Below are 62,425 nucleotides of genomic sequence, written 5' to 3' on the forward strand. Positions count from 1 at the left end.
CCTGAGTAGCTGGGACTATAGGCATATGCCACCACACCCAGCTAATTCTTCTTTTGGGGGGAGTGGGGGTAAAGATGGGGTCTCTTTATGTTGCCTAGGCTGGTCTCAAATGCCTAGGCTCAAGCAGTGCTCCCACCTCGGCCTCCCAAAATGTTGGGATTAAAGGTGTGAGCCTCGGCATCCAGTCTGGTTATTTCTATTTAAGAGAGATAGGGCTTTCCTCATGAGAGCTGCATTTGTAAAGATCACAACCTGGAGCTGCCAGTCACTTTCTTAAAGCCACAGAAAGATACTGCCAGAGAATGAACCCAACAAGAGTAAAGCAGAGCCAAAGTTGGAGACAGACTGAGCTCTAAGGGCATCAGTTGAGCATGTAAATCCAGCCAAACCTAAAACTAGTAAGGTCCTGCCCTTTTCTGTTATAGCAGCCAACAGATTCCCTTTTAGCATAAGCTAGTTGGAGTTGGGTTTCTGCAACTTCCAACATAAAGTGTGTTGTCTAATAAAAATGTGTTCAGAAGACAGAGAGCAAGGCTTCAGTTAATACGGAGGTAGAGTGAGGGGAAGAAATGAGTTGACCTTGAACTTTATCACCAGAAGAACAATGGTTCATAGGACACACTGGAGAGTGAAAATTTTAGGGAGCTGGGAAAACAACAGAGGAGAGCGACAGCCTGGGCCTTGTGACATGAGCAGGCCCGTGCCCGGAATGCATCTCCAACAGTCCATTCCCTCCATCAGGCCAGCACTTCAGGTGATCTGAGGACATTGCCAGACAGTGGAATCCTGCAAATGTCCCTCCAGTGTCTCACTCATGGTCAAGAAGACACTTATTAAGAAGCTGAGGCCAGGTGCAGTGGCTCACGCCTGTAATCCCAGAACTTTGGGAGGCCAAGGTGGGCAGATCACCTGAGGTCAGGAGTTCGAGACCAGCCTGGCCAACATGGTGAAAATCTGTCTCTACTGAAAATACAAAATTAGCCGGGCATAATGGTGCACGCCTGTAGTCCCAGCTACTCGGGTGGCTGAGGCAGGAGAATTGCTTAGAACCCAGGAGGCTGAGGTTGCAGTGAGCCAAGATCATGCCACTGCACTCCCGCCTGGGCAACAGAGGGACACTCCATCTCAAAAAAAAAAAAAAAAAAGAAACTGCTGAGCACTTAGTGCTAGCAGGATGCAGATTCAACATGGTGAGGGAAAATCCACAGCATTGAGCCCAAATCTGGGCCTCTGTCTCTGCTGCCACAGGCATTTTGTACGTGGGCCCATTGAGAGATCACTGGGATGGCTGGGGGAAGCGGAGGGGAGGGGGAAGCAGAGGAGACTGACCAATGTCCAGAGTGGGTTGCGTTTACTGAGAGCCTCTTCTGAAGTGAGCATTCACATGGGACACAAATATCCTCACATGTTCAGGGTCCACCCACCTCCCTCTTCCTCAGGTTGTTCTATCACCAGTCATCCATCTGTGTCCCTGCCAAGCCTCTGAGTCTCTGGCCAAATATTTTCCATTGCCCATGAATTACTGTTGAGCTTCACTCCAGCCCATCCATTCTTCCAGGTAAAGTGTGCATGCCCATAGACTAGATCTCAAAACCGCGTTAAGTAGGAAAAGAAGCAGCAGTCTGGTAGGCGTCCATTTTCCACCGACAATTGTGACAACATTTTTGCCTGCAGATTGCAACAAATGGTATTCTGTCTGGGGAGAAACAGGCATAGCCATGGCTTCCTGATCCTGGATTGCAGCTAGTGGGTGATTCTGGTGCCCACTTCCTGGTTGATGGGAAAGGGAGCAGTTCCCTTGCCAGTTCCTTGGTGGTGTTCTGAGAGTGGGTCTAGAAACAGTCTTCCAATTTGGCAACAATTTTATAGGCACTTAATTCTCTGTATTAAATCCTTTTCTGACTTAAACAGCTAGAGTTGGTTCTATTGTCTGCAAGTCAAGTCTGCTTGATACCCCTGTTAGAGAAAGGAATAGAAGGATAGTAGACTAGACAGATCTCATTACCAGAGGAAAAGGAGAATTAAAGAGAAGGCCAGCAGGAGAGAAGGACGTATGAAAAGATATGCAGAAATAGAAAGATGCATGCAGGGATAGATGCAAGTGCAAAAATGATTCAAATCGCTATTCATTAAGTCCCAAAAGGATGCTCCACATAAAGGTAAAAGGCCTTGCTGAGGACAATGGCCCTCGGTTGAGACATGACCAGTTGGTAATATGAAATTGGGAGGCTGACTCGCGAGGCTGGTGAGAAGTTGGTATGACATTAGTGGAGAATGAATAGAAAGTTGTTGAGAGTGGTGGAGGACAGTGTGCAACAGACTGGATAACTGTGATCTTTGGGGAATAAATAGCTAACTCTATCCTACCTTGGGTGTCAATATCACTACCTCAGTGTGTGTCCAGTAGAATTAAAGTTCCTGGAGAAGCTCCTCGAATCTTTTAAAAATGATACAAAAAGACAGAGCATATTAATCATGCATAGGACCATGCCAACTAGCTAAGAGACTGTTCCATATTCACTGTGAAGCAGCTAGTAATGTTCTAAAGACGTTAAACACTGTCCAGATATGGTGAGTTGGAATAGGGTTGCTGCTGTTGTTCATTGTCATTGCCGTTGTTGTTGTTGTTGTTAAAATACAATGATGAGATGTAGGCTTGGAGGTAGAACAAGGGTGGCATGTGTAATTATAACAATTCTATTTATAAGTCAGAAAAGTTCCCTTGGGATATTTCTAGACTGCCAAGAATTTGGCAGGTGCCCATCAAGAGCTAGGACCCTGAACCATGTACATCCAATTAATTAAATAACTGATGCATCCACCTGGACTGGTGAATGTGACTGATTTGCTTTGAGCTGCCAAGTATGTGCCTGTAGGCAATGGAATAATGACCCCAGACAGAGAAAATTTATAGCTCTTGGCACCTATTCTGACTCGTTTCCTTCTCAGCCTACAGGAGGGTTTCAGGCTTCTAAAAAGAAACTCATTAATAGGGATTCAGTGGTCATCTTGCTGATGCCGGAGGTTGGAAGAGCTGGGTCTAGGTCTCCTGAGTCTTTTTCTGGAACATATTTGTTTCTCTTTATCTAGGAAGTCCCCCTACTGTATAATTACCTAACCTAAGACCCCTGTGCTGAGTTAAATCGTGTCTCCCAAAATCCATGTCCACTTGGTCCCTGTGGACGTGGCTTTCTCTAGAAATAAGGCCTTTGCAGATGTCATCAAGATGCCAAGAATTGCTGGCAACCACCAGAAGCTGGGAGAGGCAAGAAGACTCCTCCCTGGACCCTTCAGAGGGAGCACAGCCTGCCAACACTTCCAACTCCTGTCTTCCAGAGCTGCCAGAAGGTCCATTTCTGCCAATTAAAACTACCAGGTTTGCGGCAGTTTGTTATAGCAGCCCTAGAAAACTTAATTCAACCCTGAAATCCTTATTATGTTTGCTCAGTCAGTGCCCTTTGGACACATTGCCATAAATATGACATTTCCAGCACATAAGATACAGTAGTTAATGAGCATTTCATTAACATCACCATGTATATATTACACGTAAAATGTCTTAATAATTTCAATTAATAAACAGGACCGGATATGGATATTAATGGCCCACAGTTGCTTATTTGTTTAATATCCTCAAATCAATGCTGGGCATGGTGGCTCACACCTATAGTCCCAGCTACTTTGGAGGCTGAAGCAGGAAGATTGTCTGAGCCCAGGAGTTTGAGGCTGCAGTGAGCTACGATGGCACCACTGCACTCCAGCCTGGGCAACAGAGTGAGACCCTGTCTCTAAAAAGAAAAAGAAAAAAAAGTGTGTGTGTATATATATATATATATATCTCCCCACATCGCCACATCAAAGAGAACAGAGCCAGAGTAGCAAAACCAAAACCCTTCCTGAAAACTTTTCCTGTTGTAGATCTGTGGAGAATATCCACAACAAATCTGGGTGACAAGGTGTCCCCGCAAACTCACAAACCCAAAATATGAATGTGTCCGGGCAAACTGCTGATAGCTTCAAAAGCAGCGTGACGTAAACAGTTGTGCAGGAAGGAGGAAGAGCAGGAAAAACAGCTGGGCCTCTGCTGGGCCCGGGGATCTTCACAGCACAGCCCGTCTGGTGCGTGTCCAGGGACTCCCTGCAGGCCTGTCGGAGCGCAGCCGCCAACACCGGGCGGGGGGTGTGTAGGTGCCGAGTCAGAGGTGACAACAAGGGGACTCAGTAAGATGGAACTGTGCTGGAGTGACTTGGACCCTGGGAAACCGGCACACGGACACACCACAGCTCCCTTCTGAGTCCAAATCCCGCACTGGGGAAAAACTGCCCAGCAAAGAATGTGAATTGATTGGGTTGGGGCCAGTGGGGACAAAGAGAAGACAAGGTCCAGTTTAAAGTGAAGGAGGAGATCGGAGGAGAGAGAGTGCTCAGAATGTGGGGTTTGTATCCTCTAACCCCGAGTGAAAGAACAGAAGCCAGACTCTAGAGTCATAAAGTCCAAAAAAAGTTATCCTAGCCCAACCTTCTCCCCTAAAAGTACAGAAAATTCATTTTCTTAGGCATGAGCAGTGGGAAATAATTTCACATAAATATCATTCTAAGCTAATTTGAGAAAAAAGGGATGAGGAGCCAAATAATGTCCTACAGACAATGAAGGCTCACCAACCAGAATGACTCGGCCAAAGCACAAACAAAGACTGGCCCTTCATATTTCAAAATGAACAAAAATACACAAAATGATGGATGCTATGAAGACCATCATGAGTCAGAAGTAGAAAAGCTCCAAAATAAGGAAATAAAACAATAGTATGAAAAGAGAAAAGAAACTCAGATGTGAAATAAAAATTATTTTAGAAATGAAGTCTAAATTAGAAGAACTGTCGGTGCAAATAGACATAGTGGATAATGTCTTAAATGAAATAAAGGATGAAAAAGAAAAACGTTTTAGTTAAGGCATATGAATAAGGCAATGAAAAGAATACAAGAAAAAGTAACAGGAGGTGGACTAAGAATATGAAGTATTCATATAATAAAAATCCCCAAGAAGAAAACAAAAGCCACAGAACAGAATAATATGGAAAACTAAACTTAGAATTTTCCTGAAATAAAGATACTTAAAACTGCATACTGTATTGGATATGGAAGCATACTGTACAATTAGGAAAGTCATCACAGGACCGCCAACTGGGGCATATGCTAGTGGGACTATCACACTTTGAAAAGAGAAAAATCTTTGGATGTCCAGTTTAACAGACCAAGTTACTTATGGAAGGAAGTGGAGGAAAGAATAGATTGCATTTAGATTTTTCAACGGCCATGCTTTATATCAGAAGACAGTGGAGTAAAATATTTTAGGTACTCAAGGAAAGACAATGTGAGCCAAGACAACCTGTAAGTGGAAAGGCTATAGACAGATCTTAGTTATGTCTGCAAATGTTCAAGAACTCAGGGAGTGTCACTCTCATGCACTTTTACTGAAAAATCCACTGAAGAACAAGCTTCAGACAACACAAATGACTGGAAAGCCATTCATACAAAGACTGGCTGCAAGTTCAGTGCCAAGATGAAACGATAATTATAAGGGCGGTCATGTAGAAGGTGATAGCTGTGTTCTGACATTGTAGATAGATTACAGCAGTCAAAAATCTGGGAGGGAGTCCAGCATGGTGGTGGCACCTGTGGCCCCAGCTACTCAGGAGGCTGAGGCAGGAGGATCACATAAACCCAAGAGTTCGAGGCCACAGTGAGTTCTGATCACACAACTGCACTCCAGCCTGGATGACAGAAAGAGACCTCATCCCTTGAGAAAAAGAAAACAGGGGAGAGAGTGGGGAAAGTAGATAAAAAGTAAAACAAGCTTGCTGGTTGCCTTATAGGTAGAAACAGAAAGTCAAAGAGTATTGCTTCAGAATATATGCTGGAGGAGACAAGGGAGGGAGAAGATGTTACTAACCAATTTTAATATTGCTCGAAGTAGGGAACTAATAGAAAATAACAAAAACTAGGAAGCTAAAAGTGTCATATAAAGGTATTAGAATAAAGGTATTCTTTAGAACAAAAATTCAAACCTTCTAAACACCAAAAGAAAGCTAATAAAATTGATCACATTGATATATCAATATAGATACAGATATGTGTATACAATGATATATATAATAAAACAATGTGACAACTGAGGTCAAACACACAGATCAGATCAATCAATATAATGGGGCTTAACTCAGCTGTTAGAAGAAAAAGGTATCCATATTGGCTAAAAAGAAAAATCCAGTATTATACTATGTATCAGAGGCAATACTAATACAAAGAGATTGCAAAAGTTTAAAAATGAAAAGGTCTCAAAATGTTCAATATAATCAAAAGATATAATAGGCAAATAAAAATTAAAAGAAATTATGAGTCACCATCTTGATATCCAACAAGGTAGGATTCAGACGAGACAGCATTAAACGAGACACAGAAGGAGGCTACAGAATCCTCAAGTCTGCAATCATGATGGAGATCTGACAGTAAGTACCACTTACTGTCTCATGGCAGTGGCTTAGCAACAACTGTCATGAAGCAGAAAATATAAGAGATGACAGGAGAAATATACAGAAACATGTTGTTTTTAAAAAAAAAAACAAGAATATTTAACACACCTGTCTCAATCCAAGACAAATCAACTAGATAGGTAGATAGATATAGATAGATAGATAGATAGATAGATAGATAGATAGATAGATAGATAAGAGAGATGACATAGATAGATGAGAGAGATGACATAGATAGATGAGAGAGATGACAGAGATAGATGGATGATTGATTGATTGATAGATACAAAGATAATTGATAGATGATAGATGGATGATTGCTAGATGATAGATAGATAGATACATAGATACATAGATAGATAATAGAGATAGATAGGTGATTGATAGATGATAGGTAGATAATTGATAGATGATAGATAGATAGATACATAGATACATAGATAGATTAAATAGATAGATGATAAATAAATAGATAGATAGCCTGTAGAAAACAAAATCATTAAAGAAGATATTATAGATAAATTAAGCGGTGAGGGTGGATGCTGTGATGTGCCCCCCAGATTGTCCTTCTGAAATGAATGTCATAATCCCTGTCTATGGAAAGTGCCACCAGAGGATGGCCCTCTGCTGTCAGCCCACCCATGGATTTGCCTTGGCAGGAAAAAAACTGCCTCACCAAAGGTCACACCTCCTTCCAGAGCAGCCCACACTCAGTGATGGATTAACACAGGGATAGAACAGCCAGGCCCGTCATTCCTACGCAGCATCTCTGAAGGGCCCTGCCAGTCCTAGAGGTCACTGTGGGCTCAGCTGGGCTCTCTGCTGAGGTTGAGTCACAGACCGACTTGTCCCTCTACCCAGTCCTCCCTCTTCTCCCTCCTTCCAGTCTCTGTCTCAGAGTCTGCTCCCAGGGAATTCAACCTGTGATGGAAACATACAAATTAAAAAGACACAGATACCATTTCTCATCTATCAAACTGGGCAAAGATCCAAAAGTGTGACAGCATAGTCTGTTGGCGAGGTTAAAGAAAGAAGTATTCCCACATTGCTGGTGGGAAGGAACGTTAGCAATATCTTACAAAATTACATATGCATTAACCTTTGACTCAGCAAATGTTGGAATTCCTCCCAAAGATATACTAGCAAAAATATGAAAAGATGTATGCACAAGGCTATGTATTGTGGCGAATTTTATAATAACAACAAAGAACTGGAAACAAATGGCAACCACCAGGGGACCGTTTGAGTCAGCAATATCCAAATGATGACATACTACACAGCTGTGAGGGAATGAGGCGCGTCTCTTCTTACTGATGTGGACTCCTCTCCAGATACTAAGTGGATCAAGCAAAAAAGAAAAAAGTACGTATGGACACTTTCATTCATCTAAAAAACACAAGTAGGGAAACCAGAGGCATACATACATACACTTGCTTCTTTTTAAAAATGCTGAAAGGACAAATAAAAATACCTTAACGGTTGTCTATGGGAGAGGAGGGGAGTAGACAGGCATAGAAACGAGACTTCTTTGAATATACTTTGCTTTGTAGATTCAACTTTAGAATTAAACTTAAAAAGCAAGTCCTAAAAATGAAAAGGGAAATTACACAAATGAACCATAATTACAGAACATAACCATGCAAGAAGGAATTATTCCAACCAACTTAAACACAGTAATTTCACTATACATCCCTAGTGGGATATATTAAGGACAAAAAGAACTTCAAAAACATCAGAGAGATTTCCAGTCACCATGGTCTTAGTTGTGGTGGTTGGTATTACTGTTCTGAGACTATTGCAAGTGTGTTTGTTGTGAGATAAAGCCAAAGAGTAATTATGTTGGTGCCATTAAGAGTCAGGATTTTCAGTGTGGGAAAAAGGGGATAAAGATGTAAGATCAATGAGGTTAAATTAAAACTCTGTCGTTGTGAATTAGAATTAGTGATAACAGCATGAACACATATATAATGTCTTAAAAGGAATGCTTATTTCCTAGCTACAGCCATTGAAAGCACCTAGACCAGTCTAGTAGTAATGAGAACTCCTAGCTATAAATATAGTTCCTATTAAAAAGAACCAAGACTCATCAGAGAAATGGTTATTCTCAAGATCAGGACAGAAAATGTACAAAATGATTTGGTTTGGAACATCTTGTAATATCATAAAACAAAGAAGCTATCAAGATTGCATCTAAGTATTCTTAACACACACAAGGCCCCACAAGGAAACTCTGGGAGGTTTTGGATCTTTCACCCTGATTGTGGACGTGGTATCAGGGGCATTTCCATATGTCCAAACTCATTAGATTATACACATTAAATATGTGCAATCCTTTGATTGTCAATTACACCTCAATAAACCTGTGTTTGGAGAAAAAGAAAAACCTACTAGGGTCATGTCAAAATAACTCAGGAAGCAACCTGAATATAAGTTCCCTCTGGCCAAAGATGGAAACATGTGAGATCAATAAGGATAATAACTATGAAGGATTGAAATACATTGTGTTCTTTTTCCAGCCTATGAGTTTATAATGCCACTAGAGGAAACTCATTCTTCACTTTGGGGAGATGTCAGGGAACCATATCTTGAAAGGTAGCAAATAAAGGGAATGAACTGCTTGTTTATGTTGTCTTTACTCTATGAACTTTACTTCTGGGTAACCAAAGAGTTGCTGAGAGTTCATTTCTCACTATAAGAGAATTCCAGCTAATAAATGAAAAAGGAAGATAGAATTAGAACATCACTATTTTGCAACCTGTAATGAATTAATAGATTTTAAGCAACCATCGTTTATAGCTGCTAAAATCACAAAAAGAGAGGCAGCCAGCTATTTCTGTGTCCCTTGTTGGAATAACACACCACTAACTAGGGTTATCTTGCCAAAAATTGAAGCCTGGGTGTGATAAAGGCTCTAGGTTTAAGTACCAACTTATGAGAAATACAGGTGACAGAGAAAAATGCAGAGTGACCAACCATTCCGGTTTGCTCAGGACTTGCTTGGTCTTAGCAGCGGGTAAAACCAAGACCTGTTGGTCCCCTGTAATGTTGAGCCACATCACGAGGATACAATCAGCAAAATTCAGATTGTAGAAAACTCTAAGGCATGAGCGACCTAGATTCTTCAATCAAAACAAAACACAAAGAAACATATGCAGGAAGGACCCCACAGATTAAAAGGTACTTAAGAGTCATATCTACTCGTTACAATGTATGGATCTTATTTGGTTTCTGGTTCAAATAAAGAAAACTATTTCAAAAATATATGAAACTGGATGCAGTGGTGCATGCCTGTATTCTCAGCTACTTGGGAGGATGAGGCAGGAGGATCACTTGAGCCCACAAGTTCAAGTCCAACCTGGGCCACATAGCAAGGCCCTGTCTCTATAAAATACATGTATATGTGTATATATACGTATACAGAGATATAGATACATGAAACAACTGAAGTTTGATTGCTAACGGGATATTTGATGATATCAGGGAATTACTCTACCTTAGATGTGGCAAGCTATTGTGGCTATATATTTTTTGAGTCCTCATCTTTTAGAAAAACTGAAATATTTACAGATGAAATTATATGGTGCTTGGGATTTGCATCAAAATAATCTGGTGTTGGCGAGTGGAGGGTGTGAGGAAACAAGATTGGATATGAATTGATCATTGTTAAAGTTATGTGATAGATACCTAAAGGATTATTAGACTGTTCTTAGTGCTTTTGCATATATTTTAAATTTTCCTCAGTAAAAACACATTTTAATTCAAAAATGAAAAAATGCAAGGGGTGAGGCTCACCTGGAAAGCTGAGCACTTTCCTCCATGAGCCAATTATTGGCCTTTAGCCCTGACACCCGCACTCCTTTCCATACTTCCCTCTGAATTGTAAAAATTACATTTCAGACTCCCTACCAACTGGCTCTGGCTGAGTTTCACCAATGAGAATCAATGACAGGAGAGGAGAGGAGAGGGGAGAGAGAGAGAGAGAGAGAGAGAGAGAGAGAGAGAGAGAGAGAGAGAGAGAGAGAGAGAAAGGAGAGAGAAAGGGAGGGAGGGAGGGAGGAGAGGAGAGAAGAGGAGAGGAGAGAGACAGAGAGAGAGAGAGATGGAGAGAGAGACAGAGAGAGAGAGAGAGGGAGGAAGGAGAGGAGAGAAGAGGAGAGGAGAGGAAAGGAGAGGAGAGGAAAGGAGAAGAGAGGAAAGGAGAGGAGAGAAACAGAGAGAGAGGGAGGGAGAGAGAGAGAGGGAGGGAGGGAGGAGGAGAGGAGAGGAGAGAAGAGGAGAGGAGAGGAGCCACTAAGCTTCTGCCACAACTGCAGCAGGCTACTGTGGCTTTTAGCAGCGCTGGTGGCTTCGTGGGGACCACAAGAGCGGTCGCATTCGGCAGCTCTCCAGCAGCAGCAGTGAGTGTGTGTCGTGGGCTCTCTCCGAGGGGCAGTGGCAGCTTCCTGACCTATTGGCATCACCCTTTCCTCCTGTTCACTGTGACAGCTCTTCTTCCACATGTGTAGCCCATGTTTCCAATAGTCCCTGCACTAAATTCTCTTTGAAATATCTGGAGTAATGTCTGCTTTTATGACTGCACACTGGCTGATACATCATGACACCAGATGACCAGCAGCTGTAACAGGTGTAGAGCTGATAAGAAGCTTATGCAAAGAAAGATTGGTATGGGATTGCCAGAAGCTGAGGGATGAGGGGCTAATGGCTATGAATTCAGGGCAGAACAGCCATGAATAATCTCTGGAATTAGTCCCAAGCATCCTATGAATGCCAGTGGCTTGTGATTAATCCACAGACCCAGAAAGAGTCCCCTTTGCCTTCCTCTGCTCAAGGCAGAGAAAAGAGTGCTGGAGAAGGGAGGCAGTGTGGCTGGTCCCATACACCCCTCTTCCTACCCCTCTTGACTGCCTCAGGCCAGCGGGCAGCAGCTGGGCAGTCAGCACAGTGTGGAAGCTCTTCCATTGTTAAAGACCTGGGAGCTTTTCTCCATGTGGCTCATCCGTCTTGAGAGTGACACCTCACGCTTCAGTCAGCAGGGAGGAGGAGGAGAGGTGAAGGAGAAACTCTCCTCCCTTAAAGAGCACTTCCCAAAAGTTACATATGGCACTTTCACTCCCATCCTGCTGGCCCAAGCTTAATCACAGGGCAACACCAAGCTGCAAAGGGGGCTGGTGAACGTTCTTTATTCTGGGAAGCCATGGGATGAGCTCGACATTGGAGGTTCCACTACTGAAGAGGAAAATAATAATGGATATTGGGGCAGGCAATGAGCAGCTGTGGTCACAAAGGGTTGTGATGATATCCGTAATCCATGTGTCTACTGTGGGGAGGGTCCAGACATACGACATGGAGATTGGCCTGTCTGCCCCACTCCTCGCAGCAAACCCCTTAAAAAGTCACCTTCTGGCCAGGCACCGTGGCTCACATTTGTAATCCCAGTACTTTCAGAGACTGAGGCAGGTGGATCACCTGAGGTCAGCAGTTCGAGACCAGCCTAACCAAAATGGTGAAACCCCATCTCTACTAAAAATACAAAAGTTGCCCGGGCATGGTGGCGGGCACCTGTAAACCCAGCTACTCAGCAGGCTGAGGCAGGAGAATCGCTTGAACCCGGGAGGCGGAGGTTGCAGTGAGCTGAGATCATGCCATTGCACTCCAGCTGGGTGACAGAACAAAACTCTGTCTCGGGGGGAAAAAAAAAAAAAAGTCACCTTCCATGGGAGGAGGGTGCAAACCAAAAACTACCTCTCAGGCATTATACTTATTACCTGGGTAACAAAATAACCTGTACAGCAAACCCCCATGACTTGCAATTTACCCACATAACCAACCTGTACATGTACCCTTGAACCTAAAATAAAAGTTTTAAAAAATTTACATTTAAAAATTTTTGGAGTGGGACTGGGCATGGTGGCTCATGTCTATAATCCCAGTACTTTGGGAAGCCAAGGCAGGTGGATCACTTGAGGTCAAACGTTCGGGACCAGCTTGGCCAACATGGTGAAACCCCGTCTCTATTAAAAACACAAAAATTAGCTGGGCGTGGTGGCACACACTTATAATCCTGGCTACCTGGGAGGCTGAGGCAGGAGAATCGCTTGAACCCAGGAGGCAGAGGTTGCAATGAGTAAAGATCATGCCACTGCACTCCAGCCTGGGTAACAGAGCAAGACTCCGTCTCAGAAATAAATAATTAATTAATTAAATAATTAAATAAAAAAATTTTAAAGTCACCTTCACTAGCATATTTGGGGGCCAAGGGAATGTCCTAGCATCACCCATGCTGGGAGCAGACTGCAGCCATGTGGGGGTGCGGACGGCTCCTACCCACCTCCCTCTATCCTGCCTCTGCTCAGTGTGTAGCTGTGTCCTCCAAGAAATGTCCCCTCCTCTACTGCCCCAAGCACCACTAACACACAACAGTGTGTGTGACAAGCGTTTACTGAGGACTAGGAGGGTAACAGAACCACTGGGGGGAGATAACCTAACACTAAATATCGAACATCAATTTTCCTAAATATTCACTGGCCATTTCCCACCAAAAAATAATCCCTTGCTGTCTGCACGTCTTCATAGGCCATGGACGTCTCTGGATCCTTCTCCCTCTCACCACTGGGCCTCATCTCTCCCAGGATGCCCTTAAAGACTCATAAGTGTGCCAGGTGGGGTGGCTCATGCCTGTAATCCTAGCACTTTGGGAGGCCGAGGAGAGTGGATCACGTAAGGCCAAGAGTTCAAGACCAGACTGGCCAACATCACCCCTGACTGAAAACCGTGGACTGGAAGAAAGACATGCCCACCTGGACATAAGAGCAGAACAGGACAGCCTGGCTCTGTTCCTTCTGATCTGAGACTGTCCTCGCCCTCCCTTGAGGTTCAGGCCTGTGACTGGGAGCCAGAGAAGTGGAGAGATGGGTAGGGCGAGGGCCTGAGAGCTCCAGCCAGATGCTGATTATCCAAATAAATATTGATTGAAACAGATTCCACTGTTTCCCTCTTCTCAAAGACATAACACCTTCTGGGGAGATGGATGGGAGCAGCTGAAGGGCTCCGCACCATCCCCCTCCAACCCTGGAGAAAGAACCCCAAGCACAGGCTGCCCAGCGCATCAGATACCTTTGCACCCAAGAACAGGCCAGGCCAGGCACAGTGGCTCACGCCTGTAATCCCAGTACTTTGGGAGGCTGAAGCAGGTGGATTGCTTGAGCCCAGGAGTTCAAGACCAGCCTAGGCAATATGGTGAATCCCTGACTCTACAAAATACAAAAAAAAAAAAAAAATTAACCGGGTATGGTGGTGCTCACCTGTAGTTCCAGCAACTCAGGAGGCTGAGTTGCGAGGATCGCTTGAGCCAAGGGAGATTGAGTCTGCAGTGAGCTATGACCATGTCACTGCACTCCAGCCTGGCTGTCAGAGGGAGACCCTAGCTCAAAAAAAAAAAAAGAAAAAGAAAAGAAAAATATGAGTTTTACAAAGCTATGTTCCAAGGGTTGGGAGCATCATAGTTCTGCATTTGTGGAATTGAGGGGCCACAACTGTGTCATAAACCTGGCCCTGCCTCTATTTCTATGGCCTTGGGCAAGCCACTTACTCCCTCCTGGACTCCATCTCCTGCTCTGCGTGGTAAACAGACGGAGCCCTGTGCTCTCAAGAGCCTCCCAGTCTGCCGTTCTCAGCTCCCCAGCACCTGATCCTGTGCCCCTCCCAGCTTCCAGTGGTCTATTGCTTGGTAAGTTTTCTCAAGATATTTTCAATTAGCCAGTCAGCTTTCACTGAGCTCTGTGACAATGACAAAAATGGACAGAATTAAAACCCCAGGTTTCTATTTCCAATCCTCAGGGACAGGGATGTTCATGAAGACACCTTCGGGCAGTGCCACTCTGCTGCTGGTCCTTCTTGCACACCTCTGGAGAGAGACTTCCTCAAACAGACCCTCACTTCATCACCGAAATCTCAGCCCTGGCTGCAAAGAATTTATAGTCGTGTTAGGTAGACAAGACTAACAGCACATTTCTAGTTTATTTCACCAAAGGTGAAACATTCCACCTTCTCCACAACAGCAACCAGGAAAATTCATCCCCAAAATAACTTGGTTTATATCAGGTCTGTTTCATAATTTTAACCCTTAACCTGTGCTTTTAAATTTCACTTTAAAATACAAAAAGATCTGGCAGGGCATGGTGGCTCACGCCTATAATCCCAACACTTTGGGAGGCAGAGGCAGAAGGATTGCTTGAGGTCAGGAGTTCTAGAGCAGCCTGGCCAACATGGTGAAACCCCATTTCTACTAAAAAATACAAAAATTAGCCGGGCATGGTGGCGCATGCCTATAATCCCAACTACTCAGGAGGGCTGAAGCAGAGAATCACTTGAACCCAGGAGACGGAGGTTACAATGAGCTGAGATCGCCCCACTGCACTCCAGGCTGGGCAACAGAGTGAGACTCTGTCTCAAAAAATAAAATAAAATAAATACAAAAAGAGCAAATCCATCATTTACATCTGGGCCACAGTGCCCCTCTGTCTCCCTCTGGCCCAGGAGCACATGGCTATCTGGTTGTGCTGGTCCTGCTGGATATGGTGACTGGTCTATCTAGAGTCCATCCTGGCCCCTCACACTCCTCCAGGTGCTGGTGTCAAGAAACTGTTATTCCCTCCATATCATTCCCAGAAGCTCTCATGGCTGCATCTCCAAGAACCAAGTCTCTTCCCCATCCTCCAGAGCCAGTTTATAAGGAGCGACCTCCATTCACAACTGCACCATTGCTATCAGGCATCAATGAATGAATGAAGTTGAATTTTCATCAGCCTGGCCCTGAGAACTTAGCAGGCAACTGGGACCCTGCCAGTCTCAGAGTCTCGTTTGTGGATTCCTCCTCTATGTGGGTCAAATGTGTCCCTTAATGATTTCTGAAAATGAAAACAACTCAATAACAGGTTTACTATGATATGAGACTACACTGGTAAGTTCCTTAGACCACAGAGAATACAATATCAAAGTCAGGCTGTGAGCAAAGAGTGGATATCCTTCCAGTCCAGAAAACTCTGCCCCTGCAGGCTTTGCAGTAAGAACTGAAAGTTCAGTCCTTTTGGTTTTTGTTGTTGTTGTTGTTGTTTTGAGATGGAGTCTCCCTCTGTCACCCAGTCTAGAGTGCAGTGGTGTGATCTCAGCCCACTGCAACCTCCACCTCCCAGGTTCAAGCAATTCTCCTGCTAAGCTTAGCCTCCTGAGTAGCTGGGACTACCAGTGCCCGCCACCATGCCTGGCTAACTTTTGGATTTTTAGTAGAGATGGGGTTTCACCATCTTTGCCAGGTTGGTCTCGAACTCCTGACCTCGGGTGATCTACCCACCTCAGCCTCCCAAAGTGCTAGGATTAAAGGCATGACCTACTGCGCCCGGCCTGAAAGTTCAGTCCTTTGAGAGTCATCCTGGAGCCCACCATCTGGCCATGGGACATAGGTGAGGTCAGAATCTCAGGTAACCAGGTAGCCGCACATAGGTAGCTCTAAGAGGAAACTGCTTCTGAATTGAGTTTACCTAACTCCCAAGCTATAGTTCACACATGGCCCTGGTCTTACATGTGGCAGCTTCCAGCTTCCTTATGAGAAGAAAGGAGTGCAAGAAGTGGCACCATCACAGAGAGGTGAGCCCTCCAAGAAAGCGAGCACCCCCAAATAACGAGCTCTCCTTGACTAACACAGGGTGGAGTGAGGAGCAGGACACTGAGTCTCCTCCCCACAAGTCAGGTGGCACTCCACAGCCAGGAAGGAAAGCAGGAATTCAGAAAACAAGCCGGGGACAGTGATTTGCTTCTGTCATCCCAGCTACTTGGGCAAGGCGGGAGAATCACTTGAGCCCAGGAGTTCGAGGCTGCAGTGAGCTATGATCACGCCACTGCACTCCAGCCTAGATGACAGAGTAATGCCCTGTCTCAAAAAAGAAAAAAAAGAAAAAGAAAGAAAACTGGAGAAGCTGAATAAGGGAAAACACAGGCAGTCACAGCTCTTTCCCCCACCTTTTAGACAGCTGGCCTCCTAGCCACCTCCATGGAAGCCCCATTGGGAACCCCTCTGTGGCTAGGGCTGCAAAAACATGCCTCTGCTCAGACAAGAAGTCAGGCAGTGGGCACATGTTATTATTGAGAAGGGCGTCTTCTCAGCACCATTATCCATATTCAGTATCAGGCCTACTAAAGAGGTGTTCCCAAATCCAGCTCTATTGACAACACATGGTTCTTACAACTAAGAATCATTACCAGGACCAGGCGCGGTGGCCCTTGCCTGTAATCCCAGCACTTTGGAAGGCGGAGGCGGAAGTTTGCTGGAGGTCGAGTTCGAGACCAGCCTGGGCAAGAGAGCAAACCCTGCATCTCTACAAATTTTTGTTTTTCAGTTATCCAGGTGTGGTGGCACACGCCTATGGTCTCAGCTGCTCGGGAAGCTACAGCAGGAGGATCACTTGAGCTCAGGAGGTTGAGGCTGCAGTGAGCCATAGTTGCACCACTGCATTCCAGTCTGGGCAACAGAGGGAGACCTTGTGTCTTAAAAAAAAAAATTAATTTTAAAAAATTGTTACAGGGCCGGGCGTGGTGGCTTACACCTGTAGTCCTAGCACTTTGGGAGGCCAAGGCGGGGGTGGATCACCCGAGGTCGGGAGTTCGTGACTAGCCTGGCCAACATGGTGAAACCCCGCCTCTCTATAAAAATACAAAATTATCTGGGCGTAGTCCCGCATGCCTGTAATCCCAGCTACTCAGGAGGCTGAGGAAGGAGAATCGCTTGGAGGCAGAGGTTGCAATGAGATTGTGCCATTGCACTCCAGTCTGGGTAAAAAGAGCAAAACTCCATCAAAAAAAAAAAAAAGTTACAGGACAGTGGCATTGCATGTCATGCAATGCCACAGAAGGTTGCTGTAGACTGACAAGGGTTCCTGGAGAGGCTTTATGGAGAGGGCTGCAGGGAGCCAGGTCTTAGAGAATGAGGAGGACTTGAATAGGAATAAAAGCAGCTCTGTTGGGCACTTCATAAAAGTGGAGCCATAGTCATTTTCTTTTTTTTCTCTTATGTGGTCCCAGCTAAATTATGAGCTGCTGAAGGGTGCGGTTGCATCCCACGCAGCCTGCAGCAGGACAGGAAGTGAGGGGCCGTGCTGCTCTGGATACTCCTGCCTTGAGCAACTTTGAGCCTCATTCTCCTCCACTGAAAAACAACGAGGTGGACTGTGCTCTCTCAGGACTTTTGGTGACTTTCTGTGACTCTAGGTGGGGCTCAAGGAAAACATGTTAAGTGAAAGCTCTCCTGCCCTGGGTTGGGGTATAAAGTCTCCACAGGGGATCCCGGGCATGGTGAGCACCCAAAGGCCCAGTTTGCTCTGCTAGAGTGAGGCCACCTGGACAGGAGTCTCACCAGCACCGGATACAGCTGCGGGGCTAACCCAAGGCCAAGGGCCAAGGAGACGCCACTCACCAGGGATGCTGAGGAGAGAGGCGTGTCTGTCCTGTTGCCTCAGTTACATCCAACCCACCAAGCACTTCAGCCAAAGGAGCTGCCTCTTCGCTAAAGTCACTTTCAGCTTTTCTGCACTTTTTCCATTTCTGAACCACAAATTTGGCAGTTACCCAGAACATTCAACGTTTACCAGTTGGTGAAAAGTTAGCAGGAAACTTCGAGGAGTTTGTCCTCAGCAAGCAACACTGTGCCCCAACACCTCCTCAGTCATGTCCAGTGTGACTTGAGTCTCTAATAAGCAATGGCACTTGCTGTCCCCTCCAAACACTGATCCTTCACCTGATGCCTGAGGTTACAAGAGGATAGGCTGGGCTAGAGCTGCAGCAACTGCCTGGGCAAGTGGGAAGCTAATTGGCTCAGGAAGGGATATTCCTAAGACCTCGGCTTTGCGAGCCCTGAGCCGAACAGCTCAGCCTATGATCACGCACCACTTCCTGTGCCCCTCGGGACTGCCTTTGAGGGCACCATGACAGGAGCCGCTGAGTCGAGCCGAGCCCAACCCTCAGATCTGCACCATGCTCTGCTCTCCCAGGAGGTTCTGTGCCTCCCGTTCAGCACGGTTCCTTTGCAGCTTCCTCTCCTCCTCGCCAGCTCCCCATCTCTGCAACGTGATGCCTCATTATGATCGCTAATGATTATTATGGAAAAACTGCTTGCTAACCAAAACAGAAGTCATACTGCAGCCACTCCTCCCTTCCAGGGCCATGTTTTAATTCCTCCCTGGGGTTCATCAGATGCATCTGAATAGCATCCCAATGGCTGTGGGAGGACTAGGAAAAAGGTTACCAGTGAGGATGGCACTGACAGGGTGGCCGAGAACTTAGGGCTTGAAGGTCTGGGATCATCTTTTAAGTTGTTTTCTAGCCTGTATCGTGAGGTAACTTCCCCAGTGCTCACAACGGCCCTCCACTTTTTTTTCTTTTTGGAGACAGGGTATTTTGCTCTGTTGCCCAGGCTGGAGTGCAGTGGGGCAATCATGGCTCACTGTAGCCTCAACTTCCTAAGCTCAAGGAATCCTCCTGCCTTCGCCTCCCAAGTAGCTGGGATTACAGGCACATGCCACAATGCCCAGCTAATTTTTAAAATTTTTTTAAGAACCTGTTGCCCAGGCTAGTCTCGAACTCCTGAGCTAAAGCAATCCTCCCAGGCACAGGAACCAGCTGCATGCTTAGGAGCCAGTGCCTGCTGACTCCAATGTCTCAGGTGCCTTAACTCAGAACATAAGCCTCGCCCCTGCCCCTCAGGCATCCCCGGAGGCACGGGGTGGCATAGGCACATGGGCTCAACCCATTTCTCAGTATCTGAAAGAAAAAGCTCCCCCAGGGCCAGAGGATGGAGGACAGCTGAGTCCCTTCACTCATTGCCATGTCGCCTAATCCTCATTCCTCCAAGCTCCTTTCTCCAGCCCGAGAATAAGTCTTCCCTAAGGTCACTTAGAGCCCCACAGAAAGCCAAACTTCCCAGCGGAAGAGTCATAATCCCAGGGCACCCAAGGCAACTTGACATTAAATAAAGCCCCTCTGCTAAGACTACCATGCCACCTGGGCTGCTTAAGACCAGGAGACCACCCTGATTTGACCTTCCTGGTGTCCCTAATCAGCAAGTTCCAACTGATTATCTGGCTGCCATCACCTGGTAGAGCAGAACGGGAAAGCGGAGCTGTCACATATGGTTGTGTTGCTGTGAGAGCCCTCTCCAGACTGTTTCCCTAATGACTGATTTTCTTGCCAGTTAGCATCTAAGTCTTTTGCAGCCAGACCTTATGCTATTGCTAATTTTAAAATAATGGTAAGAGGATCATGCTAAATTCTTCTGCTCTGGTTTCTTAGCAATGTCTCTTGCAGACTTCCAACTCACTTATAAGGTGTGATTATTAATATAAAATAATGAAGCTGATTATTTAAACAAATGCCTCAGAATGCATTTTTTTTTTTTTTTTTTGGAAGACAAAAGTTAACAACCACCAAAAAAAACTTGAATTGTATTTGGATGTTTAGTAATTCAAAGTGATTAAGAAGCACCTTCTTTAAAATACTACTGTAATAAGAAGATCAAGATAAACTGAATTTTGGGGGTGGGAGGGTTGGGTTTTTTTGAGACAGGTTCTGGCTCTGTTGCCCAGTCTAGAGTGCAGCGGTGCGATCTCAGCTCACTGAAACCTCTGCCTCCGCCTCCCAGGCTCCCACTTCAGCCTCCGAGTAGCTGGGACTACAGGTGCGTGCCATCATGCTGGCTAAATTTTGTATGTTTTTGAAGAGACAGGGTTTTGCCATGTTGCCCAGGTTGGTCTCCAACTCCTATCTCAAGCAGCGCACCTGCCTCGGGCCCCCAAAAGTGCTGGGATTACAGGCGTGAGCCACCGCATCCAGCCTTAAATTGAGTTTTTATCGCTTAATACCATGTATATATGCAGCTTTAAGAAAATGATTACTATTTAATCTTTTACTAAATCAATTTTCACACTAACCACTCTTTAATGATATACAATTATCTTAAAATATCTCAAAACAGTCACTTTGGAAGGCCCTGCATTTTCCATTTATTTCGACATCATTGAGCACTTGAGAGAAACTAACACACCACATGTGTCCTTTTATGGTCCTTGTGTTGTCAAGCTGCCAGGACTCCTACAAGGAAATACGTCTTCCTACAGCAGTATAAGCTCTCACTGAAAAGCAAGTTCAACCAGGTTTCAGTTTCCAGAAGACTGTCCACCACCAGGGGAAAAGGTAGATCCCACAGACCTGAATCTGGAACTGCAAAGCCCTCAGTGTAACCTCCCTCAGCCTTGACCATCGAAGGACAAATGAACAGCCACCCAGAAGACGGTGAGCTGGAGCCCTCCACTCAGAGGCCACTTAGAAACTGGAAACTGGGAGCAAACCCCCCTGCAAAAAAAGTATTCCCAACTCCACTTCAGAGGTATCCCAGAGCATGGGAACAGGAGGGGGCCCACAAGCCTCCAGACTGGGGCAGCCACGGACAGGCACCAACATTCATTCTACAAAATGAATGGTCTTGAGGCTGTTGGCCCAAGTCTCTGGTTTGTCCTCCCCACTGCTCCCATCATTCTCTTTCAAATATTTAATATTTACCTTGGTTGTGCTAAAGTGAAAAAAAAAAATACAAGCATCTGTAGCCACATTGCCAGTGAAGGAGTGGGGCTTATGCTCCCTGGGGAGGTGGGCAGGGGAGGCAGCCACAATCCGGAGGCCAAGCCTTTGGGAAGAAAGCAACCTCCGGGGACAGAAGCAAATTTTGGCCCAGCCAACTCTGTCCAGAAGACATCTCCCTTTTCTGTGCAAAATCTCAAACATGGGGTCTTGTGGGCTTCCTAATGGCCACATCAGGTGCTGGGCACTATGCTAGATGCTGGGTGGGAAGAGACGAAAAGTTGACCAGCATTCAGCTCTTCCCTTTTACAGAGGACAGACAAGCAAGCAGGCAGGATGTGGGGAGCCCCTAACACAGGTGCCAGTGAGTGCCGCAACTGGCTGAGAAGCCTGCAGAAGGCCTCAGGATCAGCAACGTCCATGCTAGGACTGGGAAGATAGAAGGGTCTCTCCACACCAAGGATGAAGGAGTCTGCATCACAAGAAGAGGGCAAGATGGACAGATGCAAGAACATGGTTAACAGGACAGAAGCTCGCATGGCTGTGGCACAGGGCACACGGCAGGGAGGGGAGAGGGCAGGTGAGTCTGGAAAGAAAGATGAGAACCTCTGTGCAAAACGGGCACGGAGGGCTTTGTCCTTCAGGCAAGGGGGAGAAGTCCATCTGTCCCTTGAGGACCAGCAGGCGTGTGACTCAGACCACCTGGGCTCACATTCCAGCTCCACTCTGAGGAGCGGGATATGCTTGGGCGAGTCACTCAGTCTCTGGGGCTTTGGTTTCAGGTGGCTGGAATAATGCTTGCCGCAAAGGGCGTGCTCAGGAAATATCCATTGCTGTTATTTGTCAATGAAATGCGAGAGCTGCCACTGCCCGGCTGAGCGGGGATGAGATCTCAGGTAAGGACAGGTGCTGGAGATCAGCTTGCACCTGGACAGGCAGGCTGGGCATCCCTCCGCACCTGGAGCTCTGAGCATGGAGGTGGAGGCAAGAGAGGCGGCGCCGCCCTCCCCCTTCCATTCCTGCTCCCAGCCCCTAACCTGACTCCAGTCTCCAGCTTGGAACCCTGTGTCAGGCTTCCACCAGGTGTTGACAACCGCATAGATCCCTTCCTCTCCTGCCACGGCCCCTCCAGCTCCCATCCCACCCTCTGGCTCTCTTGGTTTGGAAAAACCCTCAGCCCTGGATGACAGACCCTTAACAGCCAGGTGCCCAGCCCTGCAGGAGGGGAGGGACTGCACCACCACAGCTTGCCCTTGTCCTCACCACCAAACTTCCTGTCGCTCTGGGAGCCCAAGTGAGGGGAGGAGCCAGGGAGCAGGGCTGCCTGTGGCTGGACAGTGCAGGCCGGAGGATGGGTAGGGAGAATCTGAAGTCAGACGCACCTGCCACCAACTAGGGATGTGACCTCCAGCCAGTCACCGGACCAGCCAGAAACTGACTGTCCTCATGTGGATGCTAACATGCCCTCCGCTGGAGTAGGGATTCAGGACACAAGGGCAGAGCACCCAGCTGCAGACCGGACCCAGGGACCACCTGGCAAATGCAGCCACTGTGACTGCTCCTCACCCACTCTCCAGCCTTGGCAGGGGAGTCCTGGCAGGGACTTGGCAAGGAGCATCTGGGCAGCCTGGCCCATCCAGACTGAACAACTGACTCTGGGTCACTATGTATTTCTATCAAGAACCAGCATGGACAGGTTGCCCTCTGCTGGGCCCAGACCCCATCCTGAGCGCAGGCACACGCACACTCCCACACACACATTCACTCCTCAGGAGCACCAAAATCCACGCCAGACGCCAGCGCCCAGGCAGGGCCCTCTCCTAGGGGAAGGCAGCTGACCACGGTGCCGGCATGGTGCCACAAACAAACAACCAGTGGCACCTCTGCTACAACGCCAGGAGGAGGGCAAAGGCCCTTTCTTCCTCTCCTCTCTGTGCCCCCCAACACCCAGTCCGGCTGCTGGACACGGAGTAGTGGGCATCAGGCAGACTCCCAGGATGAAGGCACTCTAAGGACAAGGGCAGACCATGACAAGGATGAGACAGCACCAGGGAGCAAGGACTTGGCTCAGCTTACGGTCCAGCATGCGAAGAGCGTTGAGTTTCGTGTGTACCTTCACTGCTCCCCATAAGCCGCTGCCTGGGTCTGTCTCCTGCCCTGGGCTCCAGAGTCCATAAGCAGAGCCACACCCCACTGACACCAAATCTAGGCCACCCCAGCTAGACCCCCACCTGCAGTGACAGTCACATCAACCAACCAGGAAGGCCTGTGTTAAACTTTCAAACCATGAGTAGAAGCAAGCTCACACTCACATGTGCATGTGTGTACATGCGTGGGACAGATCCTGATGCGCATGTGTGTGTACATGTGTGGGACAGATCCTGATGCACATGTGTATGTGTGTACATGCGTGGGACAGATGCTGATGCACAAACCTGTCTTTTCTGCCCGGCATGCCTGTCACCCCTCTTCCCCTCTGACCTGTGTGTGGATCTCTTCCTTCCTGTCTCTCCCAGGCCCTGGAAATGGGGAGATCCCTTCCTTCTCTCCTCCCTGCTCCGGGCACAGGGAACCTTCCAGGCTGCTCAGAGACCAACACCTGCCCCACCCAGGCATGGGCAGTGAGAATGGCACAGTTATCTTTAAAACAGTCAACAAATCCACCTCCAAGGGTCAGAGGTTTTGAGGACTCAGCGAGAAGCTGCTCTGAGGTCTCTGGAGGCCTTTGGCAGCTCCCCGCCTGCAAACCGGCCCGGCTGGGCTCAGCCTGCCCGCCGCCCATTGGCTCTCCACACCAGCCGCGGTCATTGCACCGCATTCCTCCGGGGGCTGCGTGTCCTCACGAGCCCAGCAGCACAAGCACACACACACACACGCGCGCGCGCGCACACACACACACGCACACACATGCACACACACGCGCGCGCACACACAGGCACACACGCACACACACATGCACACACGCACACACACATGCACACACACACATACGCGCACACACACACATACACACACATACACACACACAGGCACAAGCAGGCACTTGCGCACACACCCCTCACTGTCCCCAAGATGTCTGCCTTGCCTTGCTCCCCAGTCATGGGAATGAGTCACCCTGAAGGTTGTACCCTCTTCAGGACGCTCCTCTTGAGATCCAGGATCACAGGGGACCAAGGTGATACAAGTGAGGCCCATCTGCAGCCAGATACCAGGTGAGCTCTGGTCAGGGCTGGGGTCACCCGTGTGGCCAGGGCCCAGTTGTATTGGACAAGATAAGGCTAAGTTGTGGGTGGGGGTGGGGCCAGGACTCAGACCAATTTCAGGTTAGGGTCAACGTGAGCTCAGGAACTGGGTGAGGGAGACAAGTGCGGGGCTGCTTCCACAGTCAGTGTGAAGCCCGCTGTGGGAGCCAGGGTGCCCTGCCCAGCAGAGGCACATGGCCCTCAAGGGCTAGATGCCAGGTCATTGTCCCATCAGGACTGCCTCTAAATGCATGTGGTCTGGGGGTTGTTATCTTGAATCCAGGGCCCTACAGAGACAAGATTCTGTCTCCCTGGAGATGACCTGTGTCAGCCCCCAGGGAGCACCCCCACTGCACACACCCAGACCTAGATGTAGGGGCAGCCCTGTGGGCCTGGGCATGCAGACAGACCCAGATTCCTGTGCCGGCACACCTGTACATGTCCAGACATGAACACAGGATACAGCAAGTAACAGTTACACCCTCCCAGCACCACTGGAGTCTCCTCAGGATAATTATTTATTATTCATAGTCATCAGCATCTTCATTAATTATTCATATGATCCTTAATTATTATCCTTAACAATAAGAGCAGTAAATAGCAGAAAAGTCCTTGAGGTGCCTAAGGCCCAGGGCCGGGTGCCTCCGGGCAGTTAGACCAGCTAATGCCCTCAGGGCAGTGGGGGGACCACAGGCCCCACCTACTGCCGGCCCTGCCCCTGTCCCTCACTGGGGCCCAGGGGACTGCAGGAGAAGATGGTCCCAAGGGCTGGGGGAGGAGCTGTGCTTCGAGTTCCTCTCCCCTTCCACGGTCAGGGCCTCCTGAGCAGGGCCTCCAAGGGGAGCAGCCCAGCAGTGCCTTGATCCCTGGGTGAGCCATGTGTCCACACTGGGCAGCCCCACTAACTGCCCGGGTCCGAGCCGTGTCTGTGCAGGGGCTGGGAGGTGAGGGCCCCCAGCTGGCCCGGCAGGGAGAGGCGTCGCGTGGGGCCATCTTGGGGGAGCTCTGGGGCCCCCGGGGGCAGCTCCTCACACGCCATGAACTGGGAAACCTGCAATACACACAGCATGGGCAGGCAAAGAGGCCATGGAGAAGGAGGAATGGGAGGGAAAGGGGCAAGAGAAGCTGGGGACAGAGGATGGACAGGAGGATAGGAGGGCCGAGAGGAGAGTCAGGTGGGCAGAGAAGCTGGAGGGGACAAGAAGAAGAGCCAAGGTAGTGAGAGCAGGACAAGGGCCACCAAGGGAAGGCACCAAGGTGGGAAGTAGAGAAAGGCACTCTCCGAGAGCAGGAGCCAAACAGAGCTGGGAGCAGGGAAAACCCTAGACCCTTGTCTCTTCCTGAGGATAGGTGGCCGCTGAGCCCAGCCCAACCTGGAATAAGCAGTCTCTGTGTTGGGACAGAAGCTGGGACAGAAAAAGAGACAAGATTCTTTCCTGCAATCCAGAAAGAACTTGGAGACCTAGAAACAGAGGCAGGCTGGCGGCCAGGCATCTGAAGGCCAGGGAGAGGGCTGGGGCAGGCGGGAGGGGTTTGTGGGTGCTGAGCGTCTGCTGGTGAGAGCTCTGCGGGGGCGGCTGCGAAGGGAGACTGGCACATTTGCTGACGTGGGCCCTGGTGTCTGCAAACAGGAGCAGGCAGCATATGGGAGGGGGGAGCGGATGCCAAGGGAAGGGGGGAGGGAGCAGATCCCAGGCCGCCTCTGGCAGCCAGAGGAGTCCCCATGGACGCAGAGGGTGGCACAGACACCGCCATCCTGCAGAGGCCAGGAACATGCAGGTCCACCCAGGAGGGGACAAGGGGCAACCTAGGCCCATCTCTAACGGAAGGGGCAAAGCAGGCCCAGGAAGTCCTCCCCGGAGGCTTGTCCTCTGCACCCTGGGAAATGCCAGGCACCCTCAAGATGACCCTGTGACAGCCAGTGCCAAAGGCAAAGATGGGCAGGACAGTGAGACTAGGGAGTGTCGCTCACAGAAGCGACCCGGGACCCTGTCCCTAGACATTCTGGCATGCAGCCTCCACCTCCAGGCCTCCGGTTCAGTCAGTTCTCCTTGGAGAGCACCCATGGCCGTGACACAGGCGCTACAGTTGCAGCTGGCTCTTCAGGTGATGCTCAGGGGTCTAGCGGTGGAGGCTGTGGACACTAGGGGAATGAAGCTGCGGACCACTGAGCCTACAGGTTCCCTGCACCCAGCTGTCTAGGGGCTTTGGACGGGGGACTCTCCTGCCCTACTCTGAGCCTGCAGCTCCCGAGGCAGCCTTCCTCCAGGAGAACAGGGATGGGAGGAGGGCAGGCCAAGGTTCAGGGAGGCTGGGCCACAGAGCCCAGTAGAAAGGCAGCAAAGCAGGTTTGGGCTGGAATCAGGAACAAGTGGGTAGGTTTGGGCTGGAATCAGGAACAAGTGGGTAGGTTTGGGCTGGAATCGGGGAACAAGTGGGTAGGGGCACATCAACGAAGCAGGGCTGCAGCTTACCTGAGAAAGCGAGTCCAAGGTGAGGGTGGGGAGGGGGCTGACGGGCAGCAGTGGGGATGTGGAAGTGGGGCCAGGCCCCGGGGTGGTCACAGCACTGTAGGCGGGCGGGACCAGCGTCATCTGCCTCTGTAGCAGCTGCAGGACAGTGGCCATGTCTGCACTAAGCCGGGTCTCCAGCCTGGGGCAGGAAGCAGGGGATGCTCAGGGAAGTGGGGACACCAGTGACAGCCTCTGCCGGGAGTGGGGAAGGGGAGAGGGGAGGGGCAGCTGGTCAACCCAGGCCCTCTGCGCTAGAGGTGTGGCAGCCCCCAGCTCGGCTGGGAATGGAAGAAGGGGATCCAGCTGCTGCACACACACACAGGCCCTCTCCCTCTACCAGACAACACCGCCAGGACCCGGACCAGACTCCAGAGCATGTCCCCACACCCCACCTGCACTCCCTCACCTGTTGAGCTGGCGCTGGAGGGCATCCAGCCTGCTCTCCACGTCACCCCGGGGCCGCCGACCCGGGCTGGAGAGGGGGATGTTGAGGAGGCTGGGGGTGGGGGCGGGGCATCGAGGGAGCTCCTGGTACTGGCGGCCCCGACTGTCCCCCCAGAAGCTGAAAATGTTGGACACTCCCGAGAAAGCGCCTGCAGCCGGAAAGCAGAGCCGGGTGAGCGGGGTAGACGCCCCGCCGCTGCCCCACCCGGTCCTCCCTCGCCCACCACCCAAGTCCTCCCTTGCCAGTGCCTGGAGTACCTGACAGGGGGTTGCAAGTGTCGCTGCTCTTCTCGCAGTCGTCCATCAGGGGCTCCCCACCCGGCGGCTCTCCGGGGGGCCTGGGGCTGGAGAAGGGCACCAGGCGGAGGGGGCTGGAGCTGCGGCCTGGGCCCTCATCCTCACTGCTCTCAGGGCTGGAGGGGCCACTGGACGGGCTCTCCCCCCACGGCCCCCCCGGCCGGCCCCGGCTACTCGGCCCTGCCCCCGCCCGGCCCGGCCCCAAGGCCGACACCTCCCCTGGCTGCTCCGTGTCTGTGGGAAACAGAGAATGGGCCTCAGAGAGGGGAGGGGAGTGGAGAGGAGGGGGCAAGGGTGGAGGAGGGAACAGGAGCCTGGGAGAGGACTGGGCAGGACGCCCTGGTTTCTCCCCAGTTGCTTCTTCTGCTATCTTGCACCCACTGTCAAGCCGACCAAGAACTCCCAGGACCCCCTGACTGCCCGAGCACTGGCAATGGTGCTTTGGGAATTGAGGGATCTCTGGGACTGCGGGGCCTCAGCCCCATTGTTGACTCTCTGGCCCTCCTTTGTCCTATGTTCTTTCCTCCTCATCGATTCAGGGCAGCGCTCAGAGACCACAGCCCTGTGAGGTCCAAAAACCCTAGGCTTGCCCTGGAGGGTGGAAGAGGGCTTCCTGGAGGAGGTGACAGCTGCAGGAGCCCTGAAAGATGGGCAGCATCTGGACAGCTGGGGTGTGGAGTGGGCACACTGCAGTAAGGGATGGGAAGGTCTGAGGCCTGGGTAAAGCAGACACGGCCCGCCCCGCCTTCCAGCTCCCAGCCTCACCTTGGCCCCACCCTCCCCTTTCCTCCCCTCCCCCGCCTCACCCTTGTCCGTGCGCCTGCGGAAGGACAGCTTGCGCTTGCGTTGCCGACTGAAGCCACCCTCTAACTCCGCGCTGCCGGGGGAGCCCGGGATCATGTTGGTCTGGAACCAAAATCAGTATCAGGGCCCTTTCGGTGCTCTCCTGCCCCATCAGGGTCAGGCCCCAAGCTCCCTCCTTAACACAGAAAAAGTAGGGCTGGGTGCTCCAGCTCTGGGGAAACCCTTCCCTGCCCCCAGTGTGACCTCTGCCCCAGGCAAGGACTGAGTTTGGGACTTTAATAGCCTGCTCCATGATACCATTTGACAAACGGGGAAACTGAGACAGAGAAGCATCACATTCAATGTCACACAGCAAAGGGGCAGCCACACAGCTGGAAGCAGGAGGATGGGGTCCAGCTCAGGGCAGCCAACTCACATCTCGCAGGTTGAAAGTGATCTCCAGGCTGGACCAGAAGTGGTCAGAGAACTCAGGGTACATGTCCAGCACCTCCAGCAGGTCGTCCCGATGGATCTTGTGTAGGTCACAGTAGGTGAGGGCCCGCACGTCCCCGTTCGACTTGCCAGGCCTCGCATACAGGTTCAGAGGCTCCCCAAAGATGTCATTCTTCCCTGGAAGCCATAGAGAGGACAGGGAGCTCAGCCCTGGGGGGCGGCATCCAGGCAGCAGGCACCTTCTCCCGGCATCCCCACCCTGGGCAAAGCATGTCCCCTCAACTGGGTCACCTGCCAGCTGGCCCCCAACCCACACAACCAGGGAAGCAATTTGCCAGTGCAGCCTCCCTCAGCTCCCAGCAGGCAGGACAGTGCCAGAGGGGCCGGCAGAAGGGGCCAGGAGCCCAGGGTCTCCCAGCAAATGAGACCCAGCCAGCAGGACTACCACAAACCCCATGTCCCAAACACCCTCTTAGCCAACCACTGCACTCTTGTAAGCAATGTTCTTCAAACCAAAGATCAGAACACAGCGGGAAATCAAAACCAGCATTTTTTTTTTTTTTTTTTTTTTTTTTTACTGAAAGAACATACAGTAGTATAGCTTAGCACAGCACAGAACAGAAATGCTAGAATGTACCACATGTAATAAGGCCCAGTGTTATGTCGTGAAACTTTGATTTTAGTTGTGTGGGAGTGTGTATTTGTGTTTGTACAGAGCTGAGAAAGAAAATCTAAAATGTGCTACCATAAACCATGGTCGAAAGAGTTTGCTCTATCTGCCCTGAGGCACGCAGGGCCAAGGGAAGGACAGGCAGAGGGGAGGAAGTCCTCAGTGTCCAGACACACCAACAACCCACCCACTGTGCACAGGCGGGCTAGAAAGGAAGTGGGGAGAGGGGGCAGGACTCCCTTTGCTTTGGATATGTCATGGGGCCGGGCATGAGGCTGCAGGGAACCACATGGCCCTTAGTGAAACCAAATGCCCAGCTTCCAGGCTAGCATTTCTTCCTCTACTGCCCAGGCTGGAGGATCTAGATTTGATCCTACTTTAAGGAAGCAAAAAGTGTCTGTTTGTGGTGGATCCTGAAGGAAATAATGTGGGAACCCCAGAGTTCAGCAGCCCCACCCCACGTGGGGCTGCTCTTCATGGTCCCACTTGGAGGGCCTGAGTTCAGATGAATTAAAGGAGCCCAGTGACCCTGCAGGCAGCTCCAGGTCCACAGCCCCAGTGACTGCATATTCAGAGGGCTCACGCCTCTCGAGGCTGCAGAGGGCATTTCCAGTCCAGTGCCCGCCCCCCACCCCATACCCAGGATGGCCACGACGACGTCGCCCCGCAGGATCTCGATGGAGCCCCGGGAGATGAAGTACAGGGCGGTGAGCAGGTCGCCAGCATGCACCAGTGTGTCCCCTGGCGGTGCATGTGTGGTCTTGAACTTCATGGCCAGGGCCCGAAGGCAGCCCTTGGTGGCCCCTCGGAAGGGTTTGCAGTGCTGCAGCAGTGAGCGGTTCAGGTGCAGGCAGATGTCCGCCTGCAGGCACTCAGGGAAGCCCTTCAGCACCTGTGGGCGGGGTGGGGGCAGCTCAGCACACCCTCCCTTGGGACCCCCCAACCCACACTCCACTCCACCATCCCACCCCTCTATGTCAGGGAAATCTCATTCTCCAGGCCTGGGAGATCTCAGAAGCATCAGGCGGCCCAGTGTCTTGGGAAGGACCTGAGACCCCACTCCAGCTTCACCACCCCTGGCTGAGCACCCTTGGGCTCTAGACTCTTCCATGTTCTTATTTGTAAGGCATAGAGACCATTCCCACCCTGGGCTGTCGTAAGGATTTAACCCCATCGCCTGTGATACATAGCTCCTACCCCAAAAGGGGAGCTCTCCAGAAAAGGGGTTCCAAGGGCTTCCGTTTCCTCACGGACAAAAAGGGGCAGCATGCCTCCAGGATCCTTCTTACTACTGACTGTGACCGCCTGAGACTTGCTTGATGTGCCAAGAGGCTCCCCTCTGCCACCCTACTCTTCCCAGCCTGCCACCCACTGGCCACGCTCTGGTGGCCTCACCGCGTTCATGTCGATGCCGTTGGTGTAGGACCAGGCGTGCTGGAAGTACTCCTCGAGGCGCTGGCGCAGGGGGTTGGGGATCTGGTGGAAGCGGATGAACTCCCGCACCCGCAGCATCTGTGTGTGGTAGCGGGCTGTGCCCGAGTACAGCCGCTGGATGATGGCCGACACGTTGCCGAAGATGCTAGCGTACATGAGGGCTGGGGGCGTGGGCACGTGGGGCTGTCAGCCTCTGCGGGAACTCCACCCACCCACAGGGACCCTGCTCAGGCCCTGCACCAGGTCAGTGTCTCAGTCTCAGCATCGACGTGCCCACGAGATGCCCTTGTACATCTGCGTTCAGTAGTCACCCCACCCTTCAGTAGTCCCCGCCCTGGTGACCCAGCCCCCAAACCATGTCACGATGGTGGCCCCTGGAGTCTCTAAGTCCCAGGGTCCTCACTCTGGCCCGGCTAGCAGCCTCAGTTTCCTCCATCTTGGGTTCCTCCACCTTGGGCTCTCCCCGCCACCCGCCCCTAGGCACACTCACAGCCAATCAGCATGACGCAGATGGAGAAGATCTTCTCTGAGTTGGTGTTGGGAGAGACGTTGCCAAAGCCCACGCTGGTGAGGCTGCTGAAGGTGAAGTAGAGCGCGGTCACATACTTGTCCTTGATGGAGGGGCCGCCCAGGCCGCTGCTGTTGTAGGGCTTGCCTATCTGGTCGCCCAGGTTGTGCAGCCAGCCAATGCGGGAGTCCATGTGCGGCTGCTCCATGTTGCCGATAGCGTACCAGATGCAGGCCAGCCAGTGCGCAATGAGCGCGAAGGTGCACATGAGCAAGAACAGCACAGCCGCGCCGTACTCTGAGTAGCGGTCCAGCTTCCGCGCCACGCGCACCAGCCGCAGCAACCGCGCAGTCTTCAGCAGTCCGATCAGCTGGGGGACAGGGAAGGGGCACATTCCGTTGACGGGGCAAGGGAGGAGGGGAGGTGCTGTGGCCCTCAGAGCAGGCATCAGAGGTCAGATCCCCAAAGACATCCTAGGCCCTCCTCCTAAGAGTTGAAGCCCACGCTGGACCCAGCACACCTGTCTCATTAATCTTAGTGCTAGCTTTGGGACCGAGGCAGACCCCATAGTGCGGATGAGGAAACAGGGGCACTGAAAGGTGCAGTGATCACTCTAGGGTGCCTGCCCACTCCCACCAGCTTCTAGGGCACTTTGGTGTAGCTACAAAATAATGGCCCCTTGGGGTGGATGAATTAGAAAAAAGGTGTCTTGTGTGGCCCTCTGCAACCTTCGAGGAGCTTGTATGGAGAGGAGGAGCATAGATTTGCTGGGGTACCCACCATGCCTCTGCAGCTGCCTTGCCACCATGTCTCTCTCCCACTGTCTTTCTCTCTCTCTCTCTCTTTCTCTGTCCTCCTCGCCACCCCGTCCACCCCACTACCTCCCACCACCTTCCTGGCCTCTCCTCTCCCCACACCACCTGCCTCCTTGCTAACCCCACCTCCTCAGAGCCAGAGCCGAAGATGAGCAGGTCGAAGGGGATGGCGGCCACCATGTCGATGAGGAACCAGCCCTTGAAGTAGTGGACGGCAATGCGGCCGGGGTGGCTGACTACCTCCTCATTGGCATTGACGTAGGTGGTGCGGAAGTTGATGAGAATGTCCACGATGAACATGATGTCCACAATGAGGTCCACCACGGCCAGCGGCTGGCAGGCATAGCCACACTCGGTAGCAGGTGGGCCTTCCTCCGTCTCCTTCAGCAGGAAGGCAGCCGAGTAGGGTGTGAAGACGGCCGTGTAGATGACCAGCAGCAGGATGAGCCAGTCCCACACCGCCTTGAAGGGGCTGTAGTGCAGGATGGTCCAGCGGTGGATGCGCGGTGCCTGCAGCTTGTACTCAGGCAGCACGTCGGCGCCCAGGGACAGGACCTGCACGCGGGGAAGGCGGAAGCATGGGTGAGGCAGGCCACGGGACCTCGGGGGCAGGAGCAATGACATCTCTGCCAGGGCCAAGCAGAGTGAGCAGAAGGCCAAAAAAGTTTCCATCAGAATGCCCACCCCTCAGCCAAGTGACCACAGCAAATAGCCACCCCCAGGTTTGGGCATCATGGTTCCCAAAATGACACACAGCACAGGACTAGCTCCAAACAGTTCCAACAGTTCCCGGCAGACGTTGATTCAGGACACTCAGCAGGAACACCCAGTGCTGCTCCCCACCGACAATGCAGATGCAGACCTGCCGCTGTGACTGTCCTGAGACACTGGCCCACACCCCCAGCCACACACGCCATAGTCTCACACCAGAAAGGGTTCCAAGGACAACAGCTCCCAGCCTGGGCAGTGGCCCCAGGAGCCACAGTCCCAATCCACTGACTGGTAGTCACTGCAGTTCCTACCAGCCCGTCTTCATGCCACAGGCCCGAGGACACCAGGCAACCAGTCTTGGGTCCCTTAGCCTTCCAGGATGAGGAAAGACCAAGACACTCGCACCCTTCACTCGTATACCTCGCTCCCTCAGACCCCTCTCCACACAGGTCAGGGACAGCCCACAGTCCTCATCCTCCCACCCTCTTACAAAGGGACAAAGAAGACCTAGCCCAGCTAGGAGGAGATGGCACCCAACTTATACAGAGGGACGTGCACACAGGGACTGCTCAGCAGTGACACACACAGCCCCTGTACCAGCTCACACTCACACTCTGCCTCCTCCACACTCACACTCATCAGACAGAGGCAGGCTGGCCATTCAGACCCGGTGACAGCACGCACATCCCTCTTGCTCCCAAGGCAAACTAAGAAGAGCTCTGGCCAGCTACTCCACAATCCCAGAAGCTTCTGGCTCTCCCTAGAATCCTCTCTCAGACATGCAGCTCAACCCAAAAGCCCCCTCCCCAAGCTCTCCCTGCCATCCCTGGGCAGCCAGCTGAACCCAAGGCCTTGCCCAGCCCCCATGAATTCCAGAGGTGCTGGCCCTGCTCCCAGAAGCACCAACTCCCAGACCCCCAAAGCCTCAGGCTTTTGGGTTAGGGAGGCCATAGTGGATGAGTCCCAAAGACTCCTTCATACTCAAGCTGGGCTTGCCCAAGACACCTTCACACATGGTGCTGCTTGGAGAACATCTCCTTAGAGAAAATAACTAGAAGTTAAGACGGGTCGTAGTTAAAGATCTGACCACCCTGGGGTGGACACAGGGCCTCCAGAGGTACCAGATGGGCTAGGCAGGGAGGGAACACATGGACAGGCTCCCAGGCTCCATTTCTGCTCTACCTGCTGAGTACCCAGCTCCTTAAGGCAGACAGCAGTTGCCCACGGGTGGGCGGCCCTTCAGTGATCAAGTGGGGACTGGAAAAAAAAAACAACTGGCCAGGCCCCTGCTGACAAGGGGGCAGAAGAAGGTAGCTGTCCCTGGATAGGACTCTTCTCTGTGCCTGAGAGGTCAAGCCTCTGGTCGGAGGTATCAGGACCACCCCTAACAGCAGTGACCCTACCCTACCCCTGAGTCTGCACACAGCATGAGCAACATTGCCCCAGGGCACAAGCTCACACGTGCACGGGGCACACCTCGTCCTGACAGGGGCCAGTCCCTGCTCTTCAGCCACCAGCTCACCTATGGCCTTGGGCCAGGTCTGTCCCCCCAGCCTGTTGTCCTATAGAATACTGAAGCTGGCTTGCTTAAGCCAAACCCTGGCTCCTCAGCTGTGGTGGGAAGACCTACCTGTACCTGTGCCCCAGCTGGAAAGAGCATATGAGCCAAGGCAGAATGCTCAGGTGTGGGGCGGTGGGGGCAGGGATGGGATTCCCAGACTCAGCCCTGAGCCACCTCCCATTCCTCCTCCACTGTTGGCCCAAGCCCACCCCAGGTTCTGACAAGAGAGCTGCTGGATGGCTCCCAGGAGGTAACAGAGTAGGGCATGGCCCAGCCACCACACCTCGGCGTCCATGAAGAGATGAGCCAGGTGCCTCAGCCCAGCACACCCTCACCACCCACACAGTGGCTTCCGCATATTCCAGCCTCCTCGACCCCCCAAAACAGCACAAGCCTCCCTTGCCCACCGGGTCCAACCCCAGCACATAGAGCAAGGGAGCCCCAGTGCCCCCATGCCAGGCCCAGCTGCTGCCTGCCGGCTTCTCACGGTTCTGCCCGTGGGCTCCTTTTCCCCACTCTGCCTCCCCACCATCTCTCTGGGCATCCGTCTCATTCCTGTCATCTCCCCACTTTGCATTTTGAGCTCTAGGACTGTGGGCCATGGCAGCCACAGGGGAGGGGAAGTCCCGGCAAGGGAAACTATGTAAGCCCAGCCTGGGAGGGAATGAGAGCAGGAGCCAAGCGCGGGTGAGCAGGGCCAGGCCCCATGGCTCCCAAAGCCTCCTGCTTCCCAGCAGCCCTCTCCCCAGCCTGGAGCCAGAGCCCTCGGGCCAGCCACCTGCCTCAGTGCCCCAGCCCCAGAAAGAAGAGGAAGGACCGGGTGTCACCTACCTCCTGGGCTACGAGGCTGGAGATGCGCACTGCCCGCCTCACCCGGCCTTTCTGGGCCCTGGGCCGCAGAGCCCCTGTCCTGCTCGCCTTCCCAGCTGGGGCCGCCATGGACGACTTGGCACCCTGCAGCCTGCCTGCCCTGGGGCCTGAGGGCCCGGCCAGTGCCTCACCTGCACCCCAGCAGCAGTCCCAGCCCAGGCTGCACCCCCGAGGCTGGCCGACTGGCAGCCAGGGCAGCCTCTGGCATGAAGCCAGGGTGGTTGGGGCTGGGCCCCGGGGCTGGGGTCACCCTGGCAGTAAGCATGGACAGCAGCCTGCCTGGCTCGAACTGCCCATGGCCCCGTGGTGTGGGCCCTGCTGCCAGGGTGCCGCGCTCTGCCTGCCCGCCAGCCCAGCAGCGGCCGCACTCGGAACCTCGGCTCCTCCAGCCGGCCCCTCCTCCTCCCCACCCCCACCCCGCCACACTGGGCTCCCCCGCCCCGCCGGTGCCCGGCCAGCGGCCCCCTCCCCCGCAGCCCGCCCGGGCTCCTGCAGCGGCGCTCCCGCAGCCTGAGCCCCTCCCCCTCCGCCAGCAGCCGGGCCTGTCACCGCAGATTAATGGTCTCCCTGACACCCCCGCCCAGCCGGTCCAGTGCTGAGCCAGCCAGAGTCAGACAGAGACACCCAGAGATGGAGAGACTGCTGGTGACTGGCAGGAACACACACGCCTGCCGACACATACAGGCGCACATGCACAGACCCACCGCAACTCACGGGCACATGCAGCAGGCACAGGAGCAGGGCAGATGCGAGGGGCTCAGGTGGGAACCAAGAGAGAGGCAAGGGAGGAGGGAGAGAGGGGTAGGCGGCCAGATAAGGGCCTGGGGCAAGGGGGAATGTTCTGGAGTCAAGGCCAATGGGCTGGAGACCTGGCGGGGACCCAGAGAGCCAGGCGATGGGAGCAGGGCCAGGAGGCTGCCAAGGTAGCAGGGCAGCTCCCTCACATGGGTCAACCCAGGCAGCTGCTGTGGAAGCGGCAGAAGGGGACAGCTTGGGACAGGAGTCCCCCACATGATCCCAGGCAGGTATCCACACTCCTAACCCACCCACCCCTGGCCCCTAAAGGCTAAGGTGTGGGGTGGATGAGGCCATGGAGAGGTCGCCAAGTCCTCTTGCTGCCAGGAGGACCCCAAACCCAGGAGGGGACAGAACACCAGGCTGGCTACTGCCCCCAAGGCTGAGGGGTCTTCTCTGGTCCAGGATTCAGGGACCTGACCCTTCTGTATCTTTGTACCACCACCATCCAATCCCCTCCCCATGAGAAGAAAACTGGCTTCTCCTATGCTTTGGGGACAGAGTTGGGCCCTTCGAGGCCATCCTGGCCATCCCCACAGGACTAGGGCCCACCCTCTGCCTGGTGCATCACCTTGGCATAGAAGAGTCAAGACCCTCCTATCCTTGACCTCTGTGATCCCTTCTCATTTGAAGCCTCCCAGTTGGCATGGCCCCTAGTACTCCCTTCACACACCCTGCAGCCAGACGTTTCATGTCCCTCAGGCCGCCTTCCCCCTTTGCTACTGGCCCTCTCACGCCCCCAGCCTCAACTGCCCCGTCCTCACCCTGTGCCCTGAAGGCACGGACCCCATCCACCAATCCTCCCCATCTGCTGTCCCCAGCCCTTCCCCAGGCCCCTCCAGTCCCCTCTCCAGAACTTCTTGGACTGTCCCCTCTCCCACAACCCCAGCTCTGGAATAGATCGCCAACCCCAGCCCTCAGGTCTGCCTCCCTCCAAGAGGCCTTCACTGGCTAGCTCCCTCCACCCGGCTCTGGACCACAGCCCACTCCCACCCCTTCTCCAAGCTCCTCCAAGGTGAGAGGAGAGCCCAGTCGCTGGGCACCTACCTGGGTGACCTTCTCGGTGACATTGTGGGTTCGCTCCTTTATCTTGGGTGCTATGATCTCACGGTCACTCGTGGGAGAAGCCAAGAAGGGGTCACCCTTGAGGTCCACAAAGTTGAGGGTGATTTGGGGAATCTTGCTGATGGTGCGGTAGCGCACGAGGTCGGAGTCTGAGGTGGAGTTGAGCAAGCCACTGCGCAGGGGGTGCATGGCCCCTAGGTGGAGAGGCAACATGGTCAGGCCAGCAGGCCGAAGGCCCCAGGCCAGGCAAGCCACCCACAGACCAAGAGTGGAGACCAGGTCCTGCACAGTCAGGAGTCCCTGGGAGTCCAGGGGAGTCACAAGAAACAACGGAGGTCAGACTCCCCGCAGCACTCTAAAGAAGCAGCCAGGAGACAGCCCTGTGACCAGGAAGAGGAAGAGGAAACGGTCTGCCCCAGGACACTGGCAGGCAGGGGGCCAGGTGGTGTTCGGAGGCCGGGCGCGTCTCCTGCCCAGGGCATCCCTGCTCCAGGCCGTCCCGGGACAGCCAGCTCCAAGGGGCCCACCAGGGCTCTGGGAGTGGAAGAATGTAATGGGATGAATGGACATTTAATAGCGCAACAGGCCACTTAATGGAATTAAATAAGTGCTTAATGGGATTTCCATCTCCCAGGCACCCAGGACGTAGTGGAAAGGTCGGAAGCTGAGGGCCGAGAATGCAGCAAGCCTGGCAGCCGAGAAAGCGTGGACTGGGGCGGAACGGGTCCCGTGGCGCCCTCACCGGTGCTGGCGTGGCGCGGTGGCGGGGGCAGCGCCCCGGCGCGCATGGCCTCGATGTCGTCGGCCGACGAGGCGCGGCGCACGCTGGCGCAGCTCTCTCGGGAGCGCGTCCGGGCCAGGCTGCAGCTGGAGCCTGAGGCGTCGGGGTTGAGGCTGTGCGCGCGGGGCGATGGGAGAGGGCCGGGCGCGCTGTGGGGCGGAGAGCCGGGACCCACCAGCGCGCGCCGCTCCTCCGCGGGCCCAAGCCCTGCCACGTGGTTGTCCATGGCCGTCACTTCGTCCAGGGCCAGGGACTCGCTGCTGGGTGCCGCGGGCGTCAGGTCTACGTCCACCACCACAGCCCCGGGGGCGCCCCCGCCGCCTGCGCCGCCCGACCGCACCGACGACTCCCGGGCCGTCAGCGCCAGCAGCGCAGGCAGCTTCAGGCGGAAGGTCTTGGCGCGGCCTGCGGAAGAGGAGAGGCATGTGGCCACGGGGACCGCGAGCAGCCCTGGAGTGGGCAAGGCCTGGGAAATAGAGCCCCAGCCGCTGGGTAAGGGAAAGAGGGGAACGGGCAACCCTCCATCCCCGCTCCCATGCACAATATTTTGACCTCGAGTCTCAAAAATCATTCTAGAATCCAGTCATCATAAAAAGCCGTATCTGAAGCGACACTTCAGGGCGGATTCCATAAATCATCCCTGTCTCTCACACCGGCCGCTGGGTGCCAGCGTCCCCATTTTAGACATGAGTAAGTGTGGACACAAAGGTGTCATGTCACTCTCTGGAGGTCACATAGCCAGTGGGTGGGGCCTGTGCCTAAGTGGGGGAAGCAACACCAGGGGCCCTGCCGTTCGAGGTGGCATCCCATGAATAGGTAGGGCCAGTGTTACTGACACTGTCATTTTAGAGCGTGAGAAACCAAGAGGTGAGCACTTTCGTCATGATGCTGAGGGAAAGATTAAAATTAAGCCAAAGAGGGCGTCCTGACAGAGGAGGGGGCTCAGAGCCTTTGTTGTGAAGGGGATGGTCCAGCCCAGGTGGGCATTCCCTCAAAGCCTCTCCTCAGCTATCCCAGACCCCCAGGAAACTTGGCCAGTCCAGGAACAAGGACCAGATGGCAGAAACTACACAGAGCTGAGTCCATGGGACACAGCTTCCTACTGTGCAAAGGAGCTGCTCCCAGGTGGTCATGTTCCCCACCCCTGGGCTGCTCAAGCCGGACTACAGAGAGGACCACTCCCAGGGAATGCTGGGATTGGAAGCCCAACAGGTGAGGCTAAGGAAACAGTGCTAGCCCATGCCAAGGACCTGTGATTCTGGGCCCTGCCATTCCACCCCCGTATGTCCATCCTGGGCCAGGGGAACCAGGCCACATCCTCAGGGTACAGAGTTCACTTCCCACCTCCAAAGGGACCCCCCCACACAACCACTACATCCTCCCTTCCTGCACAGTGTTGACCTTGGACAGCTCACAGCCCCAGAGAAGTGAGACCACGAACCCCTGAGCCTGCCCTAAAGCAAGTATACTTACCTGAGGCCAGCCAGCTGGTGGGGGGTCCCCGGTGATTGGTGTCATGAGCCGGGGACCCCACCATGTCCTTCTCCATCACCACCTCGAAATTGAGGATGAACATGATGACAGCCCCATCCTCGTTCTTCACGGGCACCACATCCACCAGACATAGGAAGCAGCTCCCTGTGGAGTGGGAGAACATAGTCCCCTTGGCACCCTCTCAGTAGGCAGTGCAGAAAGCCTGGAGCCCAAGTGGACCCTTCCACTTCTGCCTCCCCATATGGCCCTTCCTCTCCAGGATCTCCCGTCCTGATCCCCCACCCGGCCATGTGCCTGCCACCCTTATGGCTCCCCTCAATCTGTCTGCCCCAGCTTGTTGCTACTGGACTCCCCTACCCCTCTCTCTGCCTGTGTGATTTATCTAGCTCTTTCCCAGGTGCACCTTCTCTCATGCTGGCTATGATCCTTCTTCCCCTCTTTGATCTCATTTCCTCCGTATCTCATTTCCTCATATCCTCCCAGCACCTCTGCCTTTCCCTCACGTGAGGCACTGTAGCACAGTGCTTAAGTCCACAGACTTAAGGCCTACGACCTCTGGGTTCATAGCCCAGATCTGCTATGTAATCACTTATGCATTTTTTCCTAAATTATTTAACATCCCTGTGCCTCATTTTTTCTATCTATAAAATGGGAAGAAGAATAATTTTTTTTAATTTTAACTTTTTAATTGACACAATAATTGTACATATTTATGGGATACACAATGATGTTGCGATATACATAGTGTATATAATTCTTTTCTCATGAGTTATAAAGATTAACCAAGTCAGCACATGCTGAGTGCTTAGGCAATGCCTGGCGTATGCTGCACACTACAGACGGTTAGCTGTTACTATCTGTCTCTGTCTCTGTTCTCTCTAGATTAGCACCAGCCGTTGTGTCAGCACACAAGATAAGGACAGACGTTGAAAGCAAGAGTTTCAAAAACTTTAAGCAATTTGGCATCGCCATAATATCCACGCATGTGCTCTTGTATTTCACAGATGTACCAGCCTATAACATATTAGCATTAAAGAAAACTGATCCTTCACCAAAGAGTCTAAGAAGCACTGCTTCTAGATCTTTCATCTTCGCCTTGCCTCGCGTTTCTCTTGATCTTTGATTTTTTCTTTTCTAGTCTCTCTCTCTGTCCACCAAAGGACCTGTACCAGATGAGGTCAGTCCCCGAGGCCAAGTGCACCTGGTCTCCCTCAGCTCCCTGTTGAGCACATGGGCCCCACGTCCTCCCATGCCAATTTCTGAAGGAGCCCCTTTTAGGCCAAGCACTCAGTTCCACCTAAGGCCAAGCTCAGAACCTCCCGCTCGCAGGAAGTCCTTAATGAAACCAGAAGGCAGTTAACATCCCGCTCCAGCTCCTTTATGGCCCCCCAGGGACCCACCAGGCAGGCTCCTCATCTCCCACTCTCCCTAGGGAGCCTCTTCCTTCCTCTCGGCTCCCCCTCTGCTCAGCTGTCTTCTCTGCCTCTCAGTGTCTCCTGTCCCCACCAAAGTGCCTAGCGCCTAGAGTCATAGGCCCTGGGGCCAGCACTGGCTGGTGGTGTCAGTGACAGGCCATGCTGACAGGGAGGCTGCAGGCATGGGGGAGAGGCGAGGGTAACAAACCATGCAGTCCTGTTCAACCCAGACTCCCTTTCTTTCTTTTTTTTTTTTTTCCTTTTTGAGACAGGGTTTCACTCTGTCGCCCAGGGTGGAGTGCAGCAGCATGATCTCGGCTCACTGCAACCTCTGCCTCCCAGGTTCAAGCGATTCTCCTGCCTCAGCCTCCCAAGTAGCTGGGACTACAGCTGCAGGCTACCATGCCCAGTTGACTTTTGTATATTTTGATAGACGGGGTTTTCACTGTGTTGGTCTCGAACTCCTGGCCTCAAGTGATCTTCCCGCCTCAGCCTCCCAAACTGCGAGGATTACAGGTGTGAGCCACCATACCCAGCCTCTCCTCACCTTTCTACCTCCCAGAACCTCCCTGGCTCACCCCTACTCCTGATCTCAAACCCACAGCAGGGGCGATGGTGGTGGTGCTATGAGTCAAGGGAGAGGCCAGCAACAGAGGCCAGCAACCTGGAGGCGGCGCCACGCTTGGGACTTGGAGCTGGTGCTTGAAGCCTGTCAGTGAGGCCAAGGGCCTGTGTGCTGGGGAGGCAGGGAGCAGGCCAGGTGGGAAGGGCCTGATGCACAGCAGATGCTGGCCAGGCTCAGGGATTCTAACCAGCTGCGGACTCATCTAGGGAAAGAGGTCCTCTGAAACCAGCTTAAACAGGATGGCACTAGGTGAAGGGGCTCTCTGCCCCACCCTACAGCCCTTCCACTCACCACATCCCAGACCCTCACAGCTCTGCCAAAGGGCCCTGAGCTCCGGGGCTCTGTCTGGGTCTCCCTGCAGCAGCCACTCTTGTCCCCTGACCTCCGGCCTCTGACACACAGCTGTGGTGCTGGAAGCTGCAGGGGGCTGGGCCCAGCTGGAGACCATTTGGCACCCAGACAGCCTGCCTGGAGTTTATGCCCTAATATGGTGATGGCCGGCAGCGGCCTGAACAGGGATGCGCCTCACCAGGACTGAAGAGAGGCCGGAGACCAGGGAGCCTTAGCCCTGGAGACCCAGCACCTACCCCAGGGACCACAGCCAGCCAGGCCCTTGAACCTAAGTCCTAGGAGCTTGCCTCAGAGAAACCTAGAGTCTGGAGCCAAGATGAACCCAACCTTCAGAATGGGCTGGAGGCTCTGTCCCCAGCACAGGGCCCCAGAAATTCCAACCTTGAGACCTCAGCACCCCATCCCCTCTTCAGCTCAAGCTGCTCAGCAAGAGAGCCCAGAATGGCATTCTGAAGCCCACCCAGTCCTGGACCCCACATCTCAAAACCCCTCGCCAGGGTCACAGAAACTCTAGGTATATACCACCTTGCAGCACAAGCCTGTGCCTCACACTTAAACACACGAGAGAGAGAGAGGAGAGAGAGAGAGAGAGAGAGAGAGGAGAGAGAGAGAGAGGGAGGAGTGTCTGTTGGTCCTCTTCCTTTGTCGAGATTCAAGAAATTTTTCCTTTCAAAATAAGCCTGTCAAAGGCCTGGTTATTCCAAAAATGTGAATTGGAGCCCTGCCTGAAGGCAGGGGCCGAGGCGGGGGAGATCTAGCAATCGTCAAGGGGATGTGGAAGGAAGGAAAGTGGGGCCCCAGATAGGCCTGGGCTCTTGGAGGCACTGCCTCCGACCACCCTGTCAGGTCGGCTGGGGCTTCTGTGAACTGCCACATCACCTGCTCCCAGCTCTTCAGCCAGGCCTCCCAGCCAGACGCCATCCCACCACTGACTGGGTTATGGGGGTGTGGGAGTGCCTTCACTTGCCCCGGTGCCCACCTACTCCAGACCCCTAGGCCCTCACTCTGCTCCGTTCTCCCTCCGACTCGCCCTGGCTCCTGCCAGTGGCCCAGCTCCCCAGGACAGAGACGAAGGACCCAGCTGCTGCAGGCTGCAGTTCCGCTGAGAGCCACTCCGTGGCAGGCACAGCCCACACTCCCGAGGCAGCCAGCACTGGAGCACTCAGGGGGCAGCCAGGACAGACAAGGAGGGTGGAGGGGGTGCAACAGGGGAGAGAGTTTCCAGTCTCAAAGGGAGGGGGCATGGGCTGTGGAGTCATGTGGCCTCTGCACATTGCGTTAGAGTGACTTTGGGCCAGTCACTTATCAGCCCAGAGCCCCCGGGCGCTCATCTGCAACACAGGGTGTCCTGCCCACCCCCCAGGGCTGTGGCGGTGAAACGGCCTAAGATATGTGAAGCTCAGAGCCTGGCTTGAGGTCTCCATAAGCTTGAGACAGAAGAGAGGCAAACAAGGGTGGAAGAAGCTTAGCAATGAGAGGCCCCAGGGCCAGCCTGGCTCATGTGGCTGATGCCAGAATACTCTGCCCTGACCCCATTCCCACCCCAGCCTCAGCCCCAACCCCACTCCCACCCCAGCCTCAGCCCCAGAGCTGGCTGAAGACACCTCACTTTAGGTGAGAAGGTACCCCTGCCTGGCCCAGACCTATTTCCTGGGCCCTCTGAAAGGGGAGGCACCCATGGACGCAACCATCCCTGCACAGGCTCCATGGTTCCTTAGAACCCCCATGCCTTTGGGCCCAATGGCCCGGGTGAGGCAGGCAGGCCAACCACCCAGCAGGCCTCCAGAGGCCATGCAGCTCAGTGCAGAGCAGGAGAGCCAGGCCTGGACACATTCCCGGAGCGGCAGGTACAGCACCATCCTGCTGCCACAGAAGGTGACCATCATTTCTCAGAACACAACGCCGACTTGCTTTCATTTGGTGCCAATCCACACCCAGCAGTCTACCTGGGGTGGGGGGCACTGTCCCTGCCCAGCATCCCAACCCATCTGAGGTGAGGGGCTCCACCCAATTCCCTACCTCTGGGCACCGCTGGCCTAGACCAGGGCCCAGGCAGGAGCCACACTTGGCTGTGGCAGGGACAGGCCTTATCCTCCATGTCAGCACCAGGTGGGGAAAAAGAGGCTGCAGATGACCCTGAGTGGCCTTGGGCACCTTCTGGGGTCAGAGTCTCCATGCGCTCCTCTGTAAATGAGGTGTCATCACAGCTTCTTCCCAGGAAGCTCCTCCCAGCCCTCTGCAAATCACTGAGCACATCCATGCACGCGAAGTGTTGAGCCACCATGACCAACAAGACACGCCTGGCACCTGCCCCCAGTGAACCACCCATCCAACAGGACCCCAGTTCGATGCACGGGGCAAGAGGGAAGAAGAGGGAACAAGCCAGACAGGTGGAGAAGCCCCAGGGAGCCAAGCCACTCTGCCCCAGCCATGGTGGCTCCTGGGCTCCCTCTATTTTGCTCTGGCTGTGGGCAGGTCACCCACCTCCCTGAGCTTCAGGCTCCCTGCGGGTACTGCGGGGACAAGTGATTCCTGCACTGGGTGCCAGATGAGATGACAGATGGCTTTGTGGAAGCATCCAGAGCTCTAACAAGGCGGGGTGCTGGGTCCCTGCAGGGAAGGTGACCTCAGGGAGGCAGCCATCCTCAACCTGGTCACCTCCCTGCCTCGCTCGGAGCAGGAGGAGCTGTGCCCAGGACAGGCCCAAAGTCACGCTAAGGGCAGGAGGCTGGGGCTCCAGTCGGCCTGTCCGCCCCCAGGCAGAGAAGCTGTCTCCGGAGCAGCCGCCCAGGGCTGTGCAGTGTCAGGTTATATTTAGCCTGGTGGCGGCGACAGGAAGATGCAGCAGGAGCCGCTCCTGGCAGGGGGCCACCGTGTCACTAACACAGCTCTCATGGGCAGCCAGGGGCCTAGGAAAGGCCAGGGACATTGCAGGCCCAGGGGACAGAGTTAGGGAGCCTGAGAGGCCAACCAGTGAATGAGAGAGAGAGGGAGAGAGAGAGAGAGAGGGAGAGAGAGAGAGGGAGAGAGAGAGAGGGAGAGAGAGAGTGTGTGTGTGCGTGTGCATGCGCGTGTGTGTGTGGGGTAAATGAGAGAGACCAGTCCTAAGCTCCTGCCTCCAGGATCTGGGAAATGCAGGGCAAGGTTGAGGGGCCCCAAGCTCAGACCCTGACCCCACAGAAGCAGCATCTCCAGACAGACTCCTCCATCACCCCTTCCAGCCTGAGACCCAGCCAGTAATCTATGGGATCATTTATAGGGTCTCAGGGGCCTCTGTAGTCTTCTAGACCCATCCAAATCCACTGCATGTGGCATGCCTGAGCCATCTCTGCCCCAGACCATGGCAATGGCCTCAGAAGATCTCTGTCCTCTAGCTTCTCTAAAGCTCTGGGGCCCGGCTCTGCCTCTCGGTGGTGCACGAACTAGAAGTCCCACCCCCTGCCCTCCTGCTGAGAAGCCTGGGAAGGTGAAACAAGGGCATGCTGATGCCAGGAAGCAGCTCTCCACAGATCCCTGCATAGGCGCGTGAGTCCTGGGCAGCTGCGCCCCAGCTTCACCCCTTCCCTCCTGCTCCCCATGGCCCCCACTCCTCTTCCCTCCAGCTCCTCCCCAGCCTTCTAGGACCCCCTCTAGAAAAGTTTCCTTGACTGCTCTGTCTGACCCACATGGACGCTGCTCTTGGAGAACTCTTCCAAACAATGCCCCTCGTCCAGAAGGCCACTGTACACTGGCCGGGCTTCCCCGTCCACCTGGGTCAGAGCCCTGAGGCCAGGGCAGGACTGGCAGTTGCAGAAGAACTGAGGGTGGACTCAGGGGTGGTGATCTGCAGTCATGACAGGTGGGGACAGACCCTCTCAGCTCCTTTCCAGATCCAGGGGCACAGCCCACCCTTTCACAACAGAATTTGCCCATTTCAAGCCCGCGGTGCCCTCCAGTCTGAGTCTGGACAGCAGACGGAGCAACCACAGGAATTAAGGTGCCTTTTTGATGAAGCAAAATTCAACGTGGTCATCGGTTTTCATGGAACACAGAGGCCGACCACCCAGGAACCTAAGGGAAGGCAGCAAAAGCAGGAACTGCACCAGGTGTGAGACTTCTGAGCCTCAGTCCCCTTCAGCCCCCCTTCACTGTGACCCCACACACAGCTTGCCACAGGGCAGTGAAGGTGCACACAGCTGCCAGTGTCCACCAGGGGACACTCTGGGGTCTCCTCTAGTGAGTGGTCTGTAGGCTTCTAGGTCTGTGCTCTGTCTCAGCTTCTAGCATACCCCGGAGAGCCTGGTAAGGCCTTGATAAAGCCCTGTCCCAATTCCAGCTCTGCCATGAGCCACAGCTTAAACCCAAGAGTTATAATTCCTCATTGACTTGCTGCCCCTGCCCTGCCTACACACACAAAGGACCCTGTGAAGCACCAACAAACAGACACAAGTGCCAATGAAAAACCCCCAAAAAGTCAGGTGGAACATTCGAACATCAAAACACATGACGATGATCCAAACAAACAGTGAAAACTGGCATCATTTGCAGATGACAGGGTCACCTGCCTAGAGACCACCAAGAAATCAACAGATAAACAATTAGAACTAATTAGATCAGAGAGTTCAGTATGGTTGCAAAAAACAAGATCAGCCTGCAAAAATATAAAGCATTTTTCTACACAGCAATTAGGAAATATAGTCAAAAACAATATGTCTTTTACAATAGCAACAAAAACTCTTACGTTTCTAGGAAATGACCAAGGCACAAGAACCCTGTTGGAATCAGGGTAAAGGGGAACAAAATTTTAAACTAGCAAAAAATACAGAACTGATCTGGTAAATGGAGAGACAATCCAGGCTCTTGAGTGGGACAAATACAAAGATGTCAGTTCTCCCCAAATTAATCTATAGAACCAAACTAATTCCAATCAAGAATCTAGTGGGCATTTTCTTTCCAATAATTCAGTTAACTTTCTCTAAAGTTTATGAAGAAAAAGGGAGGCCGGGCGCAGTGGCTCATGCCTGTAATCAAGCACTTTGGGAGGCCAAGGCGGGCGGATCACCTGAGGTCAGGAGTTCAAGACCATCCTGGCCAACATGGAGAAACCCTGTCTCTACTAAAAATACAAAAATTAGCCGGGTATGGTGGTACACACCTGTAATCCCAGCTACTCGGGAGTCTGAGACAGGAGAATTGCTTGAACCCAAGAGGTAGAGGTTGCAGTGAGCCGAGATCATGCCACTGCACTCCAGCCTACGCAACAGAGTAAGATTCAGTCTCAAAAAATAAATAAATAAAGTTTATGCAGAACAAGGGAGATCCACAAATAGCTATGTCAACCTTTAAAAAACAGAATGAAGAGAGAGGATTTGCCTCAGCAGACGCTAAGACATATGGAAGGCTATAGGTTTTTGTTAAGCTAGTATCAATGCAAGAGCCAGTAAATAAATATTTGGAACAGAACAGAGAGCACAGGGACAGACTCATGGCTATGTGGGAGATTAACCTGATAAAGGCTGCCCCACAATTCAGCGGAAAAGAACAGACTGTTTACTAGATGCGTTGGGAAAGTTGGCACATTACATGGAAAAAATAAAACTCGATCCCTACTTGACACCACATACGAGGTAGTCTCAGGATAGATTATAGACCTAACTGAGAACAGCAAAACAATTAAGAGAACAGAAGAAAATGGAGACCCTCTGCAGCCTGAGAAACTTCAAAAGTACAAACAAAGCTAAAAATCAATGACTTTGTTTGCATCAAAGTAAAGTCCCTCTGTTGGATAAATTGAAGAGAGACTGAATGGGAGAAGATATTTGCAATATCTCTTTCCAGTTCAATAAGGAATTAAAATCTGGAATACACTGAACGTTTCACAGTATGCATTTGTATCTCTAGAGTACACAAGCAACCCCTGCAAATCAACAAGGACAAAAGACGGCAACATCAAAATTAAAATGAGCAAAGGGCATAAGCAGGCAATTCACAGGAAAGTAAGCCCAAGAGGCTACCAGGCCTAAGAGATGCTCAGACTCAATAGAAATCAAAGGAATGCAAATTAAAGCAACAAGAAATCACTTTCACCTATTAGATTGGCAAAATTTAGAAAGGTAGATAACGTCACAAGTGGCAGAGATATGCGGGTATGGGAATCTCGAGCTCTGAGAAGGAGGGTGATGACAGGCATGGCAGTACTTAGTTAAGTGTCCACATGTCCCGCGATCCAGCAATTCCTCTCCCGGGCGTGTATCCCACAGACATCCTCACCCAAGTCCAGAAGAGACCATGTCCAAGGATATTCACTATAGCTTCATTTATGGTGGCTGGGAGTTGGAGACATTGTGGGGTCCCTCCCCAGGAGAGTGAGCAGGTGAAGCGCGGCAGCCACATGCTGCAGAATACGCAGCTACAGACAAGATGTCGAACAGCAACCCAGCTGGACTTAAAGCATATTCCCAAGTAAGAAAAGCGAACACCAAAATACAACATATAGCACAATATCATTTACATAAATTAAATCTATATGCATATATCCAGACAAAATACACATTTGCAAGGACATATGCAAGCAACACATTCACAGTAAGTACATTTGAACGGTTGCCTATGGGGAGGGTAATGAGACTGGAGAGTGAGATAAAAGGAAAAAGGAAAGAATACAATGAAAGAGAAAGGAAAAAGCAGTAACACAAATTCTGTGGTTTCAATTATTTGAGGGAGAGGCAGGACCCGGGGCCAGCAGCAGCCTGCTGGGAGGGAGGGGTGAGGCAGGCAGGGTGCAGGGTGGGGCGGGGTGCACCGTAGGAGCAGGGGTGCTGAGGCCCTGGATCAGGCTCATTTCCCACAATTGCAACAGCACGGGCTAGCAGCTGCAGCCACTTAGGTGACACCCTGCTTCATGGGGAGGAGAATGAGCTCTGGCACTGCACACTGCTTTGTGGGTGTCTGTCATCTCATTCCAGGAACACCCTCACACCCCAAAGTGCTTCAGGGACAGGTGCTATGATTCCACTTAGCAAACGAGGAATGGAGGCTTGCAGACCCCAGCTAAAATCCAAGTTTCCTGAGGCCCTGAGCCCATCATGCCCCAGAAAGGGCTCTCTGGAGGCAAGAGAGCTGGTGCAGTGGCATTCCACGCTGGGCAGGGAGGAGACAGCTAGGCTCAGGTTCCCACTCAGGCACCCGCCAGCTGGGTAAACTTGGGCAAGTGCCTCAGCCTTTCTAAGCAAGAACTTCCCTCCCGTAAAGTGATGGAGAGGAATCCTGCCTTTCACAGGGCCATGAGGACCACCTGAGGTAAAGCACGGCTCCCCAGTTTGCAAACTATAAAGTGCAGTCACAACAATAAAAAGTGCCTTGTGCTGCTGGTCAGGTGGTATCACCCCCACCTCAGCCGTGCTCTCCGTGGCAGCTCTAAGACTCTGTTCCCCTACCCCATCCTCCTCACTCCACCTCTGAGGGTGAAGAAGCTGGGAGCCCCCAGACACTCCTGTGCCCCACAATGTCCTCCACACGAAGCAAGGCTAGAGGACTCCCAGACACAGCAAGTCTGTAACCAAGCTGGAAACTGCTGCCAAGTCACCTGACTCCCAGGAAAGGCTCCTGCGACACAGCACACTGCCCACCCCATTCATTCATTCATTCATTCAGCAAACATGTGCGGAGCTCCCGCTGTGCACTGAGCACACACATACAACAGAACAAAGCAGATGGGCTGCTCTCCACCCGCGTAGAGTTCAAGGCCTGGTGGGGGTAGACAGACAGGGAAACTTCTCCAGCACTGCAGGAGGTGGAGGACCAAGGGGAAGACACTGCCTGGCTCCTAAAGGTGTTTCTCATCCTGGACAAGCACCCAAAAAGGAGAGGGGTTTATCTGAGGCCAACCACAGGCCACAGCATAGATATCTCCATGGGCAGGACTAAGGAGATGGAGGGGACTTTAGGGGAGCCCCCCACATTCATCACCTGTCCCAGCACCCCTCCCTCCTCTACTGACCCTGACTCCCATTGCCCTCCTGCCCACGTCCGGAGGGAAGTTCTGTTAAACTCCCTCACACTAAAGGGCTAAATACTTTTTGTCTCTATACTGGGAGGGGGCAATGAGAGACAACGTGTTTTTAAAGAAAAAGGAGCATTCTAAACGCAGAAGTTCTCTAAGGGAGGAGTTTCAGGAACCCTTCAGGGAAATACCGACACGTGAAGGGGTTTCCTGGAACCTCCAAAATCACCCCACCCAGGAAGGCACCTCCGGGCAGAAAAGAGGCCCAGTCTCCCCGCATCTCACACCCCCAAGCTGGCCCTTCTGCTGCCCCACAGCCCCCCTCCCCAGAGCCCAAGGCCACCATCAAGCTCTGCTCCCATCCCAGACAGCTCTTCGCAAATATTTACATAGCTCCTCTCCGGGGGCTGCAGAAGACGCAACACGGAGAAGCCGCCCTCCCACCGCTCTCCAGACCCCAGGGTGGGTGGAGAAGTAGATAGCACCCTTCAACTGTGTCATGCTTGCCTCACCCCCGGAGCAGGCCTGGGATGGGAAGACTGCAGCCCCAGCAGACCAGGACAGACAGCCACAGCTCAGGAATGACCCCCGTGGAGCCCCTCCAACAGGCCTCTGATCTAGCTGGAGAAGGAAAATGTGGAGGGAAGTTGCTGTGGGGCAAGAAGCAACTTGCTCGGAGGCAGGGCCCCCACGGACCCCCGGGCCCCTGTGCCCGCATCTGGCAGCCCTGCAGATTCTCCCACTCGGCCCTGTCTCCAGGCTGCACCAGGCCTTGGCCAGAAGGATAGGAACATCCCTGTCCCCAGGATGAAGGGCACTCCCCTGATAGCTTCAGTCCCACAGGAAAAGTGCTCCTGTGTCTAAGCCCTGTCCTCTGGGATCGCTCTGGTCTACCTCCTATCTCAAGAAGACAAAACCCACTTACGCACCAATCCCTGTCCCACCTGCCTTCCCAGCCTCAAGGCTTCCCTTCGAGGAAAAGCTTCCTTCATCCCCAGCTCAGACCTAGGCGGCTGAAAAGAAGCAAAGAGTGGGTGTCTGAGCTGGGGAAGGGTCAGCCATGAGGGAGAAGGTGAGGCATGGTGGTGACAGAGCAGGGCATCTGATTTAAAGGAATGGGCACAGGAAGGGATAAGAAAGGCAAGGAAGAAGACAGGACAGATGGCCTTGGGGGATGGAGAAGGGCAGGAGGCCCAGAGGAGTGGGGCTGTTCACAGGAGGTACTGAGGATTTCAAGGCAGTCTGAGGCTTGAGGCCTGCCGGAGCACCTGGGAGGCTGGGGTCCAAGGCCAGGGACAGAAGCCCACTGGGTGTGGAACCACCTCTGAGGCCCTGGGCACAGTGCACTGGGGAGCAGGCCTGGACAGCAGGTCCCCACCCCCTCCCAACAGCCACAGCATCGGCTATTGCAGTGGGGGACCTCTGACCCTGTTACCATGGCAACCGGCCTGCAGCTGGAGTGGAGAAGCCAATAGACTCTTCTCCAGAGACACCCCCGTCCCCACCCACGCACAAGCTCCCGGGGACACAGGGACATGGAGCCAGGCCAGGCCAGTCGGAGGTATGAGCAGTCAGACAGAGCCTTCCAGATAGAGGCTCCGAGGGGTGGGGGACAATGGGAGAGAGGGGGAGAGGCAAGGAGCAAGGCTCCTGGATGCTGAGGCGAGGGAAGAAGACAGGGGGAGGCACCAGAGAGGAGATAAAGACCAAGGGACAGAGAGTCAACCAGGCAGGCAGGAGACAAAGGCAGGGAGATGTGCGGAGCAGGAGAGGAGCCGAGAAGGTGGGCACAGTCAGGCTGGCTGAGCACAGTGGCAGGGAAGCAGGGAGCAGAAGCAGGAACAAAGAGCAGAGAGGATGCAGGGGACAGAGAGAAGGGACTCTGTGAGGACTGGCAGAGGAGGAGCCACAGCCCCCATGGCGATGTGGGAGCACAGGTGTGGACACAGCCAGCACCTGCTGCCTAGGGTGCCTCCCCAGGGCCTTGTGGGGATGTTACCACCAGCCAGCCTCACACCACTGGGCTCTGCCCCCAATTCCACCTTAATCCCAGGCCTGACTTCAAGGGGCACAGGGCTAGTGAGCCCCAGGCACCTCGTGTCTCTCCCTTCAGCCCACACTCCCCCAGTCTAGCCTCCCCACCTCCCAGCAGTCCCAGCAACTAAATAATGGGGCTGTCTGGCTCCAGGCCCTGACACTGCGCAGAGCAAGGCTAGAGGCACCAACACAGCACAGCTGTCCACGGTGGCGCCTGCCAGCAGAAGGCTCCACCTCCTGCCCAGCTCCCCCCTACCCGGGGCTGGCCCAGGCAGAGACCCTGAGAAAGGCCTGGACAGAAACAAGGGGTGGCACAGGCATTCCTCACCTCCGCCTCCCTACTGCATCCACGTGTGAGTACACACACAGGCATGCACACATGCAGCCCAAGCCAGGCCCCGGGACCACAGGAGGGACTGAGTGTTTCAAGGCAGAAGAAGCGGAGGCTGAGGAAATCTGTCTGCATCACCCCAGGCCTAGAATGCCAGGATACATGGGGTCCTAGGTGGCTGAGCACCAGGCCAGCCTGTTGGCCAACAGGAGACACCTGAGCCCCACAGAAACTAGGTGAGAGTGAAGAAGGGGACAGTCAGAGATGGCTGGCATAGAGTTTTCTGGGTCACAGCCCCATGTTTTGGAGTTGTAACCTGGAGAGGGGACAAGTTTGAACTTGGGCCGGGGACCTGGGTTCTAATCCCACTCCTTCCACTGATTCACTGGTCATCAGACCTCTGCTTCTCCGTCCTTCCACCTGCAACCCAAATAGGTGGGGTTAGGTGATCCCACAATAACTCTTCTGCAGAAGGGGGCCCATGGCCATCCTCTCCAGAAGGGGCCAGCCTAGACCAGGAGGGAGGTCCAGCTCCACCTAAGAGCACTCCACATATACCACAGCCAAAGGAAAGAGCCCTCGGCCTCTGCTGCCAAGAGGCCAAATCCCCAGCACAGCTACATCCGTAGTGGAACTGGCACCGTGTTTACAGAGGACGGCCCGTGGCAGGCACTCTCTATGAAAGCCCAGCACCCTTGTGAAGGTAGAAGTAGAAACAGACCCAGGGAAGTCAACCAACTTGTCCAATAGTGTATAATTTCCAGCACTGTCTTAGACACAAACCCAGGACTTATGGGTTCGTATTCTCTTCATTACACCTGTGGTTGGCAAACTTTTAAAATAAAATTTCACATGAGATAATGTACAGCGTACAGATAGACCTGTAACTATCTGGTGTCATTTTCAATATATGACAGAACACAGCGCACAGAGCTCTGGTCAGACAGATGTGGGCTCCATTCCCAACTGCTATTTTCTAGCTATGTGACTGTGTGAACTTCAGTTTCTTCATCCCCCAAGATGAAGACAATAGTAGTGTCTACCTCCCTGCGTTGTGAACAGTGCATGAGATAAGAGAAGTAAAGCATTTGACCCAGTGTCCAGCCCCTAGAAACCACCCACTGCCTTCAGGGTTTGAGTCTAGCCTCATAGCCCCTGCCTCCTGCCAGTTGGAATCCTGATTTGCTGTGAGCAAACCTTCTTCCACAGGGGGCAGGGACCGTGCCCGCTCTAGTGCTGTCCAGTGATGCCACAGACTGTGCACGCCTGCAAAAGCACAGCCTGGAGGATGCAAGGCTTTGCAGGGTCACCCCAGACAACCTTGAGCACACAGGGCTGGTACATGGGGCTGGCTGGCCTGGTCCCAAACAGAAAACAGAGTGTGCTCACTGTCTACAGCAGACAAGCTCCCTGAGGGCAGGAGCCTCGTCTGTCCTGCCCATCTCCAAGAGCCTAGCGCCTGCCAGGCTCACAAGCGTTGAGCAAATGCTTATGGGACACCCTAGGAAGCAGCAAGATTTGCACGCATTCTAGAGCTGCCTCTGTAGCAGGATTCTGCCCGCAGGACCCCAGTCCTCCTGCTCTGCCCACCCTGACCAGAGCCCACCCCAACAGGGCATTCACGGTGTGGGAGCAGCCCCACCCCGGGCTCTGTTTATCCGCTCTCCGGAAGCCCAGAGCAGCTGTGCTGGAAGGCGGTGGCTGAGTAAAGACACCTGGCGCAGGAGAGGGTGGCAGGGCAGGGCGCTCGACAGCTGAGACAAAGGGAACTGAGGTTGCAGGAGAGGCACTCACTTTCCCCAGGTGCTGCTGAAGCGCAGGGCAGGAGTGGGGCAGCAGAGAAAGCCAGAGTCCTGCAGCCCTCCTGTCCCTCCGTGACATCTCCCAGACCTGTCACCTGGCACCAACTGCCCTAAGGCAGCTAGGGGCCTGTGGCCGGAGGTCAGCGCCAACTGCCAGCCTGACCTTTAACCTCCATCCACGCTTGTACCTGCCATCCCAGCTCGGTCTAACTCTAGTCCAACTTGCTCTAGGTGGCCACACCTGCCCAGGGAAAAAAAGGACCAGAGGAGCCAGATCCACAGCCTAGCAACTCCTTTGTCCCCCTGTAAACCATCTCAGCAGAGTGAGGTGCAGGCCCCGGAACCGCGCCTCCCACAGGCACACCGCAGGACCCCAGCCCGCGTCACGCCCCCACAGAACCTTGCCCGGGCTCGCGGCGTTCTCCAGCCGCCCCCACACCCCCACGCACCCTGCCCCTCGCCGTGGTCCCACCCCTCTTGACCCCGCCCCTCGTCATTGCCCCGCCCCGGCCCGCGCCTACCATCTTTCCGGTAGAAGGCGATCTCCACTTTGCGCTCCTCGGCGCCCAGCAGTGCCTGCGCGATCTGCGCGGCAGCGCGGCGCTGCGTGCGCGGCCCGTGCAGGAAGTCGCAGGTGCAGGGTCGTTGCATCACTTCGGCCCGCGAGTAGCCGCACAGCTCGCAGAAGCCGTCGTTGCAGTAGATGACGGCGCAGTTCTCCACCCGAGCGTTGGCGATGATGAACTTACGGCCTGGGGGGCGGGGAGGAGAGTGCGCGTGAGCGGGGACCCCAGCATCGGGGACTCCCAGCCCTTCCCCACATTCTCCACTCACACACAGCCGCCCGGGGACTCCCCGCCACAGGAAGCATGGCTGGGACTGGGGTCCCCAGCAGGGGGTGAAGGCAGCTGTGCCTGAGCCCCGATACAGGTGCCTGGCCTGGTCCGGCCGCGCGGCGCGCCCCCTCCTCCGCCTGGACCACAGGCTGGCTGCGTGGCTTCCCCCGGGCAGGCCGCCAGCAGCCTGCTGCCTCCTCCGTGCCTGAGGCTGAGGCCAGCCTGGCGGGTGTCAGCAACGCGTGTCAGCAGCCGCAGCGGAGGGATAAACACTGGGCCTAGAGAGGGAGCCTGGGAAAGGCCAGAGATGGCGGCCAGGATTCCCTTTGCACCGGATTGCACTGGATTCTGCTTTTAATTTCCCTGCTCTCCAGACTGGGGGGCGCTCCCTGAGCCACTCTTTATCCTGAGGCTCCCTAGGAAATCACTCCCCAATTATCTGAGGATCCTACCAGGTCAGTAACCCCTGGAACTTCTGCACCCCAACCCCCCCCACCCCCACCCCGCAAGGACAGTCAGGAGCTGAGGGGTGGGTGTGCCAGAGAGGATGAGGGAAGTTACACGTTGAACACCTAGGACGCTGCATCTCATTTGGTCCTCTGACAACCCCATAAGGTAGGTGTCATTATCCTCCTTTTATAGATGAAGAAACCAAGACTCCAGAGAAGTTCGGCACCATGCCCAAGTCTTGCAGCTTGTAAAGGACAGAGCAGCTTTTGAACCTTGGTCTGGCAGAGGCAGAAGAATAAGCTGAGGGTCACAGGCAGAAACCCAAGGTCATAGGAAGCAAAGACAGGGACCTGCAGCTCCAAACCCTGGAAACACCTGGAGCCTGGGAGGGGCCTGAGACTTTGGCCCCACTTGTAGGAAAACAGACCCAAGATAGGGGACCTGCCCAGGGATGTGAGGCCCTCCTCAGTTTGGCCTCATCCGGGATGAGCACCCCCATGGTTCCATATGGGGTTCCATTTCGGCCAGACTTGGCTCGCCGACTCCAGGCCTGCCCCAAGAGCCAGGCTGGTGAGTGAGCAGCAGGCAGGCAGCAGCCTCACTTGTGCCAGGCAAGATGCTCCTGGGATAAGAGCTTTTTCTAAACAGAAGTTTCTGGCCACTTTGGCCTTTAATGCTGGGGCTTTCAGTAGCAGTTGGAATTCTTCCCCTTCCCTCCCCAGCAGGCAAAGCCCTCAGGTTACAGCCCTAGGCAATCCTACGTGCAAGGATGGGCTGCAGCAGGGTACCCTGAGGTAGGCCCAGGCCATCGGGACTTGGCCTCCTCCCACCTTTCTCGGTTCTCCCTTCCCCTGGCCCCCAGGAAGTTGCTTTTTGGAACTGGGTCATCTTTTGGCCAGTTCCCAAGCACCCCCAGACCTCCTAGACAGCCATCAGTTCCAGGAGTCAGGGCTTCCTGTCACCTGAAAAGACCCCCTAACTCAGCCTCCAGCTCTGCCACAGTTCAAGGCAGTCCAGAGGCCCAGCCACACACCTCAGCTTCATAGAAGAAAAATCACCCCTTGTCCTCTGTCCCAGGCCTCGGAGAGAAGAGGAAGTTTCTTCGAAGGCATGCCCCACCCCCACACACACCCTTCACTGATATCCTGGAATACAGGGATGGGACAGAAAGCCTGCCCCTCCTCCACAGACCTGGAAACTGAGACCCAAAGAGGGAAGAGTCATTCAAGGTCACATGGCAGTCAGTGGCAAAGGTAGGGCTAGAAGCCAGCTCTCCCCCATGCCCCTCGCAACCTCCCCATGGGCCCACCCACAGCCTCCCCCTGGGCCCACCCCCACCTCTCAGGGAGGCCCTCAACCAGTGTCACTGTCTCCACCCCCTCAGGATCATCTTGTTCCTCAGCTTCACACAATACTGACCATTGGACTGACCCCTCCTTCCCCCCACCACGGTTACAAGCACGCGTTGTCCTGTGCTCACAGGGTCATGGGCAAGGAATGTCATCCTCTCCCAACTCCCAGGGCCCTTGGCAGTCACACCCACTGTGGCTCATGCAGCCTTAGGGACAGGCACATGAATGCTGCTTGGGTGCAAACCCACACCCAGGACATTTGCCTAATCTGGGACCCTTCTAGAAGCCTCTCTATCAGGCAGGCATTAGGGGTGCTGTAGTCCCGGTCCCCATAAGGGAATTAGGTGACAGTGCCCAGGGCAAGAAAACCACAACTTGAGGGTACCACAGGGAGCTGGTTACCCTCAAAGCCCAGCTCTAGCACCAGGACACCCTGTCTCCACAAAGCCCACAAGCTCACAGCCTTGTCAAAGGCACCACCCCACCGCCCATACAGGGTCTAACTCATGGGTGACACATGGGCTCGGGGTCATACACACGGCACACACACAAGAGGAGATTATGGGCTGACCCTGCATCCACGGCTTTCTAGTCCCTCAGGCACAACACAGTCAAGATCTGGCAAGATCAGTGTGCCCGCTGGACTCTCGGGATCCCAGGGTTTGGGTCATACACACTCTTATGCCCTCGCACACAGCCCCATCCACGTCCAGGCACCCAGAGTTGGGGACTCCTGCACATTTCATCCCACGTCCCTTCCCTGCACACTCGGCGTGTCACACACATTCTCTGATCCCAAAAGCCTGAGCTGAGCTTCCCGCCCCAAGCCCTTTGGCCCGGTGCCCACGGCCCCGGTGCACCAAGCCTTGCCCCAGCCGCCCCCCGCCAGAGCCTGGGGCCCACCAGGCTCCATTGACTTGCACTTGGCGATGGACTCGGCCCGGGCACGCCCCCCCATCCACACTCGGAAGAGCTCGGCCCGCCCCCAGAGCCCCCTCCCCGCCCAGCCCCCTCCCCCACTCACTCTGGCCCTCAAACTTGCGGATGATGGTGTCCAGGAAGGTGTTCTGCGGCGCGACGTGGCCCCTCCGCACCGGCATCCTGAGCCCATGGGCGGGCCGGGCGGGCCCCCACCCACCCCGGCCCGGCCCGGCCCAGCACTAGGCTTCGGGTGGCCCGGCCGGGCCGTGGTCCCCGCACCCCGCGGCCAAGCCGAGCACGGGCGGGGCCGAGACTGGACTGCGGGCGCCGGGTCCTCGCTCGGCTCCCGGCTCCCAGCTCCGGACCCCGGGCCCGGCCTGGAGCCGCCTGAGCGCCAGCCGCCCGCCGCCGGCACACCTGTCTGCCGGCCCCCGCCGAGCCGCGGGGCCCACTCCGCCGCGTCCCCGCGCTGCGCTCCGCCAGCCCGAGCCCCGGGCTCCTGGCTCCCGCCTGCCGCCGCGCCGACAGCCGCTCCGGCGCCCGCGGCTCGGGCAGCGCCTGCGGCTTGGCCCGGCCGCGGAAGGGTTAATGCGGCGCGCGCCCCTCCGGCTCCGGCCCCCGCCTCCCGGCCCCCTCCCGCCTGCCGCGCGCCCGCAGCGCCGCCCTCTCCCCCCCTCCCACCGCTCGCGCCCGCCCTTCCCATTGGCTGAGCCGCGCCGAGTGCTCCCCCAGCGCCTGCCCCCTGCTCTGCCAAGGAGCCCCCGGGACTCGCGCGCCCTAAAGAGGGGGAAGGGACCCTTAGGCAGGGGGAACCGTGAGGACAGGTGTGATGGCCGGCTTGTAGGCGGCCGGGAGGGGGGAAGGGATTCCACCCCCACCCCAGATTAGCGGCTAAGAAACCTGATTTGAAGGGAAAAGTCCGGTCCTTATGCCCTGGTTCCCCACCACGCCGAGCACCGGCTTGGTACACACAGCATGCGCTCAGTGCCTATTGTGGGTGACCCGGGCAAGGCCTGGGCCCTGCGAAGACGAGTCCGGGGTCAAGGGAGACCCTGGAAATAGGAAAAGCAAAGCAATCTGGAGGTCCCAGACCAGCAGAGATCTTAAATAAGGGAGAGTGAAATTTAGAAGAGGCACGCCCCCTGCCCCAACACACACACATACACACACACACACACACACACACACACAGCCCTCTGTGGGGCTCTGCAGAGAAGTCGCACAGAGAGGGACATTCTGACAGCAGTTGCGGCCTCCTAGCTGCGGGATCAAAGAGAGGTCCCTGAGCGCGAAGTTCCAACCGGGGGATCCCCGTGTGCGAGCGGCCCGCCCTCCCCCGGCAGCCCGGGGCCAGCCTTGCAGGCCCAATCGGCGGGCTCGGGGCCCTGCGGCGGTGGCCGCGGCCCAGCCCCTCGGAAAGCCCTGGCCTAGCCGCAGGCCCCTCCCCCCGGCCAGCTGGCTCGCTCCAGCTGCGGCTCCCTTATTTAGGCAAGGAGGCCTGGGGATTCTCAAGGGCAGGCGGGGTGTCTGCCCGCCGCCTGCTCATCGCCTGCATGGGTCTGAGAGAGGGTCTCCGGGCGCAATGTCCTCGGACTTAGCAGTCAGGCAGGGGCCCGGGAAGGCCAGGGCGGGGAGGCGAGTGTTGACAGCTGAGTGGGCGGGCGGGGAGGGAGGAGTCGCAGCTGAACAGCCGAGGGTCCCCTCCCTGCAGCCGGATCAGAGACCTGTCTAGATGGATGGGGCCATGTGGGGGCTCCTGAGGGCTTGCAGCTGCCTCTGTCCTTGGAGCAGGGGCTGGGTCTTGTCACCAGCGAGAACCATCATGGGTTGTCGGGGGAGGGGAAGAACAAAGGACAGGGAAGGAAGTGGAGTCCCAAAGGAGGAAGGCGCAGAAAGAACTGTCATAGTGAGACCACCCTACCCGGACTCTCACCTTCCACCCAGGAGCAAAAAGATGCAAACACTGGGGCCAAATGGGGCCACTGGCCAGCAGATGACACTCTTTTTTATTTGCTGGTGGGTGGGCAGTGACTCAGGGAGGCAGCCAGTGGGAGAGAAGGAGGTGGCTCCACCAGCTGATTCTAAAAAAGTCCAGAGGCTCTTGCCTGTGCAGTTATTCCTTAGGCCCTCTCCACTGCCAGCAGTTTCCTCATTCACCCCCCAGGGGGCCCAGGGCCTTCCACAGCACAGGCTACCCCTCCTTGGTAACTTGGCATCAGGTGCATCAACACATCTGGGTTCCAGGTAGAACCCAGTCCATGACTGGCCCAGCCCCCGCCCCGCCCCAGAGGGCCACCCCTGGCTGCTGGGTTGCCTGCCATGAATCCAGGATGATTCATGTATGAGTGAAGTGTCCTCTTGTCCAGGCCAGGGGATGGAGAGAAAGTGAGCAAAGGCCAGCAGCTGAGAATGGGCATGGGAGAGCGAGAAGGGAAAGGGGCATCTGTGGTCTCCCCCTCTCTCCAGACCAAAGGAGAGGGAGAGCCAGTCCCTGAAGGGAAGGAGCCACTCATCTGAGCTGGCCAGCTGTCCTCCACTCCTGCACCCACGTTGCTGGGGCAGGCCTCTGCTCTTATTCCAAAGGGAAGACAAAGGAGTCAGAGGAGCCCTTCATCCTCCCAAACAGAGAGGAGCCCAGGCACAGGGTAGCCCTCCTTCTGTGCACAGAGGCAAGAAGAGAGCTGCTCCCTCAAGCTGAGGAGAGCCAGATCTCTCCCTCTCTCCCCCCAACCCACTCCACATACTCAGAAGTCAAAGCCGAATGTAGATTTCTGACTTCCTTGGAGGCCTGAAGGCAGACCCACTTAGCCGCCCCCACACTCAAGAATTGAGCTGAGGAAGAGAAGCTGTGAGAAGGGGCAAGCTCTCCCCAAAGCAACGTTTCTGGGCCTTCAGATGAGCTAATGGAGAAGCCCCCACTGCCATCAACTTCCCACCTCTGCTACCCCCAGATCTGGGACAAAGAGAAAAGTGTCCAACCCTAATACCAAGAGCTGGGCTGTTAAGCCTCTAGAATCTGCCCCACCCCCATCTCAGCTCCAAGAGCCATTTCAGAGACCATTCCTGAGAAGAGCTCTCCCGCACCCTGCCTGTGACTGAAGGAAGAGAAAGGCTACAGTGAGATATCTAGGCTCCTCCCAGCTCCCAAAAAGAAACAATTTAGGGAGAAAAGTCTGCAGAAAGCATCTTGCCCACCCTGCTCTCTGCTCCTGCTCAGTCCGAAGGCGTGGAGCCAGGACATCTTGGAAGGAAAAAGAGAAATGGAAGCCTGCTCTACCAGAGGTCCCCCAAGGAGCAGGCCAGGCAAGACACCACCAAAGTCAGGCCCAGGAGAGCCTGGGGTTACCCACAGGGGACTGGGAAGCTGTTCCAGTCAGCTGGGCACAGGAGAGACAGCTTACAGAGCAATGGTTCCTGGGAAACCCTGGGGGAGGAAGAACAGCATGAGCAGTCCCTTGATGCTTGAACATGGTGGAGCTTTTTGTTTTTCTGTGCAACTGGTCCCTAGAATAGAGATTTTTTTCAGATATGAACTGGAGTTGGAGGAGAAAAGAATCAAAGAAACAGTATGTTTCCCCTCCAGAAGTGGATGATCAGGGCTTATTGATAGAAAGAAGGGAAGTAGGAAGGAAAGAAAGAAGGAAGAAAAGATGGAAGGAAGGAACTCGCCTGAAACCCCTAGCTAGAAGCCAGGACTCTCTTCACTCATTGCCTCTGCAGCTCCACATGTAGCAATCCCGCCAACCCCTGGCACATTCCAAGGTCTTCTCTGGACAACCTGATCCCCACCTTTGGTGGGACATTTTCCCTGCCTTTGTGATGTCAAAAGAAGCAAGTAAGGCCCTGAAGACTAGGATTCGGGAGATCTGACTTCTAATTCTGGTTCTGCTACTAGTTGCATTGACAAGTGTTTACTGGGGGCTTTCTAAGTACTGGGCTCTGTGCCAGACACTGCTGGGGGACAAGAGAGATAAGCCAGGATCCCTCCTCCAGGGATTCACAGTCTAGTGAGTTTTGAGGAGACGGTGGGCAGACAGAAACTGCAGTCTGCAGTCAGTGCTGTGGGATTACGAGGAGGTGTCAGTTAATTTCAACCGGAGGAATCTTGGAAGGCCTTGCCAGGGAAGGAGATTTCAGAGCAGGTCCTTGAAGGTTGGAGATGGGGCAGGGCAGAAGCATTGCAGATAGAAGAGACAACATAAAGATATATAAAGAAAGGAGAATGGAGATTGGGTCTGGGGACAAAATAGTTTGAAGTGGTGGCAGTGGAGCAGCAGGCTGGCACCATTTGCAGAGGGCTGAGGACTATGAATTTTATTCTGTCTGCAAAGGGGACACAGTAGTGGCAGGAAAGAGTAAGGAAACAGTAGTGGAGCTGAATGCAGAATCCACGAATGTAGATATTGTGTCTGTCTTTGTACAGACCCTGGCAAAGAGTAGGTATCCAAAAAAGGTTTATTGATTGAATGACACATGTAAAATAGTTTGGAGAAAATGAGGTGGATATGAGGTTTTTCCATTACCTATTGCTGTGTAACAGCCATCCCAAGATCCAGTGACTTAACTGGATATATTTTGCTCATGGATTTGCAATTGGGGTAGTTTCTACCAGGACCACTTTTCTCTGCTTTACTCCAAACTAGAGACTGGAAGGTTCATCTACTTGCATTTGGTGGTTGGTGCTGGCTGTTGGCTGGGACCTGAGCTAGGACTGGGGCCAGACAGCTACATGAAGCCCT

General features: G+C 54.0%; 1 protein-coding gene across 10 annotated transcripts; it reads right to left on the bottom strand.

The window, feature by feature from the left end:
- Positions 1–24,891: 24,891 nt before the first annotated feature.
- Positions 24,892–58,273, bottom strand: KCNH2 (potassium voltage-gated channel subfamily H member 2). Of its 10 annotated transcripts, none has more exons than XR_012090474.1 (15): positions 57,790–58,273; positions 54,649–54,879; positions 39,565–39,729; positions 38,053–38,496; positions 37,293–37,504; positions 32,435–32,863; positions 31,476–31,863; positions 30,947–31,146; positions 30,191–30,443; positions 28,865–29,058; positions 28,452–28,551; positions 27,607–27,692; positions 27,311–27,497; positions 26,866–27,043; positions 24,892–25,442 (listed from the first exon to the last, which is right to left on the bottom strand). XR_012090474.1 is itself a non-coding variant. In XM_007983457.3 (15 exons), the coding sequence occupies exons 1-15, from the start codon at positions 57,863–57,865 to the stop codon at positions 25,293–25,295; spliced, it is 3,480 nt and encodes a 1,159-aa protein (XP_007981648.1). In that variant the 5' UTR covers positions 57,866–58,273; the 3' UTR covers positions 24,892–25,292. The 10 variants fall into 10 exon arrangements, 9 of the variants coding, with proteins under 9 accessions (XP_007981648.1, XP_007981652.1, XP_037846893.2 ...); XM_007983457.3 differs by having other exon boundaries at positions 27,607–27,879; XM_037990965.2 differs by lacking the exon at positions 24,892–25,442 and having other exon boundaries at positions 25,449–27,043; positions 27,607–27,879; positions 30,947–31,080; ... (1 more) ...; positions 31,718–31,863; positions 57,790–58,093.
- Between the last annotated feature and the right edge of the window lie 4,152 nt (positions 58,274–62,425).

The sequence above is a fragment of the Chlorocebus sabaeus genome, chromosome 21, assembly GCF_047675955.1.
Source record: "Chlorocebus sabaeus isolate Y175 chromosome 21, mChlSab1.0.hap1, whole genome shotgun sequence".
Taxonomy (NCBI): domain Eukaryota; kingdom Metazoa; phylum Chordata; class Mammalia; order Primates; family Cercopithecidae; genus Chlorocebus; species Chlorocebus sabaeus.

What these genes read in the sequence shown, in the direction of transcription:
- KCNH2 (XM_037990961.2), bottom strand. Translation starts at nt 57,865, where the DNA reads ATGCCGGTGCGGAGGGGCCACGTCGCGCCGCAGAACACCTTCCTGGAC. An exon ending in ACGGCATCGACATGAACGCG is followed by an intron (nt 30,444 to 30,946) that starts GTGAGGCCACCA and finishes CCCCGCCCACAG; the next exon opens with GTGCTGAAGGGCTTCCCTGA. An exon ending in CACTTGCAACCCCCTGTCAG is followed by an intron (nt 27,498 to 27,606) that starts GTACTCCAGGCA and finishes TTCCGGCTGCAG; the next exon opens with GCGCTTTCTCGGGAGTGTCC.